Source organism: Aegilops tauschii, chromosome 7 (genome assembly GCF_002575655.3).
Source record: "Aegilops tauschii subsp. strangulata cultivar AL8/78 chromosome 7, Aet v6.0, whole genome shotgun sequence".
In the NCBI taxonomy this organism is placed as follows: domain Eukaryota; kingdom Viridiplantae; phylum Streptophyta; class Magnoliopsida; order Poales; family Poaceae; genus Aegilops; species Aegilops tauschii.
Window position 1 is genome coordinate 231,975,439 of NC_053041.3, and position 72,089 is coordinate 232,047,527.

The following is a 72,089-nucleotide window of genomic DNA, read 5'->3' on the forward strand; positions in this document are numbered from 1 at the left end:
CTGTGCACCGTTGCGAAGGTTCGTTGTTCTGAAGCACCACGTGATGATCGGGTGTGATAGGTTCTAACGTTCGCATACAACAAGTGTAAGCCAGATTTACACACGCAATACACTTAGGTTGACTTGACGAGCCTAGCATGTACAGACATGGCCTCGGAACACAAGAGACCGAAAGGTCGAACATGAGTCATATAGCAGATACGATCAACATGAAGATGTTCACCGATGATGACTAGTCCGTCTCACGTGATGATCGGACACGACCTAGTTGACTCGGATCATGTATCACTTAGATGACTAGAGGGATGTCTGTCTGAGTGGGAGTTCGTTAATAATTTGATTAGATGAACTTAATTATCATGAACTTAGTCTGAAAATCTTTACAATATGTCTTGTAGATCAAATGGCCCACGCTAATGTTGCCCTCAACTTCAACGAGTTCCTAGAGAAAACCAAGCTGAAAGACGATGGTAGCAACTACACGGACTGGGTCCGTAACCTGAGGATTATCCTCATAGCTGCCAAGAAAGCATATGTCCTTGAAGCACCGCTAGGTGATGCACCTGTTTTCCCAGCAACTCAAGACGTTCTGAACGCCTGGCAGTCGCGTAGTGATGATTACTCCCTGGTTCAGTGCGGCATGCTTTATAGCTTAGAACCGGGGCTCCAAAAGCGTTTTGAGCAGCACGGAGCATATGAGATGTTCCAAGAGCTGAAAATGGTTTTCCAAGCTCATGCCCGGGTCAAGAGATATGAAGTCTCCGACAAGTTCTACAGTTGTAAGATGGAGGAAAATAGTTCCGTCAGCGAACACATACTCAAAATGTCTGGGTTGCACAACCGCTTGTCTCAGCTGGGAGTTAATCTCCCGGATGACGCGGTCGTTGACAGAATCCTTCAGTCGCTCCCACCTAGCTACAAGAGCTTTGTGATGAAGTTCAATATGCAGGGGATGGAAAAGACCATTCCTGAGGTATATTCAATGCTGAAATCCGCGGAGATGGAGATCAAAAAGGAACATCAAGTGTTGATGGTGAATAAAACCACTAAGTTCAAGAAAGGCAAGGGTAAGAAGAACTTCAAGAAAGACGACAAGGGAGTTGCCGCGCCCGGTAAGCAAGCTGCCAGGAAGAAGACAAAGAATGGACCCAAGCCTGAGACTGAGTGCTTTTATTGCAAGGGAAACGATCACTAGAAGCAGAACTGCCCCAAGTACTTAGCGGATAAGAAGGCCGGCAATACCAAAGGTATATGTGATATACATGTTATAGATGTGTACCTAACCAGCGCTCGTAGTAGCTCCTGGGTATTTGATACCGGTGCGGTTGCTCATATTTGTAACTCAAAGCAGGAGCTGCGGAATAAGCGGAGACTGGCGAAGGACGAGGTGACGATGCGCGTCGGGAATGGTTCCAAGGTCGATGTGATCGCCGTCGGCACGCTACCTCTACATTTACCTACGGGATTAGTTTTAAACCTCAACAATTGTTATTTAGTGCCAGCTTTGAGCATGAACATTGTATCTGGATCTCGTTTAATGCGAGATGGCTACTCATTTAAATCCGAGAATAATGGTTGTTCTATTTATATGAGAGATATGTTTTATGGTCATGCCCCGCTGGTCAATGGTTTATTCTTAATGAATCTCGAACGTGATGTTACACATATTCATAGTGTGAATGCCAAGAAATGTAAGGTTGATAATGATAGTCCCACATACTTGTGGCACTACCGCCTTGGTCACATTCGTGTCAAACGCATGAAGAAACTCCATGCAGATGGACTTTTGGAGTCTCTTGATTATGAATCATTTGACACGTGCGAACCATGCCTCATGGGCAAAATGACCAAGACTCCGTTCTCCGGAACAATGGAGCGAGCAACCAACTTATTGGAAATCATACATACTGATGTGTGCAGTCCAATGAGCGTTGAGGCTCGCGGTGGCTATCGTTATGTTCTCACCCTCACTGATGACTTGAGTAGATATGGGTATGTCTAATTAATGAAACACAAGTCTGAGACCTTTGAAAAGTTCAAGGAATTTCAGAGTGAGGTTGAGAATCAACGTGACAGGAAAATAAAGTTCTTACGATCAGATCGTGGAGGGGAATATTTGAGTCACGAATTTGGCACACACTTAAGGAAATGTGGAATTGTTTCACAACTCACGCCGCCTGGAACACCTCAACGTAATGGTGTGTCCGAACGTCGTAATCGCACTCTATTGGATATGGTGCGATCTATGATGTCTCTTACCGATCTACCGCTATCATTCTAGGGTTATGCTTTAGAGACTGCCGCATTCACTTTAAATAGGGCTCCGTCGAAATCCGTTGAGACGACACCATATGAATTATGGTTTGGAAAGAAACCTAAGCTGTCGTTTCTTAAAGTTTGGGGATGCGATGCTTATGTCAAGAAACTTCAACCTGAAAAGCTCGAACCCAAGTCGGAAAAATGCGTCTTCATAGGATACCCTAAGGAAACCATTGGGTATACCTTCTACCTCAGATCCGAAGGCAAGATCTTCGTTGCCAAGAATGGGTCCTTTCTGGAGAAAGAGTTTCTCACGAAAGAAGTAAGTGGGAGGAAAGTGGAACTTGATGAGATGACCCCTCTCGAACCGAAAAGTAGCGCAACACAAGAAAATGTTTCTATGGTGCCTGCACCGACTAGAGAGGAAGTTAATGATGACGATCATGATCAACTTACCACTGAACTTCGTAGGTCCACAAGGACACATTCCGCACCAGAGTGGTACGGCAACCCTGTCCTGGAAATCATGTTGTTGAACAACGGTGAACCTTCGAACTATGAAGAAGCAATGGCGGGTCCAGATTCCAACAAATGGCTTGAAGCCATGCAATCCGAGATAGGATCCATGTATGAAAACAAAGTATGGACTTTGACAGACTTGCCCGATGATCGGCGAGCGATAGAAAATAAATGGATCTTTAAGAAGAAGACGGACGCAGATGGAAATGTTACCACCTACAAAGCTTGACTTGTCGCTAAGGGTTATCGACAAGTTCAAGGAGTTGACTACGATGAGACCTTCTCACCCGTAGCGAAGCTGAAGTCCGTCCGAATCATGTTAGCAATTGCCGCATTCTAAGATTATGAAATATGGCAAATGGACGTCAAAACGGCATTCCTTAACGGCTTCCTTAAGGAAGAATTGTATATGATGCAGCCGGAAGGTTTTGTCGATCCTAAGAATGTTGACAAAGTATGCAAGCTCCAGCGCTCAATCTATGGGCTGGTGTAGGCATCTCGGAGTTGGAACATTCGCTTTGATGAGATGATCAAAGCGTTTGGGTTTACACAGACTTATGGAGAAGCCTGTGTTTACAAGAAAGTGAGTGGGAGCTCTGTGGCATTTCTCATATTATATGTGGATGACATACTATTGATGAGAAATGATATAGAATTCTTGGAAAGTATAAAGGCCTACTTGAATAAGTGTTTTTCAATGAAGGACCTTGGAGAAGCTGCTTATATATTAGGCATCAAGATCTATAGAGATAGATCGAGATGCCTCATAGGTCTTTCACAAAGCACATACCTTGACAAGATATTGAAGAAGTTCAATATGGATCAGTCCAAGAAGGGGTTCTTGCCTGTATTGCAAGGTGTGAGATTGAGCACGGCTCAATGCCCGACCACGGCAGAAGATAGAGAAAAGATGAGTGTCGTCCCCTATGCCTCGGCCATAGGGTCTATTATGTATGCCATGCTGTGTACCAGACCTGATGTAAACCTTGCCGTAAGTTTGGTAGGAAGGTACCAAAGTAATCCCGGCATGGAACACTGGACAGCGGTCAAGAACATCCTGAAGTACCTGAAAAGGACTAAGGATATGTTTCTCGTTTATGGAGGTGACGAAGAGCTCGTCGTAAAGGGTTACGTCGATGCTAGCTTCGACACAGATCTGGATGACTCTAAGTCACAAACCGGATACGTGTATATTTTGAATGGTGGGGCAGTCAGCTGGTGCAGTTGCAAGCAAAGCGTCGTGGCGAGATCTACATGTGAAGCGGAGTACATGGCAGCCTCGGAGGCAGCACATGAAGCAATCTAGATGAAGGAGTTCATTGCCGACCTAGGAGTTATTCCCAATGCATCGGGGCCGATGACTCTCTTCTGTGACAACACTGGAGCTATTGCCCTTGCCAAGGAGCCCAGGTTTCACAAGAAGACCAGGCACATCAAGCGTCGCTTCAACTCCATTCGTGAAAATGTTCAAAATGGAGACATAGATATTTGTAAAGTACATACGGATTTGAATGTCGCAGATCCGTTGACTAAACCTCTTCCACGGGCAAAACATGATCAACACCAGAACTCTATGGGTGTACGATTCATCACAATGTAACTAGATTATTGACTCTAGTGCAAGTGGGAGACTGTTGGAAATATGCCCTAGAGGCAATAATAAAATGATTATTATTATATTTCCTTGTTCATGATAATTGTCTATTGTTCATGCTATAATTGTGTTATCCGAAAATCGTAATACATGAGTGAACACATAGACCATAACATGTCCCTAGTAAGCCTCTAGTTGACTAGCTCGTTGATCAATAGATGGTTATGGTTTCCTGACCATGGACATTGGATGTCATTGATAACGGGATCACATCATTAGGAGAATGATGTGATGGACAAGACCCAATCCTAAGCATAGCACTAGATCGTGTAGTTCGTTTGCTGAAGCTTTTCTAATGTCAAGTATCATTTCCTTAGACCATGAGATCGTGCAACTCCCGGATACCGTAGGAATGCTTTGGGTGTACCAAACGTCACAACGTAACTGGGTGGCTATGAAGGTGCACTACAGGTATCTCCGAAAGTGTCTGTTGTGTTGGCTCGGATCGAGACTGGGATTTGTCACCCCGTATGACGGAGAGGTATCTCTGGGCCCACTCGGTATTGCATCATCATAATGAGCTCAATGTGACTAAGTAGTTAGTCACGGGATCATGCATTACGGAACGAGTAAAGTGACTTGCCGGTAACGAGATTGAACGAGGTATTGGGATACCGACGATCGAATCTCGGGCAAGTAACATACCGATTGACAAAGGGAATTGTATACGGGATTGATTGAATCCCCGACATCGTGGTTTACCCGATGAGATCATCGAGGAGCATGTGGGAGCCAACATGGGTATCCAGGTCCCGCTGTTGGTTATTGACCGGAGAGTCGTCTCGGTCATGTCTGCGTGTCTCCCGAACCCGTAGGGTCTACACACTTAAGGTTCGGTAACGCTAGGGTTGTAGAGATATTAGTATGCGGTAACCCGAAAGTTGTTCGGAGTCCCGGATGAGATCCCGGACATCACGAGGAGTTTCGGAATGGTCCGGAGGTAAAGATTTGTATATAGGAAGTCCAGTTTCGGCCACCGGGAAAGTTTTGGGGGTTACCGGTATTGTACCGGGACCACCGGAAGGGTCCCGGGGGTCCAACGGGTGGGGCCACCTATCCCGGAGGGCCCCATGGGCTGAAGTGGGAAGGGAACCAGCCCCTGGTGGGCTGGTGCGCCCCCCATGGGCCTCCCCCTGCGCCCAGGGTTGGAAACCCTGGGGGTGGGGGGCGCCCCACCTGACTTGGGGGGCAAGTCCCCCCCTTGGCCGCCGCCCCCCTTGAGATTAGATCTCTAGGGGCCGGCGCCCCCCCAGGGCCCCCTATATAAAGAGGGGGAGGGAGGGCTGCGCACCCAAGCCCCTGGCGCCTCCCTCTTCCCCCCGTAACACCTCTCCCTCTCACTGAGCTTGGCAAAGCCCTGCCGAAAACCCCGGTGCTTCCACCACCACGCCGTCGTGCTGCTGGATCTCCATCAACCTCTCCTCCCCCTTGCTGGATCAAGAAGGAGGAGACGTCTCTCCCAACCGTACGTGTGTTGAACGCGGAGGTGCCATCCGTTTGGCGCTTGGATCATCGGTGATTTGGATCACGACGAGTACGACTCCATCAACCCCGTTCTCTTGAACGCTTCCGCTCGCGATCTACAAGGGTATGTAGATGCAATCCTTCCCTCTTGTTGCTAGTAAACTCCATAGATAGATCTTGGTGATGCGTAGAAAATTTTAATTTCTGCTACGATCCCCAACATCTGGGTCGTCGGCGGCGGCGGCGAGCTGGGTGGCCTAGACTCTTCGGCCGGAGGGGCGACGGGGCATGGCTTCGGGCGCCATGGGAGGCAAGGCGTGGGCGCAGGAGGAGGACGATGGGGAGAGGGGATCGGGCGAGGCGTGGCTCTGTTCTTTCTCTCCCTGCGAGGGGCGGCGCCAGGACGAGAACGAAGGGAGAGAGCCGGGGATCGAGAGATGGGATCGGTCGGGCTAGGGTTATAGGTTTAGGTGGGCTGGCTGGGCTAATGGGCCGGCTTAGGGGAGGTTTGGCTGGCCCTCTTCTCTCTCTCTCTCTCTAATTATCTCTCTATTTCAAAGAAACAAAATCTTTAGAATAAATGTCGAGAGAGATTGGAGTGGAGTTTGGGCATGGGGATTATTTTTCCGGACTTACAAAAATGCGCTAGATCCAGGAAAAATAGCAGTGGCATGATTGCAAGATATAAATTCAAATGCATTTGAATTTAATTCAAATGATTTGAACAGGAAGTGAGGGTTGGGAAGGTCCAAAAATGTTCGGATTTTTGGTGGAGCTCCGAAATATGATGAAAGAATCTATGGCAAGGCTGGAGACCAAGAATTAAGATAACAAAGGCATTGGGATAATTTGCAAGTGTGTTATGGTCAATTCCAAATTAATGGAATATTTACTATAGCTCCCTAATATTGGGAGGATATGTTATAAAGAGAAGTCACCCTTCCCTCGATTTAAATGGATTGAAGATCCATGCAATTTATTTAGTTGAGTTTTGATGAAAAGATTAATGACATGATGGCATGATGACATGATGCAATGCAAAAATAAAAGAGCAAGCACCAAAAGGAACACACGGTGATCACGAAAATAAGGAAGTCTTCTGAAGCGTCGGTCTCGGGGCGTTACAACACTCCACCACTACAAGAGGATCTCGTCCCGAGATCTAGGATGGCACCGGAGAAAATCGGAAGAGGAAGAGGTAAAACAAATTGCTTCTTAGACAAATGAGTGAAACCAAAGAACCTTGAGAGATTGAACGAGCGAAAAGAGAGAACACAAGGGAGATGAACGAGATTGAAAACACTCCGTTATCAAAGAGGAACAAGGAACATTGCGAGAACCTTTGTAGGTCGAAGAATATGAAACAAGAGCTTAACGGATCAAAAGGAATATGAAAGCACACCGGTAGAAAAGAGAAACAAGGAACACCATGTGAACCTTGGGGTTTTCAAACCTATGAATGACGAGAACAATGGACGAGAAGTACATGCAAGCACCCCGGTTGAAATGAGATGTACAAGGAACGATAATGATCAATTACGATAACGCTCCGGTTGGAAGTGAATAGAATAGAATTTGAACTTGGCAAAATGAAAGCACTTGGATGAAACTCCGGTTAGAAGAGGAATGATAGACACAACACTCCGGTTAAAACAAGATAAGAAGGAATAAGAATGATATAATCGGGACAGCACTCCGACTGTAAATGGAAGGAATTGAACATGAATTTGACAAGATGAGGGGATACTTGACGAAATCAACAACACACTGCCTCCGGAACTATTAAAAGAATGGCACAAGGGGTAAGAAAGATTTCAGACAGCACTCCGGTTAAAAGGATAAACAGGGAAAGAAGATGATCTTGACAAAACAAGAAGATGGGTTCGAAGAGAGCGATATCACAATGCCTCCGGTAGAAATGAAAGAATGCAATGAAAAGAACGGAGAAGAACGGAGTTGTTGAAAAATCAACAAAGAAAGGATATGAACTTCGTGGGCTTATGGAGACATCTCGAAACTTGAGGTGAAATTCTGCCACTAACGAAAACAATTGCTTGCTTGAGATCAACGAAGAGATGAAAACTTCTCTCGCCGAGAGGATAGGAGAAAATTTGGATCATTGATAAACACCACAAATAGCTACATTCCTTAGGGAAGGCTATAGGTGAAATATAACCCAATACAACTCCAACAAAAAGATTGATTGGTTGAAAAGACCTCTTGAACGAAGATAAAATGATGGATTTAGATATGTCACTCTTGAAAACTTTGTGAATCATGAACCCGAAGGGAAATTATCCAGAATGACATAGGACCATCTCAAAAGATAAGGTAGAAAGAATTGCACTTTGGAATGCGAGATGAAGAATGTTTGAACTCCTCAAGAGAGACATGTGTTAAGCACCATGTTTATTTTAGAGTATAGCTTGACGGATCTTGACTCCAAGAGAAATCTTGAAGAACAATTGAAGAATGAAAGGAATCCTTGACGAAGCACCATGTAGAGCCTCCATGAAGAACTCCGGTATACAAAAGGATGATAGAAAGAAAGAGAAGTTGACAACACAAGGTGAAGCCTTGCAATGATTTAGATGGAGCTTTGATATGATATAACCGAGAAAAACTTGGAACTCCAGAAAGAAAATGAACAAATGAGATCAAGAATTTTGATGAATCTCTGGAATAAGGAATTGAATTTTTACTCGATGAAACAAGAATAAGAATTATGTTATGCATATCCTTCACCAGTTTAAATTGATGACAAGCAACGGATTTGGCATACTACTTATTCTCGTAGAAAGGATTAAAGAGAGATATTGCTCAACTTGGGAAGGTCTTCATCGAACCACCGGTAGGATTTGGAAACAACGAATGAATTGATATGATAACCAAGAAAGAGAACTCTTGAACGAACCACCGCGAGAATTGAAAATGAAAGTAGCAAAGGCACAATTCAACGGAAAGAATGAGAAAATGAATGAAGATACTTGACAGAATTTAGATACACGAGAACGAAGAGATCATGCACTGATTAGAGGATATTTGAGTGATGCACCGGTAGAATATGGAGATGAACGAAGAGACATCAATTTAGAATAATTGGAGAACGAAGCTGAAAACTTAGAACGAAGAAATCTTCTGAAATGATGGCCTTTGGATGATCAAGAAATGAAAACAACTCTGAAATGCTCCGGATGGGTAAGAAAAGAATTACGCGATTGGAAATAATTTGAGAGGATGGCAACAAGTAAGAACCATGAATCTTCAAGAGAACGGACCAAGATTCAAGAGAAATTCTTCTTCGGTCTTCAAATGTTGAGAATGACGATGAGAAACACCACCATGAGTTGTTGAGGCACTCCGGAATGACAATTAGAAAGATTGAACCAACAATGAAAAGAATTTGAAAGATCTTGGAGAAAGACATTTGACTGATGATAATTCATTCTTACGTCAAACTTTGTAATGAATTTGAGAATAACTCCGGAAAAATTAGAAGAGTCAGGTAAGATCCTGGAAAAAGACCTGTGGGTTAGGGTCCACTCAAAAGAAACACCGTTGAAATGATTACTTGAAAAGGAGATAGCACCGGTTGAATTAAATGGCTTGAATGAGATAACAACCTCAAAATAGTTTAAACTGATTAAGAATGGAAGCTTGAATTTTCTGAGATATCTTCAGCGCTCCGGATACAAATGAATGGCGAAAAATGGATGATTAAGAGGTGCACCGGCATGAGAAAACATTTGAAACGAGGAAAGGAATATGATCAACACTGTAAGCTTGAATTGGATCCACCGGAGAAGAAACAATAACGAAGGATGATGAACTTGAAACTGTTGAGCATCTTCATGAGAAATCACCGGTTAAGAACATGGAGGAAAAGAATGAAGAGACTTCACATCCATAAGATGGATACTTGATTAAGAAATTTGAGTGTTTCAAGAAAAAGGGTGGGAGGGCGGGAAAAACAAAGACAACTTGGGACGGATGAAGCAAACACCGTTGTGGAGGGCGGGAAAAACAAAGACAACTTGGGACGGATGAAGCAAACACCGTTGCAAAGAACTGAGAATTGATCTCGCGAATGTTAAAATGATCGGATCCACTTGAAAAAGAGCACGTCGGTTGGAAAGAATTGGGATGACAAACTCGATGGTCAAGAAGGATTAGTATCCCCATAGGAATATGAGAACACCACTTAGAATAAGGTATGGAATCAACACTTGACATTGAAGCAACTCGAATACCACAACTTAAAACAAAACAAAGGGTTGGCTTAGGAAATAAGCCGGAACAAACATTGATAGAGATTTCGTCCGAAGTTTTCGTGGTGGGACCCACACGGGCTCGATCGTACAACACCATCATGTACAAGGCAGTGCACATGACATACGAAGCGTCCACGAGTCGGCATAGCCATGGACTCTTTAAGACACTACGAGACCACTGTAAAACCAACCGTGGAAAGGCGGACCACTAGACGTCGAACCCCAATCTCATATCATGCATCTGTCGGAAAGATATCCTAGGAGCTACTTGAATTCCCACTTATAAACTCCCGAAACTTTCTGGTTATGCAATCAGGTGTTGGGGATACAGGGGACACAAAATATATCACCCAAACTAACAATACCTAGATCCAGCTGTATCCATCCGTCAACACATAACCAAGAAATCTTCGGAAATCGTTTACCTCAACCTTCGAAAAGCATCCGTTATACGAGTTATGGCAATACTCCCAAACTCCCGCCCTAGTACTGGGTGGCGTCGAGGTGATCTCACCAACAACTGCATAAAAGAGATTTTCGATGTCGGCGAAACTCAGGTATTCCAGAACTGCAACGATAAAATTGTGACGACAACACCTCGGAGCTCAACTCCCCGGGACACTGCCACAACCCCTAAATGTCAGGAGGCACCAAGAACAATGTTCTCATCACAAAACCATCGGAACGATTCCAAGATACCCGCGTGATCCTAAAAAATTTTTTTAGTGAAATTTGAGGAGAGGAAGGTCAAAACATCTACGTCAGGAGACCTCACCAGAGCGACGAAGGGACTGAGGAGTAAAAAGAATCCTACTCTCCGATATATATAATCCTAAGACTCAAAATATTTTTTTTCTAGACTCAACAACGCCAGTGATTCGATCAAGCAGGGGGCTCCTAAGTCGGGGATGGCTCTGATTACCAACTTGTAACACCCACGATGTGGCTATATCTCCCACGTGTCGAGGCACGACTTAGAGGCATAACCGCATTGTGGTTTTGTCGCAAGAAGGGTCATCTTCACACAATCCCATGTAATGAACAAGAATGGGATAAAGAGTTGGCTTACAATCGCCACTTCACACAATACATAAATAAATCATACATCAATCAGAGTACACACATAGGTCCGACTACGGAACCAAAAGAAAAGAAGACAACCCCAAATGCTAGATCCCCGATCGTCCCAACTGGGCTCCACTACTGATCAACAGGAAATGAAACATAGTAACGACCAAGGTCCTCGTCGAACTCCCACTTGAACTCGGTTGCGTCATCTGCACTGGTATCATCGGCACCTGCAACTGTTTTCGAAGTATCTGTGAGTCACGAGGACTCAGCAATCTCACACCCGCGAGATCAAGACTATTTAAGCTTATAGGAAAGGATGGGGTAATGAGGTGGAGCTGCAGCAAGCACTAGCATGTATGGTGGCTAACATACGCAAATAAGAGCGAGAAGAGGAGCAACGGAACGGTCGTCAACTAGTAATGATCAAGAAGTGATCCTGAACTCCTACCTACGTCAGACATAACCCAAAAGCCGTGTTCACTTCCCGGACTCCGCCGAGAAGGGACCATCACGGCTACACACGCGGTTGATGCGTTTTAATTAAGTCGAGTGTCAAGTTCTCTACAACCGGATATTAACAAATTCCCATCTGCCACATAACCGCGGGCACGGCTCTCGAAAGTTTATACCCTGCATGTGTGTCCCAACTTAGCCCATTATAAGCTCTCACGGTCAACGAAGGATATTCCTTCTCCCGGGAAGACCCGATCAGTCTCGGAATCCCGGTTACAAGACATTTCGACAATGGTAAAACAAGACCAGCAAAGCCGCCCGATGTGTCGACAATCCCGATAGGAGTCGCACGTACCTCGTTCTCAGGACACACCGGATGAACACTACGTACAACTAAAACCAGCCCTCAAGTTTCCCCGAGGTGGCGCTGCAAGTGGCTCTAGTTTGGACCAAAACTCCGAGGAGCACTGGCCCGGGGGGGTAAAATAAGATGACCCTTGGGAGCGCGACTCCCAAGGGAAAAAGGCTAGGTGAGGCAAATGTAAAACCAAGGTTGGGCCTTGCTGGAGGAGTTTTATTCAAAGTGAACTGTCAAGGGGGTCCCATAAATCACCCAACCGCGTAAGGGACGCAAAATCAAGGAACATAACACCGGTATGACGGAAACTAGGGCGGCAAGAGTGGAACAAAACACCAGGCATAAGGCCGAGCCTTCCACCCTTTACCAAGTATATAGATGCATTAAAATATAAGAGATATTGTGATATCCCAACCTAAACATAATCCAACATGGAGCAATCTTCATCTTCACCTGCACCTAGCAATGCTATAAGAGGGGCTGAGCAAAATCGGTAATATAGCCAAACAACGCTTTGCTAGGAAGGGTGACAAAGGTTAGAGGTTCATGGCAATTTGGGAGGCTTGATAAGCAAGTGGTAGGTAGCGTGACATAGCAATAGAGCGAACAACTAGCAAGCAAAGATAGAAGTGATTTCGAGGGTATGGTCATCTTGCCTGAGATCCCGCAAGGAAGAAGAACGAGTCCATGAAGAAGACAAACGGATGTAGTCGAACGAATCCTCACAACTCCGGAATGAAACCGAAGCTAACGAGAGAAGCAACCCGGAAAGAGACAAACAACATAGTAAACAACCACCACATACACATGGCATGATGCACAAACAAGTACGATGCATGTCCGGTTTAAAGAGGCATGGCATGGCAAAGTGCACAAATGAAACTACAAGTTAAGTGGAGCTCAATATGCAACGAGTTGCATATTGACGAAACACCACATCAATTGTTTAGTTCTCTTGGTTATGTACCCAACAATATTAAATGTTGATTAACATGGCAAGAGGTGAAGCATAAGTAAACTAACTATCTAGGCAATTTAAATGAGGCCGGAACAACAAACAATAATTCCGGAAAATCCTCATGTCATTTAGCAATTTTAATGCAAACATCAATTGTAAACATTTAAATGTTTTTATCATGATGCGAATGACATATGCAGTTTTTAAAGCAATTTTATGAAAACGCGGACATGAGCATGTTATGAAGCATTTGTTACCGTGGTGGAACGAAAAGGGTGCCACGGCAACGATAACGAAAATGGTGCCACGGCAACCTTCCGATGATCCGATAACTCACTGAGATACCGGCGCAAAAGAGCAAGTGTGCGGATGTGCGAAACATGCAAAAGATGGTGGGTGATCCTGATTACCGGGTGTCCCACATGTCGGTGGCATGGAAAAAAGGAATGCGCAAGCAACAACTGGGACACGGTGCAAACGCGAGCATCTCATACAACAAAGAATTCGCTCCACGGACGTCGTCCCGGGTTATACCTTCGAAGCGTGCCTTTTGAAACGGATCAAGTTCGTTGAGGGAAGTAGTGGAAGTAGTGGTTCACAAGTCGGAGAGGAAGTAGTGGTTCATGTTCCGTAGATGCTCGGGGTCACGACAAGGAACTTGACGTCCACGGGGTCTTCGCGGGTCGACGGTAGTGGTACACGTTTCGTAGTCGTTAGAGTCATCGGTAGAGGAACTTGGTGGTCCATCTAGTCGAACTTGGCGCATCCGAGGGGTACTTGGTGAAATCACGTAGTCGTACACGGGTCGTAGAGGAACTTGATGCATCCGAGGTCTTCGGGTTCATAGTTGTACTTGGCGTTCAGTGCGGTAGTCGTTCGGGCGCCGTATGTCGTGGTACTTGGCGGTCTTGATGATTCCAAGGGTCTCGCTGGAGGCCATGGCACTCCCTGGTGGCACCGGGGTGGTCTAGCAGCAGCAGCAAGGGGCGTCGCAGAGGTGATGGCCATGGCGGGACTTGGCGCGCGGAGGAGGTTCGAGGCGGCAGCGTTGAGGTGGAACACCGGCGACGCGGCTGCGGGCACCGAGAGGCGTGGCTCCGACGGACAGGGCCGGAGACGAGGTGCAGGAGGGCGGCGAGGGACTCGGCGGGACGGCCTGAACCTGCTGCTGGTGGCGCTCGTGGCCATGGGACGCGGAAGCCGAGGTCGAAGGCGAGGCGCGGTGGAGATCTGAGCGCGGCGTCGGCGAGAGGGTGCTGCAGCAACTGCTGCTGCCCGCGGTGAGGTCGAGACGGTTGGTGGCGACGAGGAGAAGCAGGAGGAGAGGCGACGTGGGAGGAGTCTTGGTCGTCGGCGGCGGGCGAGCTCGGTGGCCTAGACTCGCCGGCCGGAGGGGCGACGGGGCATGGCTTCGGGCGCCATGGGAGGCAAGGCGTGGGCGCAGGAGGAGGACGATGGGGAGAGGGGATCGGGCGAGGTGTGGCTCTGTTCTTTCTCTCCCTGCGAGTGGCGGCGCCAGGAGGAGAACGAAGGGAGAGAGCTGGGGATCGAGAGATGGGATCGGTCGGGCTAGGGTTATAGGTTTAGGTGGGCTGGCTGGGCTAATGGGCCGGCTTAGGGGAGGTTTGGCTGGCCCTCTTCTCTCTCTCTCTCTCTCTCTCTATTTATCTCTCTATTTCAAAGAAACAAAAGCTTTAGAAGAAATGTCGAGAGAGATTGGAGTGGAGTTTGGGCATGGGGATTATTTTTCCGGACTTACAAAAATGCGCTAGATCCAAGAAAAATAGCAGTGGCATGATTGCAAGATATAAATTCAAATGCATTTGAATTTAATTCAAATGATTTGAATAGGTAGTGAGGGTTGGGAAGGTCCAAAAATGTTCGGATTTTTGGTGGAGCTCCGAAATATGATGAAAGAATATATAGCAAGGTTGGAGACCAAGAATTAAGATAAGAAAGGCATTGGGATAATTTGCAAGTGTGTTATGGTCAATTCCAAATTAATGGAATATTTACTATAGCTCCCTAATATTGGGAGGATATGTTATAAAGAGAAGTCACCCTTCCCTCGATTTAAATGGATCGAAGATCCATGCAATTTATTTAGTTGAGTTTTGATGCAAAGATTAATGGCATGATGACATGATGCAATTCAAAAATAAAAGAGCAAGCACCAAAAGGAACACACGGTGATCACGAAAATAAGGAAGTCTTCTGAAGCATCGGTCTCGGGGCGTTACAGGGTACCACCCCTTGACGAATTCCAGGGCTTGCCGCGCACCTGCCCGGGCGGAGGAGCCCTTCCACGCCTCGAAGCGGCCAATGGCCACCTCCAATCAGTCGGAGGTCCGGCTGGCGGTGCGCAGAAGGGGAGTACCCGGCCAAAGGGCAGAGACCACCTGGGCCCCAGTGCGCTGAAGACGGTGGAGAGCCCGATGTGCCGGCTGGAGACGAGCCTGGATGGCGAGCATCTGCTCGGCAAGGGTCCGAGGTGCGTTGGGCATGATCGTCGCGCCAGCCAGCCTCCGCTCGTCGCGATGAGCCTCGACGACTTGGCTGGCGGCAATGGAGTAGCCAGGAAAGTACTCTGCTCAAGGGAAGAAGAAAAAAGTGAGAAGACGGATGCTGGCTTGTAGGACAAACCGGCAGGAAGAAGAAGGAAAAGAGCAACTCACCATCGAGCATGTCCTCAATCTAACCGTAGCCGGCCGACACGGCCTTCTCCTTGTCAACCCAGTTCGAGCGATGGGTCTCGAACTTGGCCTGGAGAGCCTCCTCCGCGTCTTTGAGCTTCTGCAGCTCCGCCTGGTGCTTGTCCGCCTGGTCAGCTAGCTGCTTGGCCAGGCGATCTCGCTCTTGCTCCATCTTGAGGCGCTCCTCCTTGTTGTGCAGCGCAGTTTGAGCTTCGCCCATTTGTTGCCGCAAGGTGGCATTGGCTCCTGCAGAAGACAAGGGTGTGAAGAGGTCAGCAAATCAACAAGGAAAGAAGTAGTTGCCAGAAGATCCGACCCGACTGCTCAGCAGTCGGCCCAAATCTCGGGGGCTACACCCCGCGGGTGCGCTGACGCGCCCCCGCGAAGGATTGAATGATTCAACAAAAGAAAAAGAAAAGGAGGTCACCGGAAGATCCGACCCGACTGCTCAGGAGTCGGCCCGAATCTCAGAGGCTACACCCCATGGGTGCGCTGGCGCGCCCCCGCGAGAATGAAGAATGGAGTGCTTACTCCGGCTGCCTATCAGCTCGACGGTTCGCTTGGCCAGCTCCTTGACATGGGAGTTGTAGGAAGCCGTGCGACTGTTGTGGTAGTCCTGCCACAGAATCAATGGTCAGTACTTGGAACTTGCCTTTAAGTTCGGAGCCACCTACTCAGCAGCCGGCTCGGAACTCCGGGGCTACACCCAGTGGGTGCGCTGGCGCGCCCCCACAGAAGATTGCAAAGATTGAAAGCAAAGCATAAGGAGCATACCCGGACGGCGGCTCGCGACGCCAAGAACTTCCTCGTATAATCCTGGAGGGCGTCGCCTTGGGCTTGAAGCAGGGAGTGGACTTCCTGTGCAGCCTTGTTCAGGACACCCGTCCCGCCCCCAGACGTCCACTCCCGCAGGACGGCACTAGTGGCCTCCGCTTCCGGGACTGACGAGCTGGAGGCTCTGACTTCCTGAGGCCGCGGTGCTGAAGTCGCCTTCATCACACACCGGTGCGTCGGAGTGCGGACGACGGGAGTCGCCCCCACCACCAGCTCGCCGCTGACTCGAGGCGCCGATGGCGCGTCAGGCAGACTGCCCTGAGCCTCGGCAGCTGGCGTCTGCTAGGACGCCTCCGCCCTCAGGATGACGGCGTCACCTCCCTCCCTCTCCATGACCGCCTGGTCGTTGCCGGCCCCTCTAGTCGGCGCCGGGATCCCTGTTGCCGGCGGCATGGAGCGCAGCGGAATGACCAGCTCTGGAGCCTGGCCACCCGCGGCTACTCCCGCTTGTGCTCTGGCGGCCGCGTCCGCCTGGGCCTTGGTCGCCTCCTCCTCCTGGGCCTTGGCCGCCACGTCCGCCTCCTCCTGTGCCGCCTTGGCCGCATCCTCCTTCGCCTGCTCTGCCCTCTCCTTCTCCTCGCGCGCCTCCTGCGCGTTCTTCTCCGTCGCCTCCCGGAGGTCGGCGAGCGGGTCTATGCGGCGGGTGTTGGTAGAGCCCTCCATCCCCCCGATGATAGAGGCGGAGGCCGACCGCTCAAGAGAGAACGGGGCTCTGTTCACACAAGACAAAAGAATTCAGAAAAATTTACGAAAAAGACATAGAAATGACTAAGGAAACACAAAGAAAGATATGCTCTTATGCGGACACCGTCGGCTGCTGCTTCGGGGCCCTTTTGAACTGGGGTGCCTTCGCGGCGGCCTCCTCCCGCCTGGTCGCTGCGGCCGAGCCCTTGGGCTTCTTCGGCCGACCGCCTTGCAGCTGCGTGCTGGCTCGGCGCTTCGGTGCACTGCCTGGTGCGGGTGGCACCGCTGAGGAGCTCACCCCCACCCTGTTGGCAGCCGGCTGGCGGCGCGGCTCGGCCTCCTCCTCATCGTCATCTGACCATGTCTCGAGGCCGCCTCCTCCACCGGAGCCGCCTGCCCCGTCGCGACCGCTTGTGGCGTCGTCTTCCAAGGCGGCCGCCCCCAAGTTGGGGTCGTCCGCGTCGCTCACCGCTCGGTCCGGCAGGTAAGCCTGGCCTTGCGCCTGGGCGTCGGCTGCCTGCTGGGTCGTGAGGAGCTGTGACACATCTGACTGATCAGTCGGCAAAGCAGAACTCGGCAGAAGAAGAAAAGACCAAGAATGAAAGGAGAGTCGGGAGCTTACGGCAGGAGGCGGATGGGCGCGGGAGTACGGCTGCATGTCGAACTGCCAGTCCGACTCCGAGAGCTTGAGGTTCGCAATCTCATTCACCATGCAGGCCACCTTCATGGCCGGCATCTCCCGGGTGGATAGCCGGCACGGGTCTCGGTGCCCACTCATCTGGCTGATCATGTGAGGCCGGCCTTGGAGCGGGAGAACCCGGCGCACCACGAAGTCGGTCAGCAAGTCGGACGCCTGGAGGCCCTCCAAGTCCGTCATCTCCTTAAGCCTGGCGACGGCGGCGGTGGAGGCGGGCGACAGATGCTTCGGCATGAAGGCCCAGTTGGTCTGCGCCTCGGCCGGTAGGCCGGCTTCGTAGGCCGGCAGGTTGACAAAGTCCAGTGCCGGGTTGACGTTCTTCACATAGAAGTACGACTTCTGCCACAGCTTGACGGACTGGGTCAAGGTGATGGACGAGAAGCGGTTGCCGGCTCCTGGGCGCCGCACTGCGACCAAGGCGCCGCACTGAGCCGCCTCATCCTTGGCGGAGATGCCGAGTTTGGTATAGAAGAACTCCCCCACAGCTCGAGTGTGGGGAGAACACCAAGGTAGCCCTCGCACAGCGTGACGAAGGCCGACGGCAGCACCACCCTATTCGGTGTGAGGTCGTGCGGCTAGAGATGGTAAAACTGGAGAAAAGAGCGGAGGAAGCCGCTCGCCGGCAGGCCGAAGCCCCGGAGGAAACGCGAGCGGAAGATGACGTGCTTGCCTTCCTCCGGCGCCGGCGAGATCTCCTTCGTCGGCGGGACGCGCGCCTTGACGTAGGCCTCGCCGAGAAACCGCCACGTATTGCGGAGGTAGGTGATATGATCTTCAATGACATTTGAGCCATCCCAGTCGCCGGCCCGCGCTCGCGCCATGGAAGCTCGAGGTTGACGGAGCAACGGCGCGGCATAAAGGCCGGGCTTGACGACGACGGGCCACGGCAGCACTACGGCAAGTTGCGGGAGTGTGGCGGTGGCGGAAAGAGAGAAGAGGAAGGGCAAGGCAGAGGGACAGGAGGGCGCGCGTGCTAATGCCGCCCCTCCTCCCCCTATTTATAGCCATAGGCTGCGAAGCCGAGGGGGCGGGGCGTGGGGATCGTGGGATTAACTGTGCCCACGACCCTGCATTAACCCGCAGTAACGGCGTGGAGTAACCACGCCACGGAAACCCAACTATTGGCCTCGGCCACAGTGGATCCGCGCGTGTGCCGAGGCCTGGTAGTGGTGGGACCCAGCCTGTGGCGATGTCCCATCACGCACGTGGACTGGTAGGCGGCCTGGGCGGCTGGCGACACATGGCGTGCAGCTGGAGGGCGGCAAGACTGGCACCAGGCTAGCGCGCCATTATGACCCACAAGTATAGGGGATCTATCGTAGTCCTTTCGATAAGTAAGAGTGTCGAACCAAACGAGGAGCAGAAGGAAATGATAAGCGGTTTTAGCAAGGTATTCTCTGCAAGTACTGAAATTATCGGTAACAGATAGTTTTGTGATAAGATAATTTGTAACGAGCAACAAGTAACAAAAGTAAATAAAGTGGAGCAAGGTGGCCCAATCCTTTTTGTAGCAAAGGACAAGCCTGGACAAACTCTTATATGAAGGAAAACGCTCCCGAGGACACATGGGAATTATCGTCAAGCTAGTTTTCATCACGTTCATATGATTCGCGTTCGGTACTTTGATAATTTGATATGTGGGTGGACCAGTGCTTGGGTGCTGTCCTTACTTGGAAAACCATCCCACTTATGATTAACCCCTATTGCAAGCATCTGCAACTACAAAAGAAGTATTAAGGTAAACCTAACCATAGCATGAAACATATGGATCCAAATCAGCCCCTTACGAAGCAACGCATAAACTAGGGTTTAAGCTTCTGTCACTCTAGCAACCCATCATCTACTTATTACTTCACAATGCCTTCCTCTAGGCCCAAATAATGGTGAAGTGTCATGTAGTCGACGTTCACATAACACCACTAGAGGAGAGACAACATACATCTCATCATAATATCAAACGAATACCAAATTCACAAGACTACTAATAGCAAGACGTTTCCCATGTCCTCAGGAACAAACGTAACTACTCACAAAGCATATTCATGTTCATAATCAGAGGAGTATTAATATGCGTATAGGATCTGAACATATGATCTTCCACCAAATAAACCAACTAGCATCAACTACAAGGAGTAATCAACACTACTAGCAACCTACAGGTACCAATCCCAGACTTAGAGACAAGAATTGGATACAAGAGATGAACTAGGGTTTGAGAGGAGATGGTGCTGGTGAAGATGTTGATGGAGATTGGCCCCCTCCCGATGAGAGGAGCATTGGTGATGATGATGGCGATGATTTCCCCCTCCCGGAGGGAAGTGTCCCCGGCAGAACAGCTCCGCCAGAGCCCTAGATTGGTTCCGCCTCGTGGCGGCGGAGTCTCGTCCCGAAAGCTTGCTTATGATTTTTCTTCGGACGAAAGACTTCATATAGCAGAAGATGGGCATCGGAGGGCCACCAGGGGGTCGACGAGGCAGGGGGTAGGGCATGCCCCCACCCTCGTGCCCAGGGTGTGGGTCCCCTCTGGTATTCATTCCGCTCAATAATTTTTATTATTTCCAAAAATAACTTTCGTGGAGTTTCAGGACTTTTGGAGTTGTGCAGAATAGGTCTCTAATATTTGCTCCTTTTCCAGCCCAGAATTCCAACTGCCGACATTCTCCCTCCTTATGTCAACCTTGTAAAATAAGAGAGAATAGGCATAAGTATTGTGACATAATGTGTAATAACAGCCCATAATGCAATAAATATTGATATAAAAGCATGACGCAAAATGGACGTATCAACTCCCCCAAGCTTAGACCTCGCTTGTCCTCAAGCGGAAGCCGATAACGATAAATATGTCCACATGTTTAGAGGTAGAGGTGTCGATAAAATAAAATACGGACATGAGGGCATCACGATTAATCTTATAACAGCAACATATATGGATATTGTCATATGATTTCTTATGCTCAAGTAATAATCTATTCACAATGCAAAGTATGAATCAGAAACTTCATTGAGAACTAACAAACTATAATCTCAGTCATTGAGGCAATTGCAATTTATCATAACATCAGAAAGAGTCTATGTCAGAGCTTTTTAGCAAGTCCACATACTCAACTATCATTTAGTATTTCACAATTGCTAACACTCACGCAATACTTGTGGTTACGGAGTTTTAATCGGACACAGAGAAAGATAGGGGCTTATAGTTTCGCCTCCCAACCTTTTACCTCAAGGGTAATGTCAACAATAATAGTTCATGCTAACTTACATCCAATTAGATATATGTATCAGGATCTTTCCAACACACTGTGTTTGCCAAAGGATAAAATGTAAAAAGGAAAGGTGAAGATCACCATGACTCTTGCATAAGGTAGAAGATAATAATAAAAGATAGGCCCTTCACAGAGGGAAGCAGAGGTTGCCATGCGCTTTCAGGGTTGGATGCACAAAATCTTAATGCGAAAGAACGTCACTTTATATTGCCACTTGTGATATGGACCTTTATTATGCAGTCCGTCGCTTTTATTTCTTCCACATCACAAGATCATATAAAGCTTATTTCCTCCACACTAATCAATCATACATATTTAGAGAGCAATTTTTATTGCTTGCACTGATGACAACTTACTTGAAGGATCTTACTCAATCCATAGGTAGATATGGTGGACTCTCATGGCAAAACTGGCTTTAAGGGTATTTGGAAGCACCAGTAGTATCTCTACTTGGTGCAAAGAATTTGGCTAGCACGAGGGAGAAAGGCAAACTCAACATGTTGGATGATCCATGACAATATACTTTATCCCAGATATAACAAAACATAACCCATTATGTTGTCTTCCTTGTCCAACATCAACTCTTTAGCATGTCATATTTTAATGAGTGCTCCCAATCATAAAACAAGTCCAAGATAGTATATTTATATGTGAAACCTCTGTTTCTTTATTACTTCCTATTAATTGCAACGATGACCAAAGCTATGATTGTCAACTCTCAACAATTTTTAATCATCATACTCTTATATGTGAAGTCATTACGCTCCATAAGATCAATATGATATCTTTGTTTATTTTTATTCTTTTTCTTTTATTCCATCAAGATCATAGCAAGATAATCAAGCCCTTGACTCAACACTAATCTTTATTATATAGCTCATGGACTCGATTACATTGAGGGATCATAAGGCAAAACTCAAAGCTAAATCATACTAAAACTTTATTCTACTAGATCAAGATAGTACTAAAAAGGATCGAACTAAGAAAAATGGTAAAGATAGGAATGTGATGGTGATACGATACCGGGGCACCTCCCCCAAGCTTGGTAGTTGCCAAGGGAAATGCCCATACCCATGTGATTATGTCTCCTTTTTCGGGGATGGTGATGTGATATTCTTGGCGATGATGCCCCTCTGGATACGATTCTCCTCCTCGAGCTTATTGACTTTCTGCTTGAGGTCCATTATTTCCTTTCGAAGCTTTCCTGTAACGGCCAAAGCTCCTTGCACCCAAGGGTGTTGCATAGCTGCGGGAGAACAAGTGACACTCTTCTTCATATTTTCATAAGAAAGAAATCTAACATTGGAAGGGATAACCGAGTTTGGAATAGCCGAGCTCTGTAGTTCTCCCATTGTGAATCCAGCTCGGAAGCGAGAAGTGACTTCTTGATCCTCCTCCATGGCATCTATCCTCTTCAAATCAGCCTCCATCTCTTCCTCCGTTGTTGGTCCAAAGTGGTCAGCATTGTTGTTTGTCCTTGATCTCGATGCCGGATGAGACAACCGACTCTCCCCGATAGACTCTTGAGAAGACATCTTGCTCTAATCTGCAGCAGCAACAGCTCGAAACACAAACAAAGGATAATTACGCGATACAGGAGTCAAAACCTCCGGGAGATTATATAATGAATTTTTACCGACCAAAATACGTATCATGCAAGAAAACGGAGTCCGGAGAGCGCACGAGGTGCCCACGAGGCAGGGGGCGCGCCCTCCACCCTCGTGGAGGCCTTGTGTCCTTCCCGGAATGCTTCTTATTTTTCTATTTTTCTAAATATTCCAAAACGGAGAAAAATTGCCATTAGAACTGTTTTGGAGTCGGTTTACTTACCGTGCCACATACCTATTCCTTTTCGGAGTCTGAAACGTTCTAGAAAGTGTCCCTTATGTATTCCTCCGGGGTTACGGTTTCAATAACATTGGTTTCAACATTTATAGGATTACCTGAGACATAATGTTTGATTCTTTGACTGTTCACCACCTTCGGATTTGTGCCTTCGAAGTTGTTGATTTTTATGGCACCAGAACGATAGATCTCCTCGATAACGTAATGACCTTCCCATTTAGAGAGAAGTTTTCCTGCAAAAAATCTCAAACGAGAGTTGTGTAGCAATACATAATCGCCTACATTAAACTCACGCTTTTGTATTCCTTTGTCATGCCATCTTTTAACCTTTTCTTTAAACAATTTGGCGTTCTCATAGGCTTGGGTTCTCCATTCATCAAGTGAGCTAATGTCAAATAACCTCTTCTCACCGGCAAGTTTGAAATCATAATTGAGCTCTTTAATAGCCCAATATACCTTATGTTCTAGTTCGAGAGGTAAGTGACATGCTTTTCCATAAACCATTTTATACAGAGACATACCCTTAGGATTTTTATATGCAGTTCTATAGGCCCATAATGCATCATCAAGTTTCTTGGACCAATTCTTCCTAGATCTATTAACAGTCTTTTGCAAAATTAATTTGAGCTCTCTATTACTCAATTCTACTTGACCACTAGACTGTGGATGATAAGGAGATGCAATTCTATGATTAACATCATACTTAGCAAGCATTTTACGGAAAGCACCATGAATAAAATGTGAACCACCATCAGTCATTAAATATCTAGGGACTCCAAACCTCGGAAAAATAACTTCCTTAAGCATCTTAATAGAAGTGTTATGATCAGCACTACTAGTTGGAATAGCTTCTACCCACTTAGTAATGAAATCAACAGCAACTAAAATATGTGTATATCCATTAGAGGCAGGAAACGGTCCCATATAATCAAAGCCCCAAACATCAAATGGTTCAATAACAAGTGAATAATTCATAGGCATTTCTTGACATCTACTAATATTACCAATTCTTTGACATTCATCACAGGATAAGACAAACTTACGGGCATCCTTGAAGAGAGTAGGCCAATAAAAACCGGATTGCAATACCTTATGTGCAGTTGTATATCCAGCGTGGTGTCCTCCATAAGCCTCGGAGTGACACTTGTAGGATCTATTCCTATTCGTGCTCAGGTACACAACGTCTAATGACACCATCTACTCCTTCTTTATAAAGATGTGGGTCATCCCAGAAGTAATGTCTTAAATCATAGAAAAACTTTTCCTTTTGCTGGTATGTGAAACTAGGTGGTATAAATTTAGCAACAATGTAATTAGCATAATCAGCATACCATGGAGCAGTACGAGAAGCATTTATGACATTTAATTGTTCATCAAGAAAGTTATCATCAATAGGTAGTGGGTCATCAAGAACATTTTCTAACCTAGACAAGTTGTCTGCAACGGGGTTCTCATCTCCTTTTCTATCAATAATATGCAAGTCAAATTCTTGTAGCAAGAGAACCCATCTAATAAGTCTAGGTTTAGCATCTTTCTTTTCCATAAGATATTTAATAGCAGCATGATCTGTGTGAATAGTTACTTTAGAATCAACAATATAAGGTCTAAACTTATCACAAGCAAATACAACTGCTAAGAATTCTTTTTCAGTAGTAGCATAATTTCTCTGAGCATTGTCTAGAGTTTTACTAGCATATTGAATAACATTTAATTTCTTATCAACTCTTTGCCCTAGAACAGCACCTATAGCATAATCACTAGCATCACACATAATTTCAAAGGGTAAATTCCAATCAGGTGGCTGAACAATAGGTGCAGAGATTAATGCTTTCTTAAGTATTTCAAATGCTTCTACACAATCATCATCAAAGACAAATGGTATATCTTTTTGTAATAGATTAGTCAAAGGCCGAGAAATTTTTGAGAAGACCTTAACGAACCTCCTATAAAATCCGGCGTGACCAAGGAAACTTCTTATACCTTTGATGCCCTTGGGACATGGCATCTTTTCAATAGCATCAACTTTAGCCTTATCCACTTCAATACCTCTCTCAGAAATTTTATGCCCCAAGACAATGCCTTCATTAACCATAAAGTGGCACTTCTCCCAATTCAAGACAGGATTAGTTTCCTCACATCTCTGCAAAACTCGATCAAGGTTGCTCAAGCAATCATCAAAAGAGGATCCATAAACGAAGAAGTCGTCCATGAAAACCTCACAAATCTTTTCACAAAATCAGAGAATATAGCCATCATGCATCTTTGAAAGGTAGCAGGTGCATTACATAAACCAAAAGGCATACATCTATAAGCAAAAGTACCGAAAGGGCAAGTGAAAGTGGTCTTAGCTTGATCATCAGCTGACACAGGTATTTGAGAGAAACCAGAATAACCATCTAGAAAGCAAAAATGTGTATGTTTGGATAATCTTTCTAGCATTTGATCAATGAATGGCAAGGGGTAATGATCTTTTTTAGTAGCTTTATTTAATTTGCGGAAATCAATTACCATCCTATAACCTATAATAATTCTTTGCGGAATCAATTCATCTTTATCATTAGGAACGACAGTAATACCTCCCTTCTTAGGGACACAATGGACAGGACTTACCCACTGACTATCAGCAACGGGATAAATTATACCTGCCTCAAGGAGCTTTAATATTTCCTTTCTTACCACTTCTTTCATCTTAGGATTCAGGCGTCATTGGTGATCAATAACTGGTTTGGCATCTTTCTCCAAATTTATTTTATGTTGACATAGAGTGGGGCTAATGCCCTTAAGATCACCAAGAGTATATCCAATAGCAGCACGGTGCTTCTTCAGAGTTCTCAATAATTTTTCTTCCTCCTTCTCTGAAAGGTTAGCACTAATAATAACAGGATATATCTTCTTTTCATCAAGATAAGCATATTTAAGAGTATCGGGCAATGGTTTAAGCTCAAACACGGGATCACCCTTGGGTGGAGGAGGATCCCCTAGGATTTCAACAGGCAAGTTGTGTTTCAGAATAGGTCCCTGTTTAAAGAACACTTCATCTTTTTTTCTTCTTTCATTCATAAACATATCATTTTCATGGTCTAGCAAATATTGTTCTAAAGGATCACTAGGAGGCACGACAATAGAAGCAAGACCAATAATTTCATCCTTACTAGGCAATTCCTCTTCACGGTGTTGTCTACAAAATTTAAAAAAATTAAACTCATGAGACGTATCACCCAAACCAATAGTAACAACATCCTTTTCACAGTCTATCTTAGCATTAACAGTGTTCAAGAAGGGCCTACCAAATATAATGGGACAAAAGCTATCTTGTGGGGAACCAAGAACAAGAAAATCAGCAGGATATTTAGTTTTCCCACACAAGACTTCAACATCTCTAACAATTCCCATGGGTGAAATAGTATCTCTATTGGCAAGCTTAATTGTAACATCAATTTCTTCTAACTCAGTAGGTGCAATATCATGCATAATTTCTTTGTATAAGTCAATAGGTATTGCACTAGCACTAGCACCCATATCACACAAGCCATGATAACAATGATCTCCTATTTTAATAGAAATAACAGGCATGCCTACCACAGGTCTATGTTTATCTTTAGCACAAGGTTTAGCAATTCTAGCAGTCTCATCACAGAAATAAATAACATGCCCATCAATATTATCAGCCAAGAGATCTTTAACAACAGCAATATTAGGTTCAACTTTAACTTGCTCAGGAGGTGTATAAGTCTTAACATTGCTTTTACGAACCACAGTTGAAGCTTTAGCATGATCCTTTATTCTAATAGGGAAAGGTGGTTTCTCAACATAAGCAGTAGGAACAATAGGATCATTATAAGTGATAGTCTTTTCTTCAACTTTAATAGGTGCAACTACTTTTACTTCTATGGAGGATGATATTTAAACCACTTCTCCTTAGGGAGATCAACATGAGTAGCAAAACATTCATAGAAAGAAGCTACTATCTCAGAGTCAATTCCATATTTAGTGCTAAATTTACGGAAAACATCGGTATCCATAAAAGATTTAACACAATCAAACTAAGGTGTCATACCTGACTCCTTACCTTCGTCGAGATCCCAATCTTCAGAGTTGCGTTTAATTCTTTCCAATAAATCCCATTTGAATTCAATAGTCTTCATCATAAAAGAGCCAGCACAAGAAGTATCGAGCATGGTGCGATTGTTATCAGAAAGCCGAGCATAAAAATGCTGAATAATCATTTCTCTTGAGAGCTCATGATTGGGGCATGAATATAACATTGACTTAAGCCTCCCCCAAGCTTGAGCGATGCTTTCTCCTTCGCGAGGCCAAAAATTATATATATAATTGCGATCACGATGAACAAGATGCATAGGATAAAACTTCTGATGAAATTCCAATTTCAATCGTTTGTAGTTCCATGATCCCATATCATCACATAGCCTATACCATATCAATGCATCTCCCTTCAAAGATAAAGGGAAGACCTTCTTCTTGATAACATCATCGGGCATACCTGCAAGCTTAAATAATCCACAAACCTCATCCACATAGATTAGGTGCTCATCAGGATGTAATGTTCCATCTCCTGCAAAAGGATTAGCTAACAGTTTTTCTACCATACCCGAAGGAATTTCAAAGTAGACATTTTCCTTTTCAGTAGGTTCAGTAGGTTGAGGAGCAACTATTTGCTCTACTGGTCGGGGTGAAGATACCCCGAACAAGCCCCCCAGAGGATTACTTTCCATAGTAACAAGTGACAATAAATTTCAGCACACTATATAAATTATTCCTTACCAAAGGCGCTTCACTCCCCGGCAACGGCGCCAGAAAAGAGTCTTGATGACCCACAAGTATAGGGTATCTATCATAGTTCTTTCGATAAGTAAGAGTGTCGAATCCAACGAGGAGCAGAAGGAAATGATAAGCGGTTTTCAGCAAGGTATTCTCTGCAAGCACTGAAATTATCGGTAACAGATAGTTTTGTGATAAGATAATTTGTAACGAGCAACAAGTAACAAAAGTAAATAAAGTGCAGCAAGGTGGACCAATCCTTTTTGTAGCAAAGGACAAGCCCGGACAAACTCTTATATGAAGGAAACGCTCCCGAGGACACATGGGAATTATCGTCAAGCTAGTTTTCATCACGTTCATATGATTCGCGTTCGGCACTTTGATAATTTGATATGTGGATGGACCAGTGCTTGGGTGCTGTCCTTACTTGGACAAGCATCCCACTTATGATTAACCCCTGTTGCAAGCATCTGCAACTACAAAAGAAGTATTAAGGTAAACATAACCATAGCATGAAACATATGGATCCAAATCAGCCCCTTACGAAGCAACGCATAAACTAGGGTTTAATCTTCTGTCACTCTAGCAACCCATCATCTACTTATTACTTCACAATGCCTTCCTCTAGGCCCAAATAATGGTGATGTGTCATGTAGTCGACGTTCACATAACACCACTAGAGGAGAGACAACATACATCTCATCATAATATCGAACGAATACCAAATTCACATGACTACTAATAGCAAGACTTCTCCCATGTCCCCAGGAACAAACGTAACTACTCACAAAGCATATTCATGTTCATAATCAGAGGGGTATTAATATGCATATAGGATCTGAACATATGATCTTCCACCAAATACACCAACTAGCATCAACTACAAGGAGTAATCAACACTACCAGCAACCTACAGGTACCAATCCCAGACTTAGAGACAAGAATTGGATACAAGAGATGAACTAGGGTTTGAGAGGAGATGGTGCTGGTGAAGATGTTGATGGAGATTGGCCCCCTCCCGATGAGAGGAGCGTTGGTGATGACGATGGCGATGATTTCCCCCTCCCGGAGGGAAGTGTCCCCGGCAGAACAGCTCCGCCAGAGCCCTAGATTGGTTCCGCCAAGGTTCCACCTCGTGGCGGCGGAGTCTCGTCCCGAAATCTTGCTTATGATTTTTCTTCGGACGAAAGACTTCATATAGCAGAAGATGAGCATCGGAGGGCCACCAGGGGGGTCCACGAGGCAGGGGGCGCGCCCAGGGGGGTAGGGCCCGCACCCCACCCTCATGCCCAGGGTGTGGGTCCCCTTTGGTATTTCTTCCGCTCAATAATTTTTATTATTTCCAAAAATAACTTTCGTGGAGTTTCATGACTTTTGGAGTTGTGTAGAATAGGTCTCTAATATTTGCTCCTTTTCCAGCCCAGAATTCCAGCTGTCGGCATTCTCCCTCCTTATGTAAACCTTGTAAAATAAGAGAGAATAGGCATAAGTATTGTGACATAATGTGTAATAACAGCCCATAATGCAATAAATATCGATATAAAAGCATGATGCAAAATGGACGTGTCACGCCACCCAGCTCCCTCCAAGACATTTCAAAAACCACCAGACGGCCTGCCTGGTCGTATCCGACTCCTAACAGTCGGCACGTCAGAGGGCGGACGGAGCAAGATCAACTGAAGCATTCGGAGTAGGAAGCTGCCGAGGCTCCTTCCTTTCTTCAGCCATGGAGCCTCATCAGCTTCGGGGACTACTGTCGGAGTAATTGGCCACGGGTAACCTCATCGGCCCCTCATGGCGCTTCAAGACATCAGGGCCGGCTGCTCCCTCAAGATTCAAAGAGCCAAGCGCCGCCTCCTCGTGGCCGGCTGGTCCAAGCGGCCATCTGCCAGGAGACGGAAGAGCCCAGCAGGCGGCCACGAGGCGGGCCGGCTCCTAGCAGGCGTCCTCCAGAGAGGCCGGCTCTTAGCAGGCGGCCCTACGCGTCCTCAAAGTCTGCGCCCGCATAAATGCGAGGAGACAGGGCGTGGCTACAGCACGCCCTGCCACCCCCAAATCCAGGGTCGAGCGTGGCCACAATGCGTCGTACGAGATGGGGATCTCCCGTCCGGCGCGGCACTGTTGCCACGCAGCCCTTGACATCACCCCTGTCAGAGGGAGCCATGCTCCCACGACGGGTTGTCGGCCCGCAGGCGGTGGGCCCTACCTGTCCACAAGGAGCCAGAGGGCGGCGAGCCTAGACCAGTCGGCTCGTAGGGAGGCCGGCCCCTGACCAGGTGGCCTTCCTCTCCTTGGAGTTTGTGCACCATTAACTAGAAGAGACGGGAAGTGGCTACAGTGAACGCCCGCCAGGCGGCGGTACTATAGCCACACTTCCCCCGACAAAAGCATGCATCATTACCAGCATCTCTACAGTGCTGAGCAGCCGGCAGGACCCGCGAGCGGCGGGCGCGGCCTGTCAGCCAAGTACGAGGCAGCCATCGGGGCCCACCAGGCGGCGGGCCCCAGCGGCCGGCGGAGAAGCCGGCGACCGTAGACACTGACAGCTGGGGCCAACACCCGGCCAGATTACCTTTGTACCCCTGGGGGGTAGGCCTGTATAAACCCCCTAGGGCACCCATGCAAAGGGTTCAGACCATAGTTCATCTACACACCCATATAGAGAGAGGGAGCTAGGGCTAGACTTGTTCTTCTTCCTCCTCTAGAGAAATAGCTCAAGGGGCAAGCTTGTAGCCACCATTGTTGCTTGAGTGATCATGCAGAGACCCCGCAGAGCAGGAGTAGGGGTGTTATCTCCTATGAGAGCCCCGAACCTGGGTAAGATTTCCCGGCGTGCATGTCTACGCCTCATCCCGTTTCCTGGCGCCAGCGACGTATATTAGCCCCCTCCATGATAAGCCATCCTTTGGCATATGTCGCACGACACCCCCGACAATCCACTAGGGCGCCTGCCTTAGGCGCCCCCTTTCCTTCCCTAGGCCCGGCGGCCATGAGGTAGGGGCGCGCCAGCCCCATGTGGGCTGGTATGCTCTCACTCGTTGGCCCGTTTGGCCCAATAAGCTCCTATGGCATTCCGAAACTCCTTCCGATGATCCGATAATACTCCGATGCAATCTGAAACCCTTCCAGAGACCAAATACCATCATCCTATATATCAATCTTTACCTCTGGTCCATTCCGGAGCTCCTCGTCATGTCTGTGATCTCATCCGGGACTCCGAACAACATTCGGTCACCAACATACATAACTCATATAGTACTATATTGTCAATGAATGTTAAGCATGCGGACCCTACGGGTTCGAGAATGATGTAGACATGACCAAGACGCTTCTCCGACCAATAACCAATAGCGGGACCTGGATGCCCTTATTGGTTCCTACATATTCTACGAAGATCTTTATCGGTTGAACCTTTATGACAACATACGTAGTTCTCTTTGTCTGTCGGTATGTTACTTGCCCGAGATTCGATCATCGGTATCTCCATACCTAGTTTAATTTCGTTACCAGCAAGTCTCTTTACTCGTTCCGTAATACATCATCTTGTAACTAACTCCTTAGTCACTTTGCTTGCAAGCTTCTTACGATGTTGTATTACCGAGAGGGCCCAGAGATACCTCTCCGTCATACCGAGTGACAAATCCCAATCGCGAGTCACGCCAACTCAACAGACACCTTCGGAGATACCTGTAGAGCACCTTTATGATCACTCAATTACGAAGTGACATTTGATAGCACACAAGGTATTCCTCCGGTATCCGGGAGTTGCATGATCTCATGGTCCAAGGAATATGTATTTGACATTAAGAAAGCAATGGCAAAAACTGAACGATCATATGATATGCTAACGGATGGGTATTGTCCATCACATCATTATCCTAATGATGTGATCTCGTTAAGTGACAACACATGTCTATGGTTAGGAAACCTTAACCATCTTTTGATCAACGAGCTAGTCTAGTAGAGGCTTACTAGGGACTTAGTATTTGTTTATGTATTCACACATGTATTTAAGTTTCCGATTAATACAATTATAGCATGAATAATAAACCTTTATCATGATTCAGGAAATATAATAATAATCACTTTATTATTGCCTCTAGTGCATATTTCCAATAGCACGGGGTGCGGGGCACCTGCGGGCGCTCGGGATGGAGGTGGTGGCTATGTGAGGCGGCAGCACAGGTGGGCGCGCGGAGCATGGCGGCGGCCGGTGATGTCTACTATGCAACTTTAGTCTTGTAGACTCGTGTTGGGCCTCCAAGCGCAGAGTTTTGTAGGACAGTAGCAATTTTCCCTCAAGTGGATGACCTAAGGTTTATAATCCTTGGGAGGTGTAGGATGATGATGGTCTCTCTCAAACAACCCTGTAACCAAATAACAAAGAGTCTCTTGTGTCCCCAACACGCCAAATAATATGGTAATTTGTATAGGTGCACTAGTTCGGTGGTGATACAAGTGTAGTATGTATGGTAGAAATAAATTTTTATAATCTGAATCAATAAAAATAGCAAGGTAGCGAACAATAAAAGTGAGCACAAACAGTATTGCAATGCTTGAAAATGAGGCCTAGGGTCTGTACTTTCTCTCAACAATGCTAATATAATTGGATCATATAATCATCCCTCAACATGCGATGAAGAATCACTCCAAAGTTCTTATCTAGAGTAGAACATAAGAAGAAATTGTTTGTAGGGTACGAAACCACCTCAAAGCTATTCTTTCCGATCAATCTATCCTAGAGTTCGTACTAAAATAACACCAAGCTATTCTTTCCGATCGATCTATCAAGAGTTCGTACTAAGATAACACCAAATAATTTCAGATTCATAATACTCAATCCAACATAAAGAACCTCAAAGAGTGCCCCAAGATTTCTACTGGAGAAACAAAGACGAGAACATGCATCAACCCCTATGCATAGATTACCCCAATGTCACCTCAGGAATCCGCAAGTTCAGTGCCAAAATACATATCAAGTGAATCAATATGATACCCCATTGTCACCACGGGTATTCATAGCAAGACATACATCAAGTGCTCTCAAATCCTTAAAAGAATTCAATCCGATAAAACGAAATCTCAAAGGGAAACTCAATTCACAACAAGATAGAGAAGGGAAAACACCATATGATCCAACTATATTAACAAAGCCCACGGTACATCAGGATCGTGACATCACGAGAACACGAGAGAGAGAGAGAGAGAGAGAGAGAGAGAGAGATTAACCACATAGCTACTAGTACAAACCCTCAGCCCTGAGGGTGTACTACTCCCTCCTCATCATGCACTACAGGAAACAGCTACTTTGCCGTCTGCCATGGCGGACGGCAAAGGCTCGAAAGGCGGACGGCAAAGACCTTTGCCGTCAGCCGCGGACGGCAAAAGGCTCCGGCAAAGAAGGCTACGGTAAACAGCTGCTTTGTCGTCTGCTTCCTGGCGGCGGACGGCAAAGGCTCTTTGCCGTCTGCGGCGGACGGCAAAGAGGGCGGACGGCAATAATTGCGCTGTCAGTCTGTTAAGTGGCTAACGGCAGACCTTTGCCGTCCGCCGCAGACGGCAAAGAGCCTTTGGTCTTTGCCGTCCGCCTTATGATGTCATCTACACGTCACTAGATGGCAGGTTCTTTGCCGTCTGCCACTGATGGCAAAGTGCAGGTTCTTTGCCGTCTGCCACGGACGGCAAAGTCTTTGCCGTCTGCCACTGTAGGCAAACTGACCAAATGGGTCAGCTCCCAGGAAGCACAGTTGGCTGCCACGTGGCTTCTTTGCCGTCCGCGGCAGACGGCAAAGAGCTCTTTGCCGTCGGTGGCAGACGGCAAAGAGCCTGCATATTGTCTGTTTTTTCTGTTTTTTATTAAATCCCACAATTTGCAGCACATATCACATATATAAGTTTCATATCCAGCACATATCCAACACATATCTAGCACATAAGTTTCATATCACATATCACATCAGTTTCATCCATACACATTGTTCATACATAAGGAAGTTCCATCCATACACATTGTTCCATCCATATATATATTACAATGCAAAGTGTCATGAAGATAGCAAGCTAGATACAATGCAAAGTTTCATCAAAGGAAAAGCAAGCACTCCATCATAGCAAGCTAGCTTCCATCAAGTGAATGAAATCTGGAAAATGGTAAATAAGAAAGTTAGAAATAGGTGACTAGAACAAGAAGAAGACTAGAACAAGAAGAAGACTAGAACAAGAAGTATATGTCATTTATGAGCTAACTTAGGTGAAATGGATCATATATGAGCTAACTAAGTTGAAATGGGTTGTTTATGAGCTAACTTAGTTGAAATGGATCATTTATGAGCTAACTTAGTTGAAATGGGTCGTTTATGAGCTAACTAAGGTGAAGGGCATCGTTTTTGAGCTAAGTAAGGTGAAATGGGTCATTTTGGAGCTAACCTAGGTGAAATGGGTCATTTTGGAGCTAACCTAGGTGAAATGGGTCATTTTAAAGCTAACGTAGGTAAAATGGATCATTTAGGAGCTCATCTACGTAAAATGGGTCATTTTAGAGCTAATTTAGTTGAAATGGATCTTTTTGAGCTAACTTAGGTGAAATGGATCATTTAAGAGCTAATTTAGGTGAAATGGATCGTTTTTTAGCTCACTTAGGTCAAATGGATCGTTTATGAGCTAAATTAGTTGAAATGGATCGTTTATGAGATAACCTAGGTAAGATGGGTCATTTTGTAGTTAACCTAGGTGAAATGGGCCATTTTAAAGCTAACGTAGGTAAAATGGATCATTTAGGAGCTAATGTAGGTAAAATGGGTCATTTTTTAGCTAACTTGGATGAACTGCATCATTTCTAAGCTAACCTAGGTAAAATGGGTCATTTTGGAGGAAAATAAGCTAACTCTAGGTCATTGTGGTAAGAATATTGGAGGAAATAAAGCTAAGTCTAGGTCTTTATGCATTTGTTAAGCAAAACACTAGAGAAACTTCCCGTGATCAGGGAGGTGTAGGAGCGGGGTGGCTAGTGCCGCTACCTGGAGAAGGATCGTGCGATGCGTTTCTGGAGTTAAGCTGCACCAAAGATCATTTCCAATGTCTCGTTAGCATTACGGCACTCAAATGTTAAGACTACCAAGTAATGTCCATTCAAACTAAACTCACCGTGCTCCCAGGAGCAATCACTGGCATCGGCGGAGCGGGCTGACCGGACTTCTCGCACACAGACTGCACATTTGGTTTTCACAACAGAGTCATACTAGTTAGTAATGAGACTCAAATGTTAAGACTAGCAAGTAATCTGCAGAAGAAACTTACCACAAGGAGCTCGTACATGGCCCTTCCCTGCATGTCATTCCGTGCCCTCTCCTCCTCCATCATCTTTCTCGTCCTCTCCTCCATCTCCCGCTGCCTCTCCGCCGCCTCCGCCAGAAGTTTCTCCGTTCTATCTCTCTCAGTCTGTATAGCAGCCTGCAACACCACTCACATGACCATTTGTAATCATTGATGGAAGCGCACACAATGTAATGGAGAAAGATAACTGAGTACGTATCACTAACCTTGATGGCGAGTTGCACTGGCCGTTCACGAGGCCTTATCTCAGGAGCGGAGCTCGACTGGCGCGCCTTGATCTCCGGGAGAGTGCTAGGACAACGGATAAGTCCATCTCCAATGGCTATGGAGCCATGGGACCTCCCGCCACCAGATATCATCACCAGCTCTGGATCAATGGGACCCTGGCTCGGGTTAAAGTCCTCCCCTTTCCTCGCCTTCCCCTCATCTCTATATCTCACGAGCTTGTTGTGGGAGGAGATGTTGGTGAAGTTGTTTGCATCATCGAGGTCAGACTGAGAGAAAGCCTTGACTTTCTTGTAAGAGCCAGTGTGGGCCATGGCATACAGGTCGTACACCTCTGGCACCTTATCCGCCTTATTGTGGCGTGCCTGAAAGAGAGAAACAATGAAAATTAGTAATTAAAGGGCTCAAGCTAGCATGATGAATGAATTGCATGAATCATGAAGCAAACCACATACCCAGTTGCGCCCGAACTGATATAAGTTGGAGCTGCCTTGATGGTGTGGCACACCTTCCATTTGGGCACGTTTGTCCTTGGCCTGGTTGTGGAGGGCTAGCCATTCTTGTGAGCACCACTCATCGACCAACACCTCCCAACAATCCATCCGATCCGCACACCATCTCGGAGGCGCCTAAGTTAGCAAATAGAAACTTGAGCGCTACGGCTAAGAATTACTAAATGAAGGAACTTAAGTAGAAGGCCTTAAGAATTACCTTCATGTACTGCTCCTTACTCAGGAACTTATCGCGGCACGCCGGCTTGGTCTTCTTGATACCACGCAAGGCGTAGTAGTCTCGAACAGCCTGCACCCGAGCCTCGTGCCGTAAGTTCTGGAGTAGGCGCTTGCAGACGTTCTGGATAACATTTGCGCAGTCCTCCTCGTATCCCTCCTCACACCTGTAGAATGTCTGCAATCAAATGAGACAATATTGATTAGTACAATTAATAACTAGCTAGTTGAAGATTTTGAAATGTGTAAAGGAGAAATTACCCAGAACGTCCTGATCACCATGTCTGCCCTCGTGTCGCACACGACACCGTCGATAATGACATCTGGCGGGGCCGGGGCAGCCACGTAGTGCTCCCAGCTCAACCCAAGCTCTGGAAGCCGACCCTCACCAGGCAACGTGACAAACCCCGGGAAGTTTTGCCGGCAAAGAACTCCAAGGACGGAGTTGGGCCGGCGGACACTATGATGGTGGTCCCAACCCCTGCAGCATGACAAGGCCAACGCATTAGTTATTTGAAGAAACGTGAATGCAGAAGGTACAAAAATATTAAATGCACTTACGTACCTCTCCCCATCAAGGAAGATCAACCACCTCTGCTCGCGGGTCGCCGGCACGGACGGGAGCCGTGTAGCACCACGCTGGTACACGGTGCCACCCTCCTCCTCAAGATCAGTCGGCTCCTCGCCATCACCAGCATGGCCACTCGGCTCCTCGGGCTGATTCGGCCAGGTACCCCATCCGGACGTGTGCTCCTCCGGGGTCTCGTGGGCCGAACTCTCGTGGGCCGAAGGCCAGTCGACCCGAGGCTCGTGGGCCCAAGACCCGTGGACTGGAGGCTCGTGGACCGGAGTCCGTGTAGCCTCCTCCTCGGACGAGTCCACCCTAGCAGTCACGTGCTCGGGTGAAACAGCTGGGGGTGGCGGCGAGGAAGGTGCCCTAGCAGTCACCCTACCTCCTCTCCCGCGACCACGTGCCCCACCTCCTCTCTTCCTACCTCGTCCCCTGCTGGGCACCGCGGTCGACGAAGAAGGGCCCGGCGGTGTGGACATACTGTCCAGCAACGCTCGGCGGAGAGGTACGTCTGGAATCGAAGACCTCAGACCACGCGCCGACGAAGAAGGGGCCTTGGCGCGCTCCCGACCAGCGCCCACCATCTTTCAACACCTGCCATGACAAACAGTAAACGAAATTAGTACAACATAAAAAAAGACCGACATGAATAATAATATGTGTATCACTTAAGTGTATCATCATCAAGTACAACATTAAAAATTTTAATACCTGACACTACTAATAATCTCGATCAGTATCATCAATAAATGCATAATCATCATCATCACTATAATCAATGACGGGCTCATAGGGTTCAGTGGCATCAACATGTGCAAGGCCACCTTGACGTAATCGGTGAAGCAATGACAGGTCATCCGCAGCAGTAACCTCTTCTTGTTCCGGCTCTTCTTGTTCCGGCTCTTCTTGTTCCTCCTCTGGGGTGATGTCGGATTCACTGTCGCTGTCTACTTCAATGTTTTGGGGTGAAGTATAGCGGTTCTTGAAACGCTTTTTGGAAAGACGTGTCTCTTGGAAGAATTCTCCTTCATATGTGTCTGGGTTAATGTGAGGTTCATAATCCTCTTCCTTTGGGGGAGATAGTCTAGCACGTGGCGGCACTTCATAAACGACATCCCAACCTTTCAGATTTGGATTAGTTTGGCAGGCCCACGGTAGATAGAATACTTGGGTCGCCTGTTGAGCCGTAATATAGACATCAGGAACATCTAAATGGGTGCTTTGGTTGATTTCAACTAGCCCTATATGTTCATGAGTCCTTCTAGTCTCCTTCGGCTGAAACCAATAACATTTGAAGACTACGACATTCGGTGGGTTTTCACCATAGAATAGAAGTTCATAAATTGCTTCAACTCTCCCATAATACTCGGTACCTCCTTCGCCGATAGCAGATACACAACAATTTGTAGACTTTTGGTCGGCCATAGATAGCTCTTTGCCATAGGTACGAAAGCGATACCCGTTGATGTCGTATTTGTCAAATGAACGGACCTTATAGTCAAAACCATTAGCGACTTGTCTCAATTCGGCGTCCATAGACTCTGAATTAGCCTACAAGTTTAATATGAAAGGATTGTTGCATTACGCACAAATTAGCGAATGAAACCGGGATAGCCGCCTACAAATTAGCCTACAAGTCTAATAGAAATTACCGTTTGTTTGAACCAAGAGATGAAACCGGGATAGCCGCCTCCTTGCTTTGCGAGAAGCTCATACTCTTCGACAGAATCCTTTTGGATCACCGCTCCATACGAGAATAAGGCAACGTATCGACTGTATGAAATATCCAGGAATAAGAGCAGTTCAAAGGAAATAGAAGTTGCGAAACTATGTACCGAGAACTTACTCGATGTACGGCCGCACTTCTATCAGGTTGTTGAAGATATACAACGAAATGGTCCGCCATTGTTCGTTATCCAAAGATACTGGATTTGAAACACTGGCTGGTGCGAGATTCCCTTTGAATAGGCTGTGGTTGGATCCACCCTTTTTAGGGTCGTCAGCATTGTACCGAGGCTTCGGATTATGCAAATGACGATTTTTGGCTTCGTAGTGTGCTGTCACGAAGTTTGCCGCCTCCTCAGTGATGAATGCCTCAGCCATCGATGCTTCAATTCTACGTTTATTTTTACATTTTTGTCGAAGCGTCTTCTGCATCCTCTCAGTTGGGTAGCACCAACGATTTTGCACGGGCCCCCCCAATCTTGCCTCGGTCGGGAGATGCAAAATCAAATGTTGCATTGGATTAAAGAAGCCCGGTGGAAAGATCTTCTCTAACTTGTAGATCAACTCCGGTGCCAACTCTTCCATTTCTTCTAGCACGCCAGGCGATAGTTCTTTCGCACAAAGAACACGGAAGAAATAGCTGAGTTCTGCCAGTACTAGCCATTCATCCTCAGGGATGAAGCCACGCAACATCACCGGCATTACCCGCTCAATCTAAACATACTCGGGCTGTCCATGGATAGCGTTGGACAATTCGAAAGAATCAAGGTTATAAATATGCAAATGCATGCATATTTATAACTATGACGCTTTCGAACGGGAGACACATATTGGTTACGCATACTGATGATTCAAGACACATATATATCTAGCTATCAAGTTTCATCGGAATAGATCAAATAATTAATGGGGGAGGAGGACATGTCATTTGTGCTCACCCACGAACGAAGGGGCAGAGCTCGTCAAACGCACGGCGAGGTCGTCGAACACCAAACCTCGCAGCGATGAAACAACTGCACATTTAAAACTACCCGATCAACACAATTATATATGATGTTTTTCATAACAAAATCGAAAGATATATGACCTAACTAATAATTCACAAATATATGACCCCGTCGGCTTCTGGAAGGCCAAAGAACACCTTTTCGGGAGGTGTCGGGGGTCAGGGTGTCGTGTCGGTCTCGGGGTGCCGTGTCGGGGTCGGGGTCTCGAGGTTGGGGTGTCGGGTCGGGGTGTCGGGTCGGGGTACCGGGTCGGGGTCGGTGTGCCGTGTCGGTGTCGGGGTCGGGGTGTCGGGTCAGGCTCGGGGTCGGGGTGTCGGGGTCGGGGTCGGGGTCGGGGTATCGTGGTCGGGGTCTCGGGGTCGGGGTGCCGGGTTGGGGTCGGGGTGTCGTGTCGGTGTCGGGGTCGGGGTGTCGGGTCAGGCTCGGGGTCGGGGTGCCGGGTCGGGGTCGGGGTGCCGTGTCGGTGTCGGGGTCGGGGTGTCGGGTCAGGCTCGGGGTCGGGGTCTCGGGGTCGGCGTGTCGGGTCGGGGTGCCGGGTCGGGGTGTCGGGTCGGGGTGTCGGGTCGGGGTGCCGTCTCGGGGTCGGGGTGTCGGGTCGGGGTGCCGGGTCGGGGTGCCGGGTCGGGGTGCCGGGTCGGGGTCGGGGTGCCGTGTCGGTGTCGGGGTAAGGGTGGGTGTGGTGTCAGGGTGTCGGTGTCGGGGTGTCGTGTCGGTGTCGGGGTCGGGGTCTCGGGTCGGGGTGCCGGGTCGGGGTCGGGGTGCCATGTCGGTGTCAGGGTCGGGGTGTCGGGGTCGGGGTCGGGGTGTCGGGGTCGGGGTCGGGGTCGGGGTGCCGTGTCGGTGTCGGGGTCGGGGTGTCGGGTCAGGCTCGGGGTCGGGGTGTCGGGGTCGGGGTCTAGGGGTCGGGGTGTCGTGTCGGGGTGCCGGGTCGGGGTCGGGGTGCCGTGTCGGGTCGGGGTTTTTTCCTCTTTTTTCCTTTTCTTCTTCTTCCTATTCTTCCTTTTCTTCCTCTTCTTCTTTTTTCTTCTCCTCCTCCTCTTCTTCTTCTTCCTTTCCTTTTTCCTCTTCTTCTTCTCCTCCTCTCCTCTTTTTTCTTCTTCTTCTTCCTCTTCTTCTTTTTTCTCCTCCTCCTCCTCTTCTTCTTCTTCCTTTCCTTTTTCCTCTTCTTCTTCTCCTCCTCTCCTCTTTTTTCTTCTTCTTCTTCCTCTTCTTCTTTTTTCTTCTCCTCCTCCTCCTCTTCTTCTTCCTTTCCTTTTTCCTCTTCTTCTTCTCCTCCTCTCCTCTTTTTTCTTCTTCTTCTTCCTCTTCTTCTTTTTTCTTCTCCTCCTCCTCTTCTTCTTCTTCCTTTCCTTTTTCCTCTTCTTCTTCTCCTCCTCTCCTCTTTTTCTCTTCTTCTTCTTCCTCTTCTTCTTTTTTCTTCTCCTCCTCCTCTTCTTCTTCTTCCTTTCCTTTTTCCTCTTCTTCTTCTCCTCCTCTCCTCTTTTTCTCTTCTTCTTCATCTTTCCTCAAACTAAACTAAGCCTACAACTAAACCTAAACCTAAAACTAAACCTAAAACTACAACTAAAACTAAAACTAAAAAGGAAAAAAAGAAAAAAAACAGAAAAAAAAACTGAAAAATGGGGGGCTCACCTGGGGGGTGGAGGAGGCCGGTGGAGGAGGGGGTGGGGCGGTGGAGGAGGCGGCCTGGGGCGGCGGGGGGCCGGGCCTGGGGCGGCAGGGGACGGGCCTGGGGCGGCGGGGGGCCGGGCCCGGGCGGTGGGGCGCGGGGCGGCGAGGGGGCCGGGGCGGTGAGGGCGACGGGGCCCCGGGGCGGCGACGAGCCGGGGCGGCGGGGGCGACGGGGCGGCGGCGGCGCGCGGCGGGCGGCGGCGTGGGAGGAGAGAAACGGCGAGGGAGAGGGAAGAAGTGAGTAACGGGCGGGGGGTACGGGCCGTTAGGTAGTAGGCTCTTTGCCGTCCGCCCCCCTTTGCCGTCCGCTTTTTTGCCTCTTTGCCGTCTGCTAGCGGACGGCAAAGAGGTGGCCCGTTAAGTTTTTCAAAAACGGGCGGGGGGTGGGGGCCACCTCACTCTTTGCCGTCCGCCAGCGGACGGCAAAGATTCTTTGCCGTCCGCTGGCCGATGGCAAAGAGCTGGCAGACGGCAAAGAGCTTCTTTGCCGTCTGCCCTTTCTTTGCCGTCTGCTTTTGGGTAGCTGATGGCAAAGAGCTTCTTTGCCGTCAGCTAGCAGACAGCAAAGAGCTGGCAGATGGCAAATTAGCTGATTCCAGTAGTGATGGTGGCCGCCGGGATGATGAAGATGGCCACCGGTGATGATTTCCCCCTCCGGCGGAGTGCTGGTACGGGGTCTAGATTGGTTTTTTGTGGCTACAAAGGCTTGCGGCGGCGGAACTTCCGATCTATCGACTCCCCAAGGGTTTCTAGAATATTTGGCAATTTATAGGGCAAAGAGGTAGTGTGGGAGGTCACCGAGCACTAATAGTGAAAAGCCTATACACGGAATCTTACCAGCAGCGCGTTTTAAAATAAGGCGCTGCTGCTATGTAGCAGTAGTGCTCTCCCACAGAACTCGCTGCTGAAATAAATGTAGCAGTAGCGCGCCTGCTGTAAACTGCGCTACTGCTATAATTGCCATGACCCCGCCGCGAAGCTAGTTCTAGCAGCAGCGTGTTAATACGAAGAGCGCTACTGCTACAGACCATAGCAGTAGCGCATTCCCACAATACCCGCTACTACTAAGTTTACTACAAAATTTTAGTCCCACCTCGCTCCGCGAAGAGGGTTTCTACCACCTTAAATATGTTACTTCTCAAACTATCAGAAGCACTGGGTCTTCATTGAACTCTATGTGTAGAATTTGTGGCCGCAATATGAGTCTTCACTGGTTCATAAACCGGTGGGGACTCATGTTGACAAATCAGATTGTACAAAAAAAGATCATTGATGATCGATGCATTTTTGATGTTTATTTTTACATGCTGACATATAGCAGTAGCGCGTTCTGACTGAAAGGCGCTACTTCTAGGTCATTTAGCAGTAGCGCCTTTCCCTATAGCGCACTACTGCTAAGCCATTCTATTTTTCACCTCTCACTCTCCTCTCTCCGATCCACTCACACTCACACTCACTCGATCTCCCCCCTCAACCCCCCACCCCCGCGCCGATCCTTCCCCGCCGGTCACCGTCGCCTACCCCTCCTCCCTCTGTGCCGTCATCACCTCCTCCTCCTCGCTGCACTCGGTAATCCTTCGTCGGCCACCCTCCTCCTCCGTCCTCCCTTGTCAAGACCCCGATCCTAAGTCACACTGATCTAGCATGTAACACATCATATCACTTTGCGGCCTCACGCACGGTATTCCCACGGGTGCCACCTTACCTGGCCCGGGACCGTTTGCGCCTTTTGGCTCATGTATATTATAGTGTCGCTAGCATCCATATGACGGAGAACCCGGGCCGACATGACTAGTCGTGAACCCAAAGTGGCGCTAACTTACAGGGAGAGGCATACATGAACCGACATCGAATGTGTCGGTCATCAGCGTGTGAATCCGGGCTGTAGCAACTGGGCTAACAGGACTCCGGGAACCCGGGCTGTAGCAGGCTAGCAGGACTCCAGAAGTCACCGCGTGACATTTCCCCGAAGGGACAGACACAGGAACGAAGTGGATCACATGCCGGCGAGTCTAAGTGTTCCGAAGCAGTAGTAACTGGGCTAGCAGGACTCCGGTAAACCGGGCTGTAGCAGACTACCATGGCTCAGTGGAAGCACTAGACTACATTTCCCCATAAGAGAGGCTACCAAGGATAAACAACTAGGTTGTCGGATCCCACGCATACCAAGCATTTCAATCATACACACAATATGCCTGATATGTGTAAATACAACATGGCATCACAACAAAACTCTACAACTCAAAGTACTTATTCATTAGGCTCCGAAGAGCCAGATATTACAAACATGGGTCTGATGACCCAACATTCAAGTCATACAAGCAACAAGCACATGCGGAAGCTTATCTTGTCTGAGTACAGACAACTACAGATGGAAAAGGCTAAGAAGCCTGACTGTCTACAAGACCCTGCCGAGGGCACAAGATCGTAGCTGACGTAACAAGCTAAACGTCGAAGTCCACGCGGAACTACTAGTGAGACTGAAGTCTCTCTGCAGAAACATAAATTAAGAAAACGTGAGTACAAATGTACCCAGCAAGACTTACATCAGAACTAGCTACATATGCATCAGTATCAACAAAGGGGGTGGTGGAGTTTAACTGCAGCAAGCCAGCTTTGACTCGGTGGCTATCCTGAACTACGACTGCAAGTAACTCTTTTGAGGTGGCGCACACGAGTCCACATATTCACCATATCAATACACCACTATGGATCCGCTCCCGTCTCCCTACGAGAAGGCCATCCATAGCACTCACGCTTATCTTGCGAGTTTTATAGTATCCACTTCAAGTTATCTATGAACTGTATAGGCAACCCAGAGGTCCTTTACCATGGACGCGGCTATTCGAATAGATGATGTTAACCCTGCAGGGGTGTACTTCTTCACATACGCTCTCACCACTTACCGCCGTTTACACGACATGTACTCGGCAACCTTCAAGCGGAAGCCCAACGAGGGTGTCGGCCATGGCCTACCTAAACACTCAAGTCTCTAGTCCAGGTTTGTCGCCTATTCAGGTTCCATCCGCAGGGAGTCCGGTCGAGGTTTCCACATACGGCCCCGAACGATGTGTACAGGGTTCCGCGACACCAAACGGGCGCCCGGCATACCCGGCCACATGCCTACCGCATCACAGCCCACCCCTCGGGTCAGCGCTGCGCACGGCCTCCAGCATACTACAAACACCAGAAACTACTTGCAACTCCTGGACAGAGGACAAGGGTGGTTAAGAAGCCGAGAGGGGCACTTAAGCATTCCAATGCGTGGTAGTAGCTGTTCATGGATCACAAACACAGAACTCAGTTCCTAAGGACGGTTGCAATGAGACAACCCACCATGTACTCCTACATGGCCTCTCACCGCTACCTTTACCAAATCGTATTCACACACTTAGCTCTCAACAGTAGGACATGTTCACCACATTCCAATTCATCCCCGATGAATTAGACCTGACTCAACTCTAAGCAGTAGCAGGCATGACAACAGGCATGAATGAGTAGGCACATCAGGGCTGAAACAACTCCTACTCATGCTAGTGGGTTTCATCTATTTACTGTGGCAATGACAGGTCATGCAGAGGAAAGGGGTTTAATTCCTCCTCGTCCTCGAGTAGGTAAATGATAAAAACAATTTTTTTGATGTGGAATGCTACCTAACATAATTCTCAATGTAATTTTCTTTATTGTGGCAAAAATATTCAGATCCATAAGATTCAAGATAAAAGTTTAATATTGACATGAAAACAATAATACTTCAAGCATACTAGCAAAGTAATCATGTCTTCTCAAAATAACATGGCCAAAGAAAGCTATCCCTACAAAATCATATAGTCTGGCTATGCTCTATCTTCATCACACAAAATATTTAAATCATGCACAACCCCGATGACAGGCCAAGCAATTGTTTCATACTTTTGATGTTCTCAAACTTTTTCAATCTTCACGCAATACATGAGCGTGAGCCATGGACATAGCACTATAGGTGGAATAGAATGGTGGTTGTGGATAAGACAAAAAGGAGAAGATAGTCTCACATCAACTAGGCGTATCAACGGACTATGGAGATGCCCATCAATAGATATCAATGTGAGTGAGTAGGGATTGCCATGCAACGGATGCACTAGAGCTATAAGTGTATGCAAGCTCAAAAGAAGAAACTAAGTGGGTGTGCATCCAACTTGCTTGCTCACGAAGACCTAGGGCAATTTGAGGAAGCCCATCATTGGAATATACAAGCCAAGTTCTATAATGTAAAATTCCCACTAGTATATGACAGTGACAACATAGGAGACTCTCTATCATGAAGATCATGCTGCTACTTTGAAGCACAAGCGTGGTAAAAGGATAGTAGCATTGTCCCTTCTCTCTTTTTCTCTCATTTTTTTATTTTATTTTTTATTTTTTATTTGGGCCTTCTCTTTTTTTTATGGCCTCTTTTTTTTATTTGGGCTTCTTTGGCCTCTTTTTTCCGTCCGGAGTCTCATCCCGACTTGTGGGGGAATCATGGTCTCCATCATCCTTTCCTCACTGGGACAATGCTCTAATAATGATGATCATCACACTTTTATTTACTTACAACTCAATAATTACAACTCAATACTTAGAACAAAATATGACTCTATATGAATGCCTCCGGCGGTGTACCGGGATGTGCAATGAATCAAGAGTGATATGTATGAAAGAATTATGAATGGTGGCTTTGCCACAAATACAATGTCAACTACATGATCATGCAAAGCAATATGACAATGATGAGGTGTGTCATAATAAACGGAACAGTGGTAAGTTGCATGGGAATGGCTATGGAAATGCCATAGTAGGTAGGTATGGTGGCTGTTTTGAGGAAGGTATATGGTGGGTGTATGATACCGGCGAAAGGTGCGCGGTATTAGAGAGGCCAGCAATGGTGGAAGGGTGAGAGTGCGTATAATCCATGGACTCAACATTAATCATAAAGAACTCACATACTTATTGCAAAAATCTATTAGTTATCGAAACAAAGTACTACGCGCATGCTCCTAGGGGGATAGATTGGTGGGGAAAGACCATCGCTCGTCCCCGACCGCCACTCATAAGGAAGACAATCAATAAATAAATCATGCTCCGACTTCATCACATAACGGTTCACCATACATGCATGCTACGGGAATCACAAACTTTAACACAAGTATCTCTCAAATTCACAACTACTCACTAGCATGACTCTAATATTACCATCCTCATATCTCAAAACAATCATAAGGAATCAAACTTCACATAGTATTCAATGCACTTTATATGGAAGTTTTTATTATATCCCTCTTGGGTGCCCATCATATTAGGACTAAATTCATAACCAAAGAAAATTGCCATGCTGTTTAAGACTCTCAAATTAATATAAGTGAAGCATGATAGTTCATCTATTTCTTCAAGATATAAATGAAGCACTTAGAGCAAACAACAAACTACTCCGAAAGATATAAGTGAAGATCAATGAGTAGTCGAATAATTATGCAACTATGTGAAGACTCTCTAACATTTAAGAATTTCAGATCTTGGTATTTTATTAAAACAGCAAGAAAAACAAAAGAAAATAAAATGACGCTCCAAGCAAAACACATAACATGTGGTGAATAAAAATATAGCTCCAAGTAAAGTTACCGACGAACGAAGAAGAAGGAGGGGATGCCTTACGGGGCAGCCCCAAGCTTAGGCTCTTGGTTGTCCTTGAATATTACCTTGGGGTGCCTTGGGAATCCCCAAACTTAGGCTCTTGCCACTCCTTATTCCATAGTCCATCGAATCATTACCCAAAACTTGAAAACTTCACAACACAAAACTTAACAGAAAACTCGTTAGCTCCGTTAAGAAAATAAATCACCAGTTAGGTACTGTTGTGAACTCATTATAAATTCATATTGGTGTAATATCTACTGTATTCTAACTTCTCTATGGTTCATACACTCCGATACTACTCATAGATTCATCAAAATAAGCAAACGACACAATGAAAACAGAATCTGTCAAAAACGGAACAGTCTGTGGTAATCTGTATCATTCGAATACTTCTGTAACTCCAACAATTCTTAAATAAATTGGTGGAACTTAGGAATTTGTCTATTAATCATATGCAAAAAGAATCAACTAAATATCACTATCCAGTAAAAAGTTGTAGCTAATCTCGTGAGCGCTAAAGTTTCTGTTTTTTACAGCAAGATAAAAAAGACTTCACCCAAGTCTTCCCAAAGGTTCTACTTGGCAAAAACACTAATTAAAACATAAAACCACATCTAAACAGAGGCTAGATGGATTATTTACTACTAAACAGGAGCAAAAAGCAAGAAACTAAAATAAAATTGGGTTGCCTCCCAACAAGCGCTAACGTTTAACGCCCCTAGCTAGGCATGATGATTTAAATGATGCTCACATAAGACATAAGAATTGAAACATAAAGAGAGCATCATGAAGAATATTACTAGCACATTTAAGTCTAACCCACTTCCTATGCATATGGATTTTGTGAGCAAACAACTTATAGGAACAATAATCAACTAGCATAGGAAGGCAAAACAAGCAAATCTTCAAGATTTTCAACACAGAGAGGAAACTTGATATTATTGCAATATGTAGAAGCATATGATCCTCTATCATAATAATTTTCAGTAGCATCATGAATGAATTCAACCATATAACCAGCACATAAAAGCATTCTTTTCATGATCTACTTGCATAGAAATTTTATTACTCTCCACATAAGCAAAATTCTTCTAATTCGGAATAGTGGGAGTATCATAAGAAACTCGAATACTATAAATTGTTTCCACATTAAAAGAGTAATGTTCAGAGAAAGGGTACTCATAATCATGACAAGTTTTATAAATATAATCATCATTACTCTTTATAGCAAAAGTGTTGAGGATATAGACCTTAGAGTCACCCGCCAGGAGGGGCCGGGTTACTCGTACGGTTGTTGCCAGAAGCCCGGAGCCAAGTTTCAAGACGATGGGCCAAGAGATGGGCTGAGACCCAGATATAGCTTAAGGCCTATAATTACAATCATTATAGTAGAACTTGTAGTATAAGGCAAGTATAGTTTAGAGTCCGAGCCGGACACTCTTATGAGCCGGCCGGGACTCTAAGGGCTGCTGGACGTCAGCCTCCCTATATAAAGGGATGACCCGGCAGCGGCTTAGGGGCGAGAATAACCTAACCGAGAGCCGGGCATAACTATTTAGCTCCCCGGCGATCATAACCCTAATCAATATCACCTCAAACTGGACGTAGGCTTTTACCTTCAACGTAAGGGGCCGAACCAATATAAACCCTCGTGTTCCTTGTCCCGCATAACCCCTTCAAGCTTCCTGGTTGCGATGGCTCCACGACTAAGTCCTAGCTCGAGGACATCTGCCGTGACAATTCCACGACAGTTGGCGCCCACCGTGGGGCTCGCGCATGGTGGATTTGAGTTCTTGAAGGGCAGCTTTGAAGGGCTCAAGGGATACGCTGTAGGCCGGATGACCAAGAGTCGTCGCGGCAAGCTCTACATCGACGATGCGGACTGGGGCCCCGACGCCGGCTCAATTGAGTACGGGTACCGGGTCCCCTTTGGCGGAATTCATGTCTTCATTGGCAAGATCGGTGAGCCGGGCCCCGCACCGGGTCTCCGCGCCGATCTCATCGAAATGGCTCAGCGCGCATGACCCGCCCGGGCCCGGCCTGCCTTAAGGCGCGCTTTTGTGGGATGCATCCATGGAGGGCCCTCTGATCCATCTGGGTCCGGTGATGAGGCGGCCGCCGGCTCTGACGGCGAGTCGGCCACCGATGAGTCAAACTCGTTGTACCAGCTTCAAGATGGCAGGCTCATAGGTTGTTCCGATGGCGACAGTATTCCGGACCCTTTTGAGCCACCAAGTCAGGTGGGAGTTTTTATGGCTGGTGCGCAGCCTGTTCAGAACCCCGCTGCTGGATCGGGAAACCCGGTGCCTTCTCCGGCTCAGGTGCTGATGGATCTCACGGACAAGATGACGGCCCTGTTAACCGCCACGGTTGACCCAGTGAATCAAGCTCAGCATGATGCGGAGGTGGCACAGTTAAAATTGGATTTGATAAAAGCTAAAGAGGATCTTCCAGCGGAAGGGATCAGGCTGGCTGCGGAACGGGCGGCTCTCGACGCCCGGACTCAGCTGATTCAGGCGCAGTCCTTCCAACTCACGATGGATCAGAACGTGGCCAACGAGGTCATGAGAAGGAGGCATCAGAAGGCCCAGTCTCGACTCCCACCGGTTTACGATCCACGCAATCTCTTCAACACGCCGGGTGCAGGGTCTAGTAACCCGCCAGGGGTCATTGCGCCCGGGTCTGGACCCCTTATTCAGCCACGAGTGATGGGGCCTCCCCAGGTGCCCCCTGCCCTGCCTCAGTATGTGCCAATACCCCCGGGTCATTATGATAACCCACTGGAGAACATGGTGGCTGCGGCAGCACGACTGGCGGTTCTCCCTGTTGACGGTGACTCTCTGGCGGCCATCGAAACCCGCCGGGTCAGGGAACTCCTGCAGACGGCACTGGCACAGCAAGAGGCGTACTCCTATAGCCGGGACAGGATCCACTCGACCCCTCGTCCAGGCCAGAGCCCGAGTTACAACCGGCACATGGTCTCAGCAACCGGCTCAAGTAATGTCCGACGCCATGACCCGCCCCCTGGCCATGGCCCAGCTCATAATGGAGCCTTTTATGCAGCAGACCAAGCGCGGCAAGAGGCGGAGCAGGTGCCTCAATTGACGGCTTATCAGACCCCCCCCCCCCCGGCTTATCTGACGACGTCCGTTGATGTGGGTATTTCCACCAGGACCGGGGGTGTCCCTTGTTTGGTGCCAGCCATCCGTAATGAACGTCTACCTAAGGACTTCAAGGGCCCTAGGAAGGTGCCTAACTATACAGCGGACTTACAGCCTGCAGCCTGGATTGAGAGTTATGAGATGGCTATGGAATTGCTAGAGGTCAGTGAGGCGGCCATGGCCAAATATTTCACCATGATGTTAGATGGAACTGCCCGCACGTGGTTGAAAGGGCTACCACCGAACTCCATTGGGTCTTGGGCTGAGCTGAAAGCCCGGTTCATTCAAAACTTCAAAGATACCTGTAGGCAGTCTATGTCAATTGTGGATCTGACTAACTGTAAGCAGCAGGAGGGTGAATCCACGACCCATTGGGTTCGCCGGGTCAAGGAGATCATACATTCATCAGATAAGATGGATGTTGGCTCTGCAGTCTTAATGTTGGAACAGAACTGTCGCTTTGTGCCCCTTAAGATGAAACTCGGGCGGCTTAAGCGCGACTGCACCGATATGGGTACCCTAATGGCGGCTCTTGTCAAGTACGCCGATTCCGATGGTACCAAGGATCCCCCTTCAGACGATGAAAGGGCAGGGAAGGGAAAGAAGAACGCCAATGGCAAGGGTCCTCAGTTTAACCCGGGGAACCAAGTAGGAGGCAAGCGTAAGGCCGATGGCAGCCTAGAGTTTGTAGCCAACGCCAACTCCCAAGGTAATAACCAGCGACGCAAGGGGAGGCCCCCTCCCCGAGGCGGCGGGTCAGGTCCAACACTGGAGCAGCTGTTGAATGAACCTTGTCCAAGGCATGGCTCTAGAGAGAAGCCAGCGACTCATCTGTGGAAGGATTGCGCGATCATGAAGGCCTTTAAGAGCTACAATGTGGGCGGCGGCTCAGGCGCCGGCGGCTTTCATGGCCCGGGCGGCGGCTCAAATTCCGGTCCTCAGAACGGTCAAGGGGGCTTTAATCAGCAGTCTGGTCAGGGTCATCAACAGCAGCAGGGGGATATCAGACCAACCCAAAGCAGCTTAGCGGTGGACAGTATCATGTGTTCACCACTAGTTTGTGCAAACGAGATCAGAAGCTTCACAAGAGGGCTGTGAATGCTGTTGAGCCGGCAGTTCCACGTTACTTGCGGTGGTCTGAGCAGCCTATAGTATGGAGTAGGGAGGATCACCCTCCCCGGGTGGATAACCCGGGCCACTTGGCCTTGGTGGTAGCTCCTCAAGTGGGAGGTTACAAGTTCACAAAGGTACTCATGGATGGGGGTAGCAGCATCAATATCCTCTATTATGAGACTTTCCGTCGTATGGGGCTAGTCGATAAGAACCTCAGCCAGTCAAACACTATCTTCCATGGTGTGGTACCCGGTAAGTCGGCTTATCCGGTCGGCAAGATCGAATTGGAAGTGGCTTTTGGTGATGAGAACAACTACAGGGTGGAGAAGCTGACCTTTGAGGTGGTCAAGATAAGAAGTCCATACCATGCTATATTTGGACGGACGGCTTATGCCAAGTTCATGGCACGGCCGTGCTATGTGTACTTACAGCTCAAAATGCCGGGTCACAACGGGACTATTACGGTTCACGGCAGCCGAAAGATGGCTCTAGAGTGCGAGGAAGGCGACGCGGCTTATGCAGAGTCTGTTTGTGCTACAGAGGAGTTGAAGTTTTACAAAGACAATGTTGACCCAACAGATATGACCTCTCTGAAAAAGCCAACCACGGAGAATGAACCAGCAATGAAATTTAAGTCAGCTGATGAGACTAAACTTGTTGATTTTGTTCCAGGTGACTCGTCTCAGCAGTTTAGCATCAGTGCAAATCTGGACCCGAAATAGGAAAGCGCGCTCATCGAGTTCATCCGTGAGAATAGGGACATCTTCGCGTGGAAACCTTCTGACATGCCAGGTGTACCTAGAGAACTCGCTGAGCACACTCTCAATGTTGATCCAAAATTTAAGCCGGTCAGACAGTTCCTTCGACGGTTTAACGAAGAGAGGCGGAAAGCTATTGGTGAAGAAGTGGCCCGGCTCTTGGCGGCCGGGTTCATTGTTGAAGTTTTTCACCCGGAGTGGTTGGCTAACCCGGTGCTCGTACTCAAGAAGAACGGTACCTGGCGGATGTGTGTGGACTACACGGACTTGAACAAGGCGTGTCCGGCTGATCCTTTTGCTCTCCCCCGTATTGATCAAATCATTGATGCTACGGCAGGTTGTGCACGCTTAAGTTTCTTGGATGCCTATTCCGGGTATCATCAGATTAAGATGGTAGTTAAGGACCAGGAGAAGACGGCGTTCATCACTCCCTTTGGAGCCTTCTGCTATGTGTCTATGCCCTTTGGACTCAAGTGTGCACAGGCGACTTACCAACGTTGTGTACAGAATTGTCTTCATAAACAGATCGGGCGCAACGTTCACGCTTACGTGGATGATATCGTGGTTAAATCCATCAAGGAGGAAACCCTGATAGATGACTTAAGGGAAACCTTCGATAATCTACGGATCTATAAGATGATGCTTAACCCGGCCAAGTGTGTTTTTGGTGTTCCCGCAGGCAAACTGTTGGGCTTCTTGGTTTCTGACAGAGGCATTGAGGCTAACCCGGAGAAGATCAAGGCCATCACCTCCCTAGCCAAACCGGTGTGTATAAATGACGTTCAGCGTTTGGCGGGTCGCATCGCTGCTTTAAGCCGGTTCATAAGCCGTTTGGGTGAGAAGGCTATGCCATTATATCAGTTGATGAAGAAAACTGATAACTTTGTCTGGGATGATGCCGCTAATACCGCTTTTGAGGATTTGAAAAAGCAGCTGGCAGAGCCCCCAGTCCTTCCTGCTCCGGTTGATAAGGAACCCTTGCTGCTGTATGTGGCGGCAAACGCGAGAGCTGTCAGCGTGGCTATTGTGGTGGAGCGCAAGGAGGCGGGTAAGGAGCATCCGGTTCAGCGGCCGGTTTATTATGTCAGCGAGGTTCTCATTGAGTCCAAGCAGCGGTACCCGCATTGGCAGAAGCTCGTATATGGTGTGTTCATGGCGAGCCGGAAGCTTAAGCATTATTTTCAGGGTCATGCCATCACTGTGGTCAGTTCTGCCCCTCTTGGCGATATCATTCAAAACAGAGAGGCCACAGGGCGAATTGCTAAGTGGGCTATAGAACTTGGACCTCATGGTCTCAAATATGTGCCACGCACTGCTGTTAAATCTCAGGCTTTGGTGGATTTCATCAACGATTGGACAGAGTCTCAAGTGCCTAAGCAAAAGCCGGATAACACTTATTGGACTATCCACTTCGATGGGTCCAGACAGTTGGAAGGCTCGGGGGCTGGTGTTGTATTGGCTTCCCCTAAAGGTGACAAGTTCCATTATGTGCTACGGTTGATGTTTCCTTGCACTAACAATGCGGCTGAATACGAGGCTTTGCTCCACGGTCTTCGGGTGGCTAAGGAGGTGAGCTTAAGCCGGGTAAGGTGCTTTGGTGACTCAGACTTGGTGGCTCAATAAGTATCAGGCACCTGGGATTCTAAGGACCCTCTCATGGCGGCTTATCGCCGCGAGGTTGATGCCATTGCTGGGCACTTTCAGGGATACCAAGTGGAGCACATTGATCGCAGGAAGAACGAGGCGGCTGATGCTTTAAGCCGGCTAGGTTCTCAGCGAAAACCGGTGCCGCCTAACACTTTCTTGGATGTCCTGTATAACCCTTCGGTTAGGTTGCCTACGGAGGAGGACTTGGCTATCCCTGACCCGGAGGCACGACTGGTGGCGGCTCTTCATGTCATACCAGACTGGACAATACCATATCTGGCTTATATAACCCGGGGAGAGTTGCCTGAGGATGAAACTTTGGCCAGGAAAATAAACCGGCGGGCTAAGTCAATGATTGTCATCGACGGCGAGTTGCATCATCGCAGTGTTTCAGGGGCATTTCAGCATTGTATTTCCCTTGAGGAAGGTCAAGAGATCTTGCGCGAGATCCATGAAGGGGATTGTGGCCATCATGCCGGCTCAAAATCCCTTGTGGCCAAAGCTTTCCGTCATGGTTTTTATTGGCTGACGGCTCACGCTGATGCAGAGGACTTGGTCAGTAAATGTGATGGTTGCCAAAGGTTCTCACGACGGGCTCATGTGCCAGCTCAGGAGTTGAGAATGATCCCAATCACTTGGCCCTTTGCGGTCTGGGGGCTTGATATGGTTGGGCCTTTTAAACGGTCCAAGGATAAGAAGACCCACCTCTTGGTGGCAGTTGACAAATTCACGAAGTGGGTGGAGGCTGAGCCGGTTAGCAAGTGCGATGCAGCCACGGCGGTTCAATTTATGAAAAAGGTAATTTTCCGCTTCGGCTTTCCGCATAGCATCATAACTGACAATGGCACCAATCTATCCAAAGGCGCTATGGAAGAGTTTTGTCAACGAGAGCATATCCGACTTGATGTTTCCTCAGTGGCTCATCCCCAATCCAATGGTCAAGCTAAGAGAGCTAACCAGGAGATTCTGAAGGGCATCAAGCCCCGGCTTTTGGTCCCTTTGCAACGGACGCCGGGTTGTTGGGTGGAGGAGTTGCCCTCCGTCTTATGGAGCATCAACACTACTCCTAACAGGTCTACAGGCTTCACGCCTTTCTTCATGGTTTATGGAGCGGAAGCAGTCCTCCCCAGCGACATCCGTCATGATTCACCTCGCGTGGCGGCTTATGTTGAGACGGATAATGAACAGGCGCGCCAAGATGCTTTGGACTTGTTGGACGAACAGCGTGATGTGGCAGCAGCCCGTTCAGCGATTTACCAACAAGACATGCGCCGTTATCATAGCCGCCGGGTCAAATCCCGGGTCTTCCAGGAAGGCGACCTTGTGCTCCGGCTCATCCAGGATCAAACAGATGCACACAAGTTATCCCCACCTTGGGAAGGGCCCTTTGTGGTCAGTAAGAACTTGCACAACGGGTCATATTACCTCATTGATATTCGGGAACATAAAGATTCGCGTAAATCTGAGGAGGAGACCCGTCGGCCGTGGAATATAGCTCAGCTTCGGCCTTACTACACTTGAGCTACCGGCTCTCGTGGTGTACATATTTATCTTAGACATGTATATATTATGATAAGCAATAAAGCAGGACCTCTGTCCTTTTTTCTCCTCCAATTATGCGTGTGTTATTTTTTACATGCTGATTTAAAGGAGGATCCGGCTTATGATCGTATTCGAGTCTAGCCGCAAGCAGTAAGGTCACTTGGGGGCTTCCTGTTCAAACATGGGTCGTATTCGAACCAAAGAGAACATAGCTCTCGATACCCACTTGATTGGCATAGTGCCGAGCTCATTGGGAAGTTAACTTTGGTCATATTTGAATCACAGTTTAACCCTTCTGAGAACCGACGTGGATCGTATTCGAATCAGCGTCGTTAAACAATTTTAAGAATCATTTGGGGGCTTCCTGTTCAAACATGGGTCGTATTCGAACCAAAGAGAACATAGCTGTCGGTACCCTCTTGATTGGCACCGCCACACCCACTGGGGGCTATATGATCGTATCCGAATCTTGGCTTAACCCCTTTTGGGCCGGGTCTCTGGTCGTATTCGAACTGGAAGCCCCTAAGTTCTGATTTATCACAAGTTTACTCTGATTATGACAAAGTGTGCATGGCCGGGTCTCACTTGCCGACTTAATTTTGGTTTATCTTGTTAGTTGAACATCATGGATGTCATCAAGGCAAGTAAATTAGAGTTAAGATACCAACCGTGCTACCCGGGTTATTTAATCCGGAAGTATGTTTACAGGCCGTTAAGTGTGTTATCACGGCTATATTCAGAGTGTAACTAAGGACCAGTCTTTTTTGATTCATATTCCGGGTTATCCATCTCAAACACCTGATTCTCAGGGTGGTAAGCCGCCTTGAGACTTGTGATTTGCCTTTCTATGCAGATACTTAAAGGCACCTCTTACTGTTGAGAAGGACAAAGTGATAATTATGACCCGGAGGAACACCAAAAGGATAACTTCAAGGGATTTCAGCATTCATTACGTGCACGATGGCACGGCAGAGATAAATTGTTGCACTTATTCTATTACAAAATTCATCAAGTCTCAAGGATGGAGCGTTGTTCGGTGAACCGCCAGCCGCTTTATGATGCCTGCTGAGTTGAAGTCCCCGGCTCGTTCCTGTCTTCTGCTCCGGCTGATCCCAAGACCTCGAAGGTTGACGACTTCCAGTCGATGCCACTGAGAGCTTCGAACTGGGCTTCTTCGTCAATTAACCCGGCCGGGTCAATCTCCGGGGCAAAGGTGTGCTGACGAGCCGGAGGAATCAGATTGAGAGCTTCATAGCGAGGGGTTGGAATCCTCTGATTCTCCGCATTGTACCCCGGCTGATACTTGGTTAAGTCGGTGTCATTCCCGATGATGGTGGCCACCGGGCGTACAGCCTTCACACACGCCGCGAAATCCCTCTGGTCGAAGGCTGAGCCATCTTCCTTCAGGCTTGGGTAACCCAGGGCGATGTCTGCCGGGTCTAGCTCCGGCAGGAATGCTTTGGCCCGGCTCAGCGCGGCGATTGCTCCGGCTCTCGCGGATGCTCGTCGTAGCTCCTGGATCCGCTGCGGCAGAACTGCGAGCTGGCGCAGGACTTCGGCCAGATGAGTTGGCACCTCGTTGGATAGGGCCACCACAGCTAAGGCACGCTGTGACCCGGTGTAGAGCTGTTCCACCAGGGTGTACACGGCCTTTAACTTGGTGACCACGCTCTGGTTAAGGTTGGCGCTTCTGGGACCTGTTTAACAACATCAGATAAGCCGGTGACAAGGATGAATCAGGAGATGTAAACATTCTAACATGGATGAAAGCCGGTGAGGCGACTTAACGAAGATGGCGGCTACCATTTGGGAAACCTGGCGCTTTAGGCCGGAGACCTCGGCGGTTTTCTCAGAGAGCGCCTTCTCCGCCTGTTCCGCCCGGGTCACCAGTGCGGCCTTCTCCTTAGCCCAGGCCTTCCGCTCAGCATCAAATTCGGTCTTCAGCTTCTCTTGAGCGGCGATGCTGGAGACAAACTTGGCGTTTGCCTTCCGGGTCTCCATCTCCTGTGTCTTCAGCCGGCTCTTGAGATCCGCAAGGTCTGACTCTAGTTTCTTGCCAACAGCCTGCATGTATTTCCGGGTTAATTAACAGTTGTTATATAAGTCCCAAGCGCTTTCCAAGCAAAGGCACTTGGCACTTGGGGGCTAATGCATATTGAACGTCTCTATCTACGTCCTGCCGGCTCAGTTGAGTAAGCCGGAACCTAAGTCTACAACATATTCAAGTATAAGTCATCGACTTGGGGGCTAGCATGGCAAAGGTAACTATGCAGTAAGGTAAGATGACAGCAGAAGGGTACCTCGGATTTTTGTTGGATCTGGTTGACCATGGCAACCTCGGCGTCCCGGCTCTTGTGGACTTGGCTGATGTAGCCAGAGACGAGCTCTTCAATGCTCAAGTCGGTGTAGCCGGAGAGATCCAGGTTCACCCGATGGGGCTGCAGTAACTCCCCTTTCGCGGAGCATTTGGCCAACGCGGTTGGTCTCCCCGGCTCAACGAATTCCGTCCGGGTGATGATCACGTCCGGGTCGTCTGCTGGTGGAGCTGAGCCGGAGGCCTCCGGATTAACCGAAGCTTCGGTCGTTGTCTTGGTAGTCGGGGCAGGGGCATCAGGCGCCGTGTCCATTGGAGTGGTAGCTTCGGGGGCGGAGGCAGTTGGCGGCTCTTGAGCCGTCGCCTCCGGTTCAGGCAAGTCTGGCACTCCGGCTGACCTGGTCTTCTTTGCTCTTTTGGTGAGCTTTGCCTGGGCACTGAAAAGACAGAAGTGTTAGGCGCGCAAAGAGTAAGTACAGACAGAGATAATGTAAGAAGATTGTTGTTACCCGGGCGCAGTCTTGAAGGCCGGCAGACTTGACTGCATGGAGTCACCCGAAGAGGGAGAGGTCTCCTGATAATTGGAATCAGAAGAGTTGAGTGGCTGACGGATAACACCCGCCAACGGATGAAAAGGGTACAGGTGAGAAAAAACCTCAGTGCGACGCTTCCTGGTTGCGTCGGGTAACCCGGCGGAGAGGTCGGTGTCCTTGCGGGCCCGGGTGTGACGCCGGCTTTCGTGAACCTGCTGCTTCAAAAGAAATTGAGGGTCTTGATGAGCTAATGGATGTGAAAAGCTTACTTTCCGGGTTACTCTTCGGACTTTCAGCGGTGGCAAAGGCTCCGAGTCGGAGGAAAGTGACATTACCTCTTCAACCACCGGGTTACTGGCGCCGGTGTCATCCTGTCAACGAGCAAATGTTGATAAGGCGGACAGCAACAAGCAACAAATATGGCAAGAATTTACAGGTCTAAGGATTACCCCTGACTCGGAGCTGTCGCTTAACTGCAATAGCTCCGAAGCAGTGGGTCTGCTTCCCTTTTTGCGAGGGGCGGCTTTCTTGGCGGCTTTCTTCGCTTTCCTGGCCTTCTTGGCCGCCTCATGGTCATATTTGACCCGCCAGAATTTATCATCAGCCTAAGAAATACAGTAATAAAATTCTTAAAATGGTTCAGATCAAGGTTACATGCAAAAGAAGTTGAAAGGTTAAAGTCAGCGGCTTACCGCGGGGGCTGGATTGGTCTTGCAGAAGGGGGCTAGCCCGGTCCTTCCACAGTCTGCCAGACTCTCGTTCAATAGAGCCTTGGTCTCTTCTTCTGCAACGTCTTCTGGAAGATCATTGCGACTGTGCCTCTGCGGGTCATCCTTTCGCCCGGTGTACTCACACATTAAGCCGGGGCGGCGGCTCAATGGGATCACCCGCCACGAGATCCAGACCCGGACCAGGTCAATTCCGTTCAGACCGTTGCCTAGCAGGGCCTTGATCTTATTGATCGTTGGAAGCAGAGGTTGGCGTTCCGCGGCAGTCAGTTTGTCGGATAGCGGATGAGTCGGTTCTAGGCGGGTTGGGCGAAAGCCGGGCAGCGGGTTCTCGTCAGCCGGGGAGGTATCTTGGCAGTAGAACCAAGTCATATTCCAGTCTTTGGGGTGGCTCGGCGGCTCTGCGTAAGGGAACAGACAGTCCCTACGCCGCTGGATGGAGATGCCGCCTAACTCTAGACTTGGCCCGTTGGCACACTCATTTTGGCGGTTTAAGTAGAACAGTTCTCTGAACAGCAGCAAACTGGGCTCTTCCCCGAGGTACACTTCGCAAAAGACTTGAAAGTTGCAGATGTTGGATACGGAGTTGGGTCCTATATCCTGAGGCCGTAGGTCAAAGAAGTTGAGCACGTCCCTGAAAAACTTTGAGCCGGGCGGCGCGAAGCCCCGGCTCATATGGTCTGCAAAGATCACTACCTCCCCGTCCCTTGGCTGTGGTCTCTCTTCTGACAGGTCAGGGGCACGGTAGGACATGATTTCCTTCTTAGGTAAGTATCCAGACTTAACGAAATTGGCCAGGGTCTCGTCAGTGACGTTGGACCTCATCCAGTTGCAAGTGATAGGAGCCTTGGGAGGCATGATGAAGGTTGGTGGTCTATGATAAAAAGAAAAGTGTCCGGGTTAATTATAAGCCGGAGATCTATTGTTCACACTAAGATGGCGGCTTATGAAGGGGACTAATGATATACATTCAGATACAGTGGGTTGTTTAAACCGCAGGGGAATTCAGAGTAAGTTAGTTATCTACGGTGTTACCACAGTTAAGCCGGAGGATTCTACAGAGCATGGTTCTCTTTAAACCGGAAAGTTCGATGGCGCATGTTTTCTTTAAGCCAGAAATGTAAGCCGCTCAGGTTCAATGGTTGCAGTTTTTACTAAGTGTGGTAAAACAGGTTTCACATATGGCAGTAACTTTTTTGGATCAAAATGGTCGGGTGGAATGAAAACTTTCTAGACCTAGAAGCAGACGAGCAGATTTTTTTGAGCTCGAACGAAGCATCTATACAGTAGAAGGGGATCTACTGGTACTTGAAATGAGGCCTAAACAACTACCGTGCTATTTCTATGCAAGGCTAAAGATCAACCAAGTGCGGTGACTACGAGAGCTGCTGAGGTTTGCGGTAATGGCGATGAACGCGAAGAACACAAGATGAACCCTACAGTAGATCTATCTGACAAGGCAAAGGAGACTCACCGGAGTTGGAGAAGAGCGGAGGTCGCTGCCGTGAATCTAGTCCGAATCAGGGTGATGTAGCGGCCGGGTTGAAGAAGACCAGGGGCGCGACGGCGGCGGCAGTGGCAGAGCTCTAGCAGAGGAGCGACGGCGCGAGGAGGAAGAAGAGGGCGTGAGAAGGACCCGTTGGGCCGGCCTATTTATAAGGCGAGGTCATAAGTGGGCGCGAGATTCAAGGAGACCGTGGCGTGATTATCTCCCCCCCACGACGCCTCGATTTTTGGAATGACAGTAAAGCAAAGATCCGTTGCGGATCTGGCGGAGTAAAAAACGGACTTAATGGAGGATGACGTCATGGCGGATTATCCGGAGTCCAGAGGATGACGTCACTCCGGGTTATGGCCTTCACATGAATGGTAAGCCGGAGGTTTTTTCTGTCAGAAGAATTGAAGATTGACATGAGCCGGCTCAAATCAATCTGGGGCCTAATGTTGAGGATATAGACCTTAGAGTCACCCGCCAGGAGGGGCCGGGTTACTCGTACGGTTGTTGCCAGAAGCCCGGAGCCAAGTTTCAAGACGATGGGCCAAGAGATGGGCTGAGACCCGGATATAGCTTAAGGCCTATAATTACAATCATTATAGTAGAACTTGTAGTATAAGGCAAGTATAGTTTAGAGTCCGAGCTGGACACTCTTATGAGCCGGCCGGGACTCTAAGGGCTGCTGGGCGTCAGCCTCCCTATATAAAGGGACGACCCGGCAGCGGCTTAGGGGCGAGAATAACCTAACCGAGAGCCGGGCATAGCTGTTTAGCTCCCCGGCGATCGTAACCCTAATCAATATCACCTCAAACTGGACGTAGGCTTTTACCTTCAACGTAAGGGGCCGAACCAGTATAAACCCTCGTGTTCCTTGTCCCGCATAACCCCTTCAAGCTTCCTGGTTGCGATGGCTCCACGACTAAGTCCTAGCTCGAGGACATCTGCCGTGACAATTCCACGACAAGAAGTGTCATCAAAATAATCATCATAAGTAGGGGGCATGCTATCATCATAATAAATTTGCTCATCAAAACTTGGGAGGCTAAAAATATCATCTTCATAAATCATAGCATACCCAAGCTTGGGACAAACATTAATTGCTGCAAATATATTCTCAAATGTGTCATTCTCATCAAACATAGCATCCCCAAGCTTGGCCCCTTTCATATCATAAGCATAATCACTCTCATCATTAATAGTATGGATAGCACCAATAGTATAGCAATTATAATCATCACAATGAGTAATAGGAGCAACATCATTAGGGAGGGATACCTTTTCACCTTTGCTTCTCTGTCTTTTCTTTTTCTTCTTCACATCATGTGTGGGTTTAACCCTCTTTTTTGAGCTCCTTATTGATGAGGTTGGTTGAATATAAGGCTCCTCCTCGTTACCTGATTCATCATAAGAAATAATAGGAGGATATTGGGAAGTCTCTTCCCTTTCATTAGTATTCTCTTCATCTTCTATTTGTTTTCTTTTCTTCATATACTTGGCAATATAAGGATTTCCAATGCAATTCACCGCACAATACATATAAATTTCCTCCAGATCAAAATCAAGAACTCTTTCAAGGGCAAATTCTGGAATAACCTTAGTTAGACATTTCATTTCTTCATAACCCAAGAGAAAACTAAGTTCATTATGATGTGCAAGGGAAATCAAGTCATCACAATTTTTGGACATGATACGATCATGAAACAATTTGCATTGGATATTTAAATGACCACGTTCGTTGCAAAGCTCACAAGGATGACTAAGAAAATTTAATTTTTCAGCACAAACATCTAGCCTTTCTTGCAACCATTTGGTTTCTAAATACTTATGCCTCTTACAAAATATATCTTCCCTTTTTTGTATGTATTTGCAAACTCTATGCACTCCACAGAATTCGACATGCTTATAAGAGACATTTTCATCATGACTAGTGCAATCATCATTAGTACTATGGATATTCAAAGAGTTCATACTAACAACATTGCAATCATGCTCATCATTCAAAGATCTAGTGCCAAACATTTTATAGATTTCTTCTCCTAGCACTTGAGCACAATTTTCCTTTCCATCATTCTCACGAAAGATATTAAAAAGATGAAGCATATGAGACAAACTCAATTCCATTTTTATTTTATTTTTTTAGTTTTCTTTGATAAACTAAACTAGTGATAAAACAAGAAACAAAAAGATTCGACTGCAAGATCTAAAGATATACCTTCAAGCACTCACCTCCCCGGCAACGGCGCCAGAAAAGAGCTTGATGTCTACTACGCAACCTTCTTCTTGTAGACAATGTTGGGCCTCCAAGTGCAGAGGTTTGTAGGACAGTAGCAAATTTCCCTCAAGTGGATGACCTAAGGTTTATCAATCCGTGGGAGGCGTAGGATGAAGATGGTCTCTCTCAAGCAACCCTGCAACCAAATAACAAAGAGTCTCTTGTGTCCCCAACATACCCAATACAATGGTTAATTGTATAGGTGCACTAGTTCGGCGAAGAGATGGTGATACAAGTGCAATATGGATGGTAGATATAGGTTTTTGTAATCTGAAAATATAAAAACAGCAAGGTAACTAATGATAAAAGTGAGCGTAAATAGTATTGCAATGTGTTGAAACAAGGCCTAGGGTTCATACTTTCACTAGTGCAAGTTCTCTCAACAATAATAACATACTTGGATCATATAACTATCCCTCAACATGCAACAAAGAGTCACTCCAAAGTCACTAATAGCGGAGAACAAACGAAGAGATTATTGTAGGGTACGAAACCACCTCAAAGTTATTCTTTCGGATCGATCTATTCAAGAGTTCGTAGTAAAATAACACGAAGCTATTCTTTCCGTTTGATCTATCATAGAGTTCGTACTAGAATAACACCTTAAGACACAAATCAATCAAAAGCCTAATGTCACCTAGATACTCCAATGTCACCTCAAGTATCCGTGGGTATGATTATACGATATGCATCACACAATCTCAGATTCATCTATTCAACCAACACAAAGAACTTAAAAGAGTGCCCTAAAGTTTCTACCGGAGAGTCAAGACGAAAACGTGTGCCAACCCCTATGCATAAGTTCACAAGGTCACTGAACCCGCAAGTTGATCACCAAAACATACATCAAGTAGATCACGTGATATCCCATTGTCACCACAAATAAGCACATGCAAGGCATACATCAAGTGTTCTCAAATCCTTAAAGACTCAATCCGATAAGATAACTTCAAAGGGAAAACTCAATCCATTACAAGAGAGTAGAGGGGGAGAAACATCATAAGATCCAACTATAATAGCAAAGCTCGCGATACATCAAGATCGTGCCACCTCAAGAACACGAGAGAGAGAGAGAGATCAAACACATAGCTACTGGTACATACCCTCAGCCCCGAGGGTGAACTACTCCCTCCTCGTCATGGAGAGCGCCGGGATGATGAAGATGGCCACCGGTGAAGGATCCCCCCTCCGGTAGGGTGCCGGAACAGGGTCCCGATTGGTTTTTGGTGGCTACAGAGGCTTGCCGCGGCGGAACTCCGGATCTATTCTGTCCCCCGATGTTTTTAGGGTATATGGATATATATATATGTGAAAGTGAATGAAATATGCCCTAGAGGCAATAATAAAGTTATTATTTATTTCCTTATATCATGATAAATGTTTATTATTCATGCTAGAATTGTATTAACCGGAAACATAATACTTGTGTGAATTCATAGACAAACAGAGTGTCACTAGTATGCCTCTACTTGACAAGCTCGTTGATCAAAGATGGTTATGTTTCCTAGCCATTGACATGAGTTGTCATTTGATTAATGGGATCACATCATTAGGAGAATGATGTGATTGACTTGACCCATTCCGTTAGCTTAGCACTTGATCGTTTAGTATTCTGCTATTGCTTTCTTCATGACTTATACATGTTCCTATGACTATGAGATTATGCAACTCCCGTTTACCGGAGGAACACTTTGTGTGCTTCCAAACGTCACAACGTAAATGGGTGATTATAAAGGTGCTCTACAGGTGTCTCCGAAGGTACTTGTTGGGTTGGCGTATTTCGAGATTAGGATTTTTCACTCCGATTGTCGGAGAGGTATCTCTGGGCCCACTCGGTAATGCACATCACTATAAGCCTTGCAAGCATTGTAACTAATGAGTTAGTTGCGGGATGATGTATTACGGAACGAGTAAAGAGACTTGCCGGTAAACGAGATTGAACTAGGTATTGAGATACCGACGATCGAATCTCGGGCAAGTAACATACCGATGACAAAGGGAACAACGTATGTTGTTATGCGGTTTGACCGATAAAGATCTTTGTAGAATATGTGGGAGCCAATATGAGCATCCAGGTTCCGCTATTGGTTATTGACCGGAGACGTGTCTCGGTCATGTCTACATAGTTCTCGAACCCGTAGGGTCCGCACGCTTAAAGTTCGATGACGGTTATATTATGAGTTTATGTGTTTTGATGTACCGAAGGTTGTTCAGAGTCCCGAATGTGATCACGGACATGACGAGGAGTCTCAAAATGGTCGAGACGTAAAGATCGATATATTGGACAACTATGTTCGGACACCGGAATGTTTTCGGGGAGTTTCGGGCATATACCGGAGTATCGGGGGGTTACCGGAACCCCCCGGGGAGACTAATGGGCCTATTGGGCCCTAGAGGAGAAGAGGAGGGGTGGCCAAGGGCAACTGCGCGCCCCCTTCCCCCAGTCCGAATTGGACAAGGAGGGGGCGACGCCCCCCTTTCGTTTCCCCCTCTCTCTCCTTCCCTCTCCTCTCCTACTCCCACTTGGAAGGGGGGAGTCCTACTCCCGGTGGGAGTAGGACTCCTCATGGGGCGCGCCTAGGGTGGCCGGCCCCCTCCCCCTCCTCCACTCCTTTATATACGGGGAGGGAGGCGCCCCTTGGAGACACAACAATTGATCTCTTGGATCTCTTAGCCGTGTGCGGTGCCCCCCTTCCATCATAATCCACCTCGATAATATCATAGCGGTGCTTAGGCGAAGCCCTACGTTAGTAGAATATCATCATCGTCACCACGCCGTCGTGCTGATGGAACTCCCCCTCAAAGCTCGGCTGGATTAGAGTTCGAGGGACGTCATCGAGTTGAACGTGTGCAGAACTCGGAGGTGCCGTGCGTTCGGTACTTGATCGGTTGGATCATGAAGACGGATGACTACATCAACCGCGTTGTGCTAACGCTTCCGCTTTCGGTCTACGAGGGTACGTGGACACACTCTCCCCTCTCGTTGCTATGCATCACCATGATCTTGCGTGTGTGTAGGAATTTTTTTGAAATTACTACGTTCCCCAACAGTGGCATCCGAGCCTGGTTTTACGTAGATGTTATATGCACGAGTAGAACACAAGTGAGTTGTGGGCGATACAAGTCATACTGCTTACCAGCATGTCATACTTTGGTTTGGCGGTATTGTTGGGTGAAGCGGCCCGGACCGACATTACGCGTACGCAGCGAGACTGGTTCTACCGACGTGCTTTGCACACAGGTGGCTGGCGGGTGTCAGTTTCTCCAACTTTAGTTGAACCGAGTGTGGCTATGCCCGGTCCTTGAGAAGGTTTTGATGCGTAGGTAAGAACGGTTCTTGCTCAGCCCGTAGCAGCCACGTAAAACTAGCAACAACAAAGTAGAGGACGTCTAACTTGTTTTTGCAGGGCATGTTGTGATGTGATATGGTCAAGGCATGATGCTAAATTTTATTGTATGAGATGATCATGTTTTGTAACCGAGTTATCGGCAACTGGCAGGAGCCATATGGTTGTCGCTTTATCGTATGCAATGCAATCGCCCTGTAATGCTTTACTCTATCACTAAGCGGTAGCGATAGTCGTAGAAGCATAAGTTGGCAAGATGACAACGATGCTACGATGGAGATCAAGGTGTCGCGCCGGTGATGATGGTGATCATGACGGTGCTTCGGAGATGGAGATCACAAGCACAAGATGATGATGGCCATATCATATCACTTATATTGATTGCATGTGATGTTTATCTTTTATGCATCTTATCTTGCTTTGATTGACGGTAGCATTATAAGATGATCTCTCACTAAATTTCAAGGTATAAGTGTTCTCCCTGAGTATGCACCGTTGCGAAAGTTCTTCGTGCTGAGACACCACGTGATGATCGGGTGTGATAGGCTCTACGTTCAAATACAACGGGTGCAAAACAGTTGCACACACGGAATACTCAGGTTAAACTTGACGAGCCTAGCATATAACAGATATGGCCTCGGAACACTGAGACCGAAAGGTCGAGCGTGAATTATATAGTAGATATGATCAACATAGTGATGTTCAGCATTGAAACTATTCCATCTCACGTGATGATCGGACATGGTTTACTTGATTTGGATCACGTGATCACTTAGAGGATTAGAGGGATGTCTATCTAAGTGGGAGTTCTTAAGTAATATGATTAATTGAACTTAAATTTATCATGAACTTAGTACCTGATAGTATTTTGCTTGTCTATGTTGATTGTAGATAGATGGCCCGTGCTATTGTTCCATTGAATTTTAATGTGTTCCTTGAGAAAGCAAAGTTGAAAGATGATGGTAGCAATTACACGGACTGGGTACGTAACTTGAGGATTATCCTCATTGCTGCACAGAAGAATTACGTCCTGGAAGCACCGCTAGGTGCCAGACCTGCTACAGGAGCAACACCAGATGTTATGAACGTCTGGCAGAGCAAAGCAGATGACTACTCGATAGTCCAGTGTGCCATGCTTTACGGCTTAGAACCGGGACTTCAACGATGTTTTGAACGTCATGGAGCATATGAGATGTTCTAGGAGTTGAAGTTAATATTTCAAGGAAATGCTCGGATTGAGAGATATGAAGTCTCCAATAAGTTCCACAGCTGCAAGATGGAGAATAGTTCTGTCAGTGAGCATATACTCAGAATGTCTGGGTATAACAATCACTTGATTCAACTGGGAGTTAATATTCTGCATGATAGCGTCATTGACAGAATTCTTCAATCACTGCCACCAAGCTACAAGAGCTTCGTGATGAACTATAACATGCAAGGGATGGATAAGACGATTCCCGAGCTCTTCGCAATGCTAAAGGCTACGGAGGTAGAAATCAAGAAGGAGCATCAAGTGTTGATGGTCAACAAGACCACCAGTTTCAAGAAAAAGGGCAAAGGGAAGAAGAAGGGGAACTTCAAGAAGAACATCAAACAAGTTGCTGCTCAGGAGAAGAAACCCAAGTCTGGACCTAAGCCTGAGACTGAGTGCTTCTACTGCAAACAGACTGGTCACTAGAAGCGGAACTGCCCCAAGTATTTGGCGGATAAGAAGGATGGCAAGGTGAACAAAGGTATATGTGATATACATGTTATTGATGTGTACCTTACTAATGCTCGCAGTAGCACCTGTGTATTTGATACTGGTTCTGTTGCTAATATTTGCAACTCGAAACAGGGACTACGGATTAAGCGAAGATTGGCTAAGGACGAGGTGACGATGCGCGTGGGAAATGGTTCGAAAGTCGATGTGATCGCAGTCGGCACGCTACCTCTACATCTACCTTCGGGATTAGTTTTAGACCTGAATAATTGTTATTTGGTGCCAGCGTTGAGCATGAACATTATATCTGGATCTTGTTTGATGCGAGACGGTTATTCATTTAAATCAGAGAATAATGGTTGTTCTATTTATATGAGTAATATCTTTTATGGTCATGCACCCTTGAAGAGTGGTCTATTTTTGTTGAATCTCGATAGTAGTGATACACATATTCATAATATTGAAGCCAAAAGATGCAGAGTTGATAATGATAGTGCAACTTATTTGTGGCACTGCCGTTTAGGTCATATTGGTGTAAAGCGCATGAAGAAACTCCATACTGATGGACTTTTGGAACCACTTGATTATGAATCACTTGGTACTTGCGAACCGTGCCTCATGGGCAAGATGACTAAAACGCTGTTCTCCGGAACTACAGAGCGAGCAACAGATTTGTTGGAAATCATACATACAGATGTATGTGGTCCGATGAATGTTGAGGCTCGCGGCGGGTGTCGTTATTTTCTCACCTTCACAGATGATTTAAGCAGATATGGGTATATCTACTTAATGAAACATAAGTCTGAAACATTTGAAAAGTTCAAAGAATTTCAGAGTGAAGTGGAAAATCATCGTAACAAGAAAATAAAGTTTCTACGATCTGATCGTGGAGGAGAATATTTGAGTTACGAGTTTGGTCTACATTTGAAACAATGCGGAATAGTTTCACAACTCACGCCACCCGGAACACCACAGCGTAATGGTGTGTCCAAACGTCGTAATTGTACTTTACTAGATATGGTGCAATCTATGATGTCTCTTACTGATTTACCGCTATCATTTTGGGGTTATGCTTTAGAGACGGCTGCATTCACGTTAAATAGGGCACCATCGAAATCCGTTGAGACGATGCCTTATGAACTGTGGTTTGGCAAGAAACCAAAGTTGTCGTTTCTTAAAATTTGGGGCTGTGATGCTTATGTGAAAAAGCTTCAACCTAATAAGCTCGAACCCAAATCAGAGAAATGTGTCTTCATAGGTGTCACGCCCAATATGCGATACTATCCTAAAGAGACTCGAAGGTCCCACCAAGGATAGAACCGCATATTGACACGCTTTTGCAACGTGGATATCATTACATCAACATTACATAATATATGGGGATACATACAAGGCATACAAATGCCGCAGGAATACATCAATACATCATACATAAGATCAACATCCAACTGCGGATGAAACACCAACAGAAGCTCAAACGACATCCACCCTGCTAGCCCAGGCTGCCGACCTGGAACCTATCCCCTGATCGACGAAGAAGAAGAAGAACTCCAACACGAATAAACATCGCTCTCGCGTCATGATCATCACATAACCCGTACCTGCAACTGTTGTTGTAGTAATCTGTGAGCCACGAGGACTCGGCAATCCCATTACCATGGGTATCAAGACTAGCAAAGCTTAATGGGTAAGGAAGGGGTAAAGTGGTGAGGTTGCAGCAGCGACTAAGCAAGTATGGTGGCTAACATACGCAAATAAGAGCAAGAAGAGAAGCAACGGAACGGTCGTGAAGCTAGCAATGATCAAGAAGTGATCCTGAACTCCTATTTACGTCAAACATAACCCAGAAACCATGTTCACTTCCCGGACTCCGCCGAGAAGAGACCATCACGGCTACACACGCGGTTGATGCGTTTTAATTAAGTCAAGTGTCAAGTTCTCTATAACCGGACATTAACAAATTCCCATCTGCCACATAACCGCGGGCACGGCTCTCGAAAGTTTATACCCTGCAGGGGTGTCACAACTTAGCCCATTATAAGATCTCACGGTCAACGAAGGATATTCCTTCTCCCGGGAAGACCCGATCAGTCTGGGAATCCCGGTTTACAAGACATTTCGACAATGGTAAAACAAGACCAGCAAAGCCGCCCGATGTGCCGACAAATCCCGATAGGAGCTGCACATATCTCGTTCTCAGGGCACACCGGATGAGCAAGACGTCGGGTTGGCATAGACCCTGGTTGCCAAGGGGGCGCCGGACATCGCTCGGTTTGGACCAGCACTCGAAGGAGAACTGGCCCGGGGGGTAAATAAAGATGACCCTCAGGATGCGCGACTCCCAAGGGAAAAAGGCTAGGTGAGGCAAATGTAAAACCAAGGTGGGCCTTGCTGGAAGAGTTTTATTCAAAGCGAACTGTCAAGGGGGTCCCATAAATCACCCAACCTTGTAAGGGACGCAAAATCAAGGAACATAACACCGGTATGACGGAAACTAGGGCGGCAAGAGTGGAACAAAACACCAGGCATAAGGCCGAGCCTTCCACCCTTTACCAAGTATATAGATGCATTAATAATATAAGAGATATTGTGATATCCCAACAAAGTTCATGATATCCATGTTCCAACATGGAACAAACTTCAACTTCACCTGCAACTAGCAACGCTATAAGAGGGGGTGAGCAAAAGCGGTAACATAGCCAAACAACGGTTTGCTAGGAAGGGTGAAAAGGTTAGAGGCTGACATGGCAATTTGGGAGGCTTGAAAAGCAAGTGATAGGTAGCGCAGCATAGCGAAAGAACGAAGCAACTAGCATAGCAATGATAGTAATGAGATCCAAGGTGACGGTCATCTTGCCTGAAATCCCACTAGGAAGAAGAACGAATCCATGAAGAAGATGAAGCCACGAAGACGAACCAAGCGTAGACGAACGAATCCTCATGATCGCAACGAAATAGGAACTAACGAGAAGGAGCACAGCCGGAAAGAAGCAAACAACAAGGTGAACACACAACACATAAACATGACATGATGCACAACCAAACATGATGCATGACAAGGCTAGATGAAGCTACTCATGGCAAGAGATGATGCATACAAGAGCAACACATCAAAGCAAGTTTAAACGAGGCCGGAAACAACATATAACAATTCCGGTAAGTCCTCATATGCAAATTTCGAAATTGGTCCAGAACTGAATAAACCTTATGTTCAAATTATTAAACAACAAGTTAAGATGCACCAAGATGATCTACACGAAATTCTAGTCAAGTTACATATAAGTTCATTAGATTCGCAGCTACGGCCTAGAAGATATGAGCAAAACAAGTAAAACATGGCATTGATGCAAAATATATTCAAACATCAAGCAAACACCTCAAAACAAGGATGCAACAAGGTAATATTAAACTACATGCAAAACTAAGCAAGTTTCATGTAGAGCACACTCAAAACGGAGCAACGGTGCAACACATACACTTCAAACAAGATATAGCAACAATCTGCCCAAAACAGCAACTAGGCATCTTGTAAGCATCAAAACAATATGCTACAGCACCCCAACATGAGAACAAAAGGCATGGACATGATGTACAGATAAAGCATGGCAAAACATGAACACTGAGCTATCTCCAGAATCCACTAGAACATGCTCAAAAGGACATGGCAAGATTGCAAATAATAATAGATTCACAGACTTCGCAGAAAATCACTGGACATGGCAGAAATAACATCAGGTTGCAATGTTTAGAGCAAGAAAACAACATGCTACAGGAATATATCATAGCAAATAAAGGCATGGCATGAATCTACTAATTGCATAGAACAAAAGTACCTTACTGATCACGAGCCAAAAAGGCACAGAAGATACGATGGCACCCATGTAAACGTAGCAAGTTTCATAAACAGATTCAGACTGCAGAAAAACTGAGCATGGCATAAACAGAATTATGAAGGCATCTTTGCGAGCTCAAATCACTCATCCCCAAGCATCTCATGGTATGTGAAGGTATCCAACAGTAATATGGCACAATTATGAAGTTAAGAATGGCAAGAGTAAGTTCATAGGGTGCATGGATCACTAGCAAAACATATGGCAAAACTGAACTTAATGTTAACAGGCTGACAGCAACATTATTTAGCAAGTTTGGAGCATGAAAACAACAAGCTACAGCACACTACAAATGCAAAACAAGGCATGGATGGATAGAGCATGACATGTACACCAAAACATCCTTAGTGAACATCTCCAGATTATGCTTATAATTCATGGTAGCAGAAGATTAACATGGCATCACAATGTTACAGCTACAGACTTAGCAGAAAAACTAAGTCACAGAAATCAGCAACATCATGGAGGCTACTTTGCATGCTTGTGCTAGTCACCACATAGATCAAAAAAATACAATACAAGCACCCCTGTAAATATGGCATGCTTTAGTTCAAAACACATGTAGAGCTCATGCTCATAGGGTGCACACTCAAAATGCAATGAAAAAGACAAATCACCAAGTTCTGATAACAGACAGCAGGTTAACAGCATATAGCACTCTTGCAATGATGATTAGGGAATCAAGATGGACTCAAACAAGCATGGCACAATAGAATTAAATGAAGAGCATCTCATGATGAACATTTTGATATATCATAAATGCAAAATGGAGCTACGAGCAGAAAGTTGTAGTAGGTCAAACATGTGCAACTGATGTTGAAAATCTGGGACTTCGAAGAAAAATGGACCTCGGGGAAAGTTGGACGGGGCG